Here is a 72,089-nt window from a genome sequence, read left to right on the forward strand (position 1 = left end):
TCGATCGAGTTACACGTGCTAACGGGACCCTGATGCCAGTTGTATTGCCACTCCTTTTGTACGGAATTTTGTCTTTAGCTTTGGAATAGTACTTAAAAAATGGTGTTTCAATCACCTCTACTCTTTTACCTACATTGTAGAAAAAGCAATTTAGTGAATAAGTATTGTCGTTCTTAGATAGGGAATTTGATGCCAACTAAGAACACCCCATTGAGACTAAGAACACCCCATTTGAAGAAGGTGGTGATCAAATGCTACCATCAAGTACATGTGCATTTGATGCCATGCAGGTCAATATAACTTGGAAAAAAAATTGTATTAGGTAGTAGTTAATGTAGTATCGGAGCCCTCTAGGTACAAATATATAGAGAAGGGCATCTTAGTTGGCCCCAAAATTTATGATATTAAGTCGTTGAAATCATCAGAGGGTCAGGACCATCCTATCATAGTTTTAACGTAGATGATGGATGGCCTTTTAGTGTGAGTGGGGGTCCACCAGATCAACAGCTTCAACCATGAAGAAACAGACACCGTATTTTTCTGAAATTGCATATTTGAAGAACAACCAAACTGTCAAAGGAGTTTAGAATACATTTAATTACATTTTGGCAAAGAATCTTTAATTAAAAAAAGTTACTGAAATAACAAGTTTTATAAATGCTCTAACTTTTTGTTTATAATCCTTACTATTCTAAAAGCCTATAGCCATGTATTTTCGTCAACCATCTTTTGCAAAAATTCCTTGCCCCTGCTTTAGAAAATCTCCCCATTGGATCATCCTAACCCTGCCATTTATGGAAAGTAAAAATGGGCAGAAACATGGACACACAGTGTCTGTCCATCCCCCCCCCCCACACACGTTTGATTGGGTTAGGGCGATCCAATGGGGCTGAATTTTGGGCCACACCCTATCCATGGAAGGGCCTTGCAAATGAATGGTTTTGATCCCCCATGGCCCTCCCACCCTGTTTCTGCACTCGTGTGCAGGTAACTTACCTGCTCACTTGTGCAGTAACAGTCTCTCTCTCTCTCTCTCTCTCTCTCTCTCTCTCTCTCTCTCTCTCTCTCTCTCACACACACACACACACACACACACACACACACAGACAGGAAAGTGTTTCTGAGCTCGAGCTCAAAAACTCATGTGGGCCCACATTTTTGGGGTTATCCAAAGCATTCATTTGAAATGCCCTTACATGGTTAGGGTGCCTATAAAAAATCAAGTCCATAGGATCATCCTAACCCTTCCATTTGTGGAGGGAAAAAATGGGCAGATATGTGGAGAAACAGTATCTGTCCATTTACCCCTCCACTTTTGGATAAGCTATCTGAGCTCGGGCTCATAAACACTTTACTCTCTCTCTCTCTCTCTCTCTCACACACACACACACACACACACACACACACACACATATATATATATATATGAGGAAACTGTTGGTGAGCTTAAGCTCACCAAACTTATGGTGAGCTAGCTTGCCCAATCACATGGGTCCCACATTTTGGGGAGTGATCCAAACCATTCATTTGCAAGGCCTTATCATAGATAAGGGGTGTGCCAAAAATCAGCTCCATAGGATCATCCTAACCCCTCCATTTGGGGAGGACAAAAATGGGGCAGATTTATGTCTGTCCATTTTTGTCCTCCACAAATGGAGGGGTTAGGATGATCCTATGGAGCTGATTTTTGGTACACCCCCCATCTATGTAAGGGACTTTCAAATGAATGGTTTGGATCATCCTAACAAAGTGGGCCCCCATGTGATTGGGCAAACTAGCCCACCATAAGTTTGGTGAGCTTAAGCTCACCAACAGTTTCCTCTATATATATATATATATATATATATATACGCCGCCCAAAAACACAGTGGGCCCACATTGTTTGGATGATCCAAAAAAATGGACAGTTTTGTGGAATTTAATACCCGTCCATTTTAACCTCTATAAATTGTAGGGTTGGGATGATCCTATGGAGCTAATTTTTTGGGCGCACCCTATCCATGTCAGGGCCTATCAAATGACTTCTTAGGATCACCCAAACAATGTGGGCCCCCACTGTTTTTATGGCCGACGGACTAGATAACTTTTCTAGTCCGTTCGCCAAAAAATCAGTGCGAGCCCACAGTTTTTGTGTGATCCGAAGCATTCATTTAATAGGCCCTGACATGGATAGGGTGTGCCCAAAAAATCAGCTCCATAGGATCATCCCAACCCTACGATTTGTGGAGGTTAAAATGGATGGGTATAAAACTTCACTAATTTGTCCATTTTTTATCTCCACAAATCGAAGGGTTAAGATGATCCTATGGAACTGATTTTTTGGGCACACCCTATCTATGTGAGGGCCTATCAAATGAATGCTTTGGATCATCCAAACATTGTGGGCCCACTGTGTTTTGGGTCGGCGGACTAGAGAAGGTTCTCTAGTCGGCCGAGTAGAGAAACTTTTCTCATATATATATATATATATAGAGGAAACTGTTGGTGAGCTTAAGCTCACCAAACTTATGGTGAGCTAGCTTGCCCAATCACATGGGTCCCACATTTTGGGGAGTGATCCAAACCATTCATTTGCAAGGCCTTATCATAGATAGGGTGTGTACCAAAAATTAGCTCCATAGGATCATCCTAACCCCTCCATTTGTGGAGGACAAAAATGGACAGACGAGCTGATTTTTGGTACACCCCCCACCTATGTAAGGGACTTTCAAATGAATGGTTTGGATCATCCTAACAAAGTGGGCCCCCATGTGATTGGGCAAGCTAGCTCACCATAAGTTTGGTGAGCTTAAGTTTCCTCATATATATATATATATATATGAGAAAAATGATCATACGCTCAACCGTTTGAAATGAGGGTACGCTTGAGTAGTTATAAGCGTTTCTATTGGTTGGTTTGAACGGGTCCCACATATATCTGTCGAGGGAAAAAAACCCAAATACGAAGCTTCTCTTGTAAAGAGGAGAAAACGAAGCTTTCTCTCTCTCCGACTCTACCCTCTCTCTCTCCGACGCGTCTCGTCCTTCTCCGGCGGGCGCCACCAGCTTCAACTCACCGGCTTCAACTCACAGGTATACTGTGCGTTCCTCTCTTCTCTCGTCTCCGAAAACCCCAACAGCAAACGAAGCTCTCCCTCTCTCCGACTCTGCTCTCTCCCTCCGGCTAGGGCCCCCGTCGCCGACGTCGCTCCGCCACTCCCTCTTCCGACGGGCCCCACCTTCTTCTCCACAGGTATGTGATTTGCTTCTTTTTGTTTTGAAAAAAACATATCTAGGGTTTGTGTTTCTCTTGGATTCTTATTTTAGGATCTTTTTCTTTTCTTTTTTGTTCTGCTGCAGAGATATGAGGGAATATCTTTTTTTGATTTCTGGTTTTTTCATGTATCTAGGGTTTTTGTTTTCTTTTGGATTCTTATTTTAGGTTTTTTTTTCTTTCTTGATCTGTAGAGTGTAGATATTAAAATATGAGCCATCTTTCTTTATCTAGTAATGCCTTAGGTCCTACTTCTGTCCAATGTCCATTGCTCATTCTCTGGGCTGAAAATAATTCCTTCCATGGTTGTGTCCTGTTAGTGGTGGTGCAATTTGGGTCGGGGTCAATCCGAACCCAAGGATGCTTGTGGCATTTGTTGGAGTTCTTAGGTGAGAGCATCATTTTTTCCAACGCCACCATTAAAAAAAATCATTTTCTCCTGGTGATGATATTTCTGTCTTTTTTCATCCTTGCAGGCATTTTTGGGTGGAGAAGTTTTTGAAGACTTAAAACATGCTTAAAATCTGCTTCGATTTTTTATCTGTTATAAACCTTTGTACCCTGAATGGAGACTTGTAAATTTTGAGGAATCTAATGGAGGAAGGTCATTACTTTTTTTTGGCTACTGCTGCATTTACACTTATCAGAACGTGTTGCTGCTGCATTTTTGTTTTGGTGCTGATGGCTGCTTCTGCATTAGTAATGAAGAGAAAGCTGCTGCTGCTATTGCTTTTGTTTTGTTGGGACACTTTTGTTCGTTGGCATTGTGTGAATAAAATGACCTTTTGGGTCAGACTTGCCTTGTACCCTTCTCCATGTTAGTGAAATATCTTGGATAATTCATTTATATTGTATAATCCCTCTCATGTCTTGTCTCATGTCTTGTGTTATATACATTTGTATAACTCATACTCCTTTCAAAATGCCAACATATGTTATGAGAAAAAGAAAGGCTTTCTATTTTCAAAACTAAAGGGAGCATGTATCTATAAAACGAGAAGATTCCATAAATGATTTTTGGAAAATCAGTTCCATAGGATGATCCTAACCCTCTGATCTATAGAAGATTCCATAAATGATTTTTGGAAATCTCCATATTCAGATCAGTTCAGATCAGAGGGTTAGGATCAACCTATGGAACTGATTTTTGGGGCACAGCCTATTTAAATTGTGCCCAAACAGATAAACGGTTTGGATCATAAAAAAAAGTGGGCCGTGCCTACTTTTTTAGACTTCACGTGTTTTCATGGCCACCTATCATATAAATTCTCTACTTTTTTAGACTTCACGTGTTTTCACGGCCACCCATCATATAAATCCTCTTATAAAACAGTCTGTATCTTTACTTGTTTGTCAAACATAGATAGCTTTAACTTTCTTCAAAGCACTCCAATTTCTGAAAAAATTGACTCAAAACACTAACTTTGTTTTCATCGGAATATGCTTTGTATGGGCAATTAACTGAGAAGAGTGACGTTTACAGCTTTGGGGTTGTGCTTCTCGGGCTTTTAAGTGGGAGGAAGGTTTCGAGTACCGATGGTCAATCGTGGCTAGTGACGGATTGGGCTTGGTCGCTAGTGAAGAACGATAACCGAAGCTCTTATTATAAGGAAGCAGAGTAATCCTCACCACATGTGAAAGTAACTGAGCAGAACTATATGTTCTGATTGAAGGGATCATCTAAGATTCTAAGTCACAAAGTGCAGTGTTCCCCTCTGGTATGAACCTGTTGTTGGATCCATATTTCCCACTTCCAGAATTTGAATTGTGACCATCTTTGTAAATAATAGATTCCGTTCATTCTGTTAGCCCACGTTTGGATACCCATAGGATTTATATTTGGATTCTCACATTTGCAGTTGAGATTTGGAACTGGATCATCCTTAGATGTAACTAAGCAGATACAACAGTGGGAAAAAGCTATTTCCATCTTAAATAATACTTACTCTACCAGCTTAAGCTTAAGCTTTAGAGTAATTGGTTGTTTCACATGGTACCAAAGCTATTTCCTCATGGCAGATCGTGTGTTCTAAACACAACAACTCCTTCATATTAAAAATCTACTCGTACGGCCAACCCAAAAGAGACGTCACCTGTGCCATATGTAAGGCCAACCAAAGAGAAAAAAGGGAGCCAACACGTGAGAGGGAGTTTTTAAGTATAAATGATTAAATAGCACCGACTCTAACAACTTGAGCTTTAGGGTTTGTATTTCTGACCCTAGATTTTAAGAGAGATACAAACCCTAACTGATTGTTTAGGGATTCGTTTTGCTTAAAATCTAGGGTTTCCTTGAATCTAAACCCCTTTAATCCATAAAAAACAAAAATAGAAACCCTATAATATGATTATACCCAAAAAAATGGAAAACAACATACCTGTGAGTTGAAGCCGGTGGCGCCCGTCGGAGAAGGAGGTGGCACCCGCCGGAGAAGGACGAGACGCGTCGGAGAGAGAGAGAGAGTAGAGTCGGGGAGAGAGAAAGCTTCGTTTTCTCCTCTTTACAAGAGAAGCTTCTTATTTGGGTTTTTTTCCCTCGACAGATATATGTGGGACCCGTTCAAACCAACCAATAGAAACGCTTATAACTACTCAAGCGTACCCTCATTTCAAACGGTTGAGCGTATGATCATTTCTCTCTCTCTCTCTCTCTCTCTCTCTATATATATATATATATATATATATATATATATATATATATATATATATATATATATATAGAACATTTCCTACACACTAGTGTAGGTAAGTTACCTACACACTACCTTAAAACACAATGGGGGCCCACATTGTTTGGGTGATCCAAACAATTCATTTGAATGGTCCTCACATAGATAGGGTGTCCACAAAAAATCAGATCCATAGGATCATCCTAACCCTACGATTTGTGGAGGTAAAATGGACGTGTATAAACCTTCACAAATTAGTCCATTTTTTGCCTCCATAGTTTGAATGGTTAGGATGATCCTATGGATCTGATTTTTTGTGGACACCCTATCTATGTGAGGACCATTCAAATGAATGGTTTGGATCACCTAAACAATGTGGGCCCTCACTGTATTTTAAGGTAGTGTGTAGGTAACTTACCTACACAAGTGTGTAGGAAATGTTCTCTCTCTCTCTCTCTATATATATATATTTGAGGAAAAAGATTATGCCCTTGTGCGCACCTAAGTTATATGCGCTCGAGTGGAGAAACAACTTCCTATTCGCTGATATATGTGGGCCCGAGCGTAGCTCTCATAAAAGTTATTGATGTTGCGTCTTTCTTCAAACCTTATCGAGAAACCCTAACACACCAACGACCTCGACTTTGACTTCTCCTCTTCGACAGAGGCGCACGGCAATCCAACGATCCACTGCTTGTTTTCTTTAACACACCAACGACCTCGATTTCGTTCGTTCTTTAACTCTCTTTTTTTTCTTCGTTGTCAAATAGGGTTTCATCTGCTTGTTTTCTTGTGGAAAAGGGTTTGAAATTTTTGATTTTCTCTGTGAAATCAACTCATGAATCGATTTTCCATTCTTTGTTTTTTTTTTAATTGTTCGTCAAATAGAGGAGGGAAATCGAGGACCGTGAGTTGGAATGGAAAAAACTGGTGGAGAAATATCATATTGGTGAAACCGAATGGCTAGCAAAGATGTGGGACTACCGAAAGCATTGGGTGCCAGCCTATTGGAGAAACAAATTCACTGCAGGCATGACGTCTAGTCAGCGCAGTGAAAGCATTAATTCCTTCTTCGATGGTTATGTTAACTAGAACACCACCTTACTTGAATTCTTGGATCAATACGATAAGGCACTGGTTGAGCGTCATAAATCAGAAAGCAAAAGAGGATTTTAAATCCAAAAATACGATTGTGAAAATGAAGACAACTAGCCCATTGGAAGAGGATGCTGAGAAGTTGATTTCACAGAGAAAATCGAAAATTTCAAGCCCTTTTTCCTCAAGAAAACAAGCAGATGAAACCCTATTTGACAAAAAAGAAAAAGAGAGAGTTAAAGAACGAACGAACCTGGTTGGAGTGAATCGTCGGATTGCCGTGCGCATGGGTAGAGTGGATCGTCGGATTGCCTTGCCCCTCTGTCGGAGAGGAGAAGTCGAAGTCGAGGTCGTTGGTCTGTTAGGGTTTCTCGATATGGTTTGAAGAAAGTCGCAACATCGATAACTTGTTTGAGAGCTGCGCTTGGGCCCACATATATCAGGAATAGGAAGCCTTTTCTCCACTCGAGTGCATATAACTTAGGTACGCTCGAGTGCATAATCTTTTTCCTATACACACACACAAACACTATTTTCACAAATGCGGAAGAAATGGTTGAGCATATCTTCATTCAGTGTTCATTGGATAGAAGGGTTTGGACTGCCCTCCTCAAGTGGTTTGGTGTTCTTTGTGCCTTTCTGTTGTCCCTATGGGATCTTTGTGATGGCTGGAATTGTTGTCATCATGGGGACAAGAGTGATGCTTTTGGCAGATGGCTTGCCTTCGCTGTCAATTGGTCTGTATGACAGAAACCAATGGGGTTTTTATGACACGAGGAATTTTTCATAAGCTCATTCTCATGTTCAAGATTCTCTTGGAGGATTGGGCTCTCTCTAGAGATGAGAGACACAAGTACCCAAGACTTTAGTTGATGTTGGATGGCAATCATCGAACCTAGGCATTTGAAATGATGGCACCCCCTAATGATAGGCTCAATACGGGTATTGGTGGCATCTTTAGGGACGACCATGCTAAGGAACTGCTAGCTTATTCATGGTCAAGGTGCTTCTTATGGGACTTCGTTTGTTCAAGGAGGAGCTTAGGGGGATCTTTGGGTGGAATGGGGCTCTAAGAATGTGTTGAGCTGAAGGGGCAATATTCTTTGGCGGTTTAGATATTAGATCATGGAGATTACCGAGTGTTAGAGGGCTAGGTGTTTCCTTCACGCCCTTCACCCATGTCTCTAGAGTGGCTAATGACCAAGGTTTTAAATTTTGGTTTCGATTGCCAGCGAAACATAAACATTTCGGTTTCAGTACGGAATTTCGGCTGAAATATTGTAACATCATGGAAATTTTTCGGTGCGCCAAAATCTATGTAAGATTCTTTAATAGTTGTTTTTCTTTTTTCTTTCCTTTTTTGTCATTTTTTTAGAAATATCTTAAGAGAATCTCGTTGTTCTTCTCTTGTCTGCTAGTGGAGTTCACTTTTGTTAGGGTTTCTGTCAAAGTGTTGACATTTCGACATAAACTTTGTTTTTTTTATCCGAAAAGTTGCATGTTTCGCATATTTCAATGAAAACATTAATGAAATTTCGCAATTGTGGGGGATATCTGGTAATTTTTTGAATCCAAGTGGATTTCGTTTTGGCAGCAGCTGAAATCGAAATATTTCGGCCGAAATTTAAAACCATGCTAATGACTTATGATTAACTGGCAAACAGAGGGGCCGGTTCTGATGTACTATATATAGGCCAAGCTCTCGCTCTGACTTCTTTTCATCATTTAATGTTTATAAATTTTTTTCCTGCTCGGAAAAAGTAATCCGATGGCTAGACTGATGGGTCTGGACTGCTCTTTGGCTGAACCCGAGTTTTTGGTTTATCATTTGGGTTGGATAAATGTGGTTCCTTATTATCTCTGCCCTGATTATCTGCCCAATCACTTCTAATTCTATTTTTTCGAAAACTAGTAAGGTTTGAATAGAAATGGTAATTACGGGTATTGATGCTTTGTTTTTTTCTCATTCTTATTAATTATTGTCTCAATTGATGATTTTTAGCTTTTCATTTTCTGGAGGAGAATGTTAAATTGAATATGTGTTGCCGTTTCAGTTACCCTAATTGTGTTCCTTTCATGTTGTAGCCTAGCCCGAATTCCGAAGATCAGAAGCAAATGATAATGCAAGAGCTTCCGCAGCATCTTACACGAGGGAATGGCCATGGTACGCCCCCTTTCAGTGGTCCGAGTACAGCATTTGTTTCTCCACTAGTTCAAACATTTCCAATCCAACACCAAAATCAGCATCAAATGCCACCACACTCGCATGTCCTCAACAACCATCATTACCGTCATCTCCAAGGCACTACCCATAACCCACAGACACAAGCCCATGTGCTTCATCTGGCTAAAGGGAGGCATCAGAACCAACAATGGCTCTTTCATCAGCATCAACAACAATTTGCCAACTCCAATGCTCCGATGCCCCATACCCATTCACCAGCACAACAGGCTATACTACCTCTACAAAATGGTTCCCAGATTCAACATCAGATGTCTACTCAGCCAGCATTTTTTCCCACTCCAAATTTGCAATATCCCTTACCACCACCTTCCTCTCCAATGAGTCACAAACCTTCACAATCGCAACAAAAACAGCAGCATGGGCCCAAGGTACTCATTCGAAATCCTCAAGCTGGAAGTGGCCTGCCAAATCAGATGCTAAAGCAACAACAGCGGCATCAGCTTCAGCAACAGCGACAACAATCAGAGTCTCAACAGGCTAATTTTACGGAAGGAATAGGCAGGGAGAACATGTTGATGCACCAAAATCCAGTTCCACTAGGGAAACAGTTGGTGCCTCAAACCTCAAGCCAGTGTCAACAACAACAAAAATTATTTTCTTGCCCACCGCATCCCTTACCAAATCAGCCCCCGCAAATGCCCTCGAATGTAGATAGCAACTACCAAGGTCAGGTCCAGGTCTGTCCTAATCACACCTTATTGGCATCCCAACAAGCTGTTCCTTCTTCTCCATTGGCTATGGCATCTCAGAAACCGCAAAGGCAAACAAATCGGTCGCAACAAACTGTTGAGAGAATGCTTCATCAGAATCATCAAAGGAGCTCTAATTCTCCTGTGGAATCATCGAGTGACCAAATTCAAGATAATCCACACTCGATAAGTGACACAAGTTCAACAGTTCCTCAGTGCACACATCCTTCTCAATGGATAGCAGAGCCATTATATGATACAAGTACTGCAACTCCGGCTGCTCCCTCGGCTTCCATGGGAAACTCTCCTCACTCAAATTTGACTGGAGCTGAACCTATGCCTTTACCCAGCCAAAGCTTAGCAGAGAGGCAGTTCTCAGGGAGTATCCCAATCCATGGACACAATGTTGTTCGACAGTGGCAGCAGTTGCCGCCGTCCCTACAACAGCATTGACAAGCAGGGCAATGCAATCTATATCCCTGGGACTGGGTTGAGAAGGCGCTTCCATTGTGGTGGGTCCAGGCCAAGCTTGTGGTTTGGTATACCCCATCTTCATTACTTCACAGGTAAGCTAGTTTCAGTTATAGTGTACAAATACCTGAATCTCTTTAGAATACAAATACTTGAATCTCTTCTGGAGGTGGAGACGTGAGACTGCGGCGCAAGTTTCTCCTTTCTGGTTGCCAATGTCAACAGAAGGATGACAATAAGAGGCACTGTTTTTTGGGAAGCTATTGTTCTTGCTTGTACATAACTAGGGCTCCAAGGTTAAGGGGGGGAAGCTTCTCTGCTTACAATGTATATATACACATCAATCATGGAGAAATAAAAATCTCTCTTTTGCTCTAAGAATCACTGATCCGATGGCTTGGATCGATTTAGGTATGTTCATTGATTGGTCTGTAAAAATGATCTGCACAATATTTTGCCACAAGTTTTGTTCAGATCATAATTCTTCTTTCGAAAGAGAGAATTATCGGCCTAGGACTTGGTGTTTAGAGTTTGAGCATAATTAACAAATGATTAAAAAAAAATCATCTCTTTTGAGGAAAGAGAGGCGTTTCAGCCATTGGGAATGATTCGGTAAGGGTGTGACTTCATCCGTTCATCATAATACAATAGTAGTGTGAGCACTAAAACAGAGTCGGTTCCACCCTTGATTGATCTGAAACATACATAAGATAGGCCTTGCTTTGGATCTTCATTATGATGGTATTTGACCAATAAAGGGTGCCCTTTGCTCGGAGGAGACTCCAAGAGTGCAGAAAAAAAAACACAAGGAAAAAAAAAGAAGTACCTCAACCCGATCAGGAAGGCCGTCAGGAAGGCCCTCAGGAAGGTATTCTCCAAGATTAGCGGCCTTATATGGAATATCAGGGGGGTTAGAAATAGCCTCACTCGGAGGAGACTGAAAGTGATATCAAAGATGTACAACCTTAGCTATATAGCTTTGATGGAACCATTAGTAAATGATCAGGAAATTCAAAACCTTGCCAAAATTTTGAAATTCGAGCATACTCTGACTAACCTCACTGGTTATTCTAAGATTTGGCTTCTTTGGAACGAATCTCTTAGTATGAGACTAGTATCTACCATGTCTCAAGCCATGTCAGTTGAGCTAACTCACCTCCAATCTGGAAGTGTGGCCTTTCTCTCTCTCGTCTACGCCAGCTGCTCTATGGTAGAGAGGAGAGAGCTCTGGTCCTATCTTAGTGATTGCAGGCAGGTATTTCACTCGGCCTGGTTGGTGGGGGGGGGGGGACTTTAATGCCCTTCTTAATGCTAGAGAAAAATTGGGTGGGAGGCCTCCAAACCCTGTTTCTTGCAGGGAATTTCAAGGAGCCATTGATGGTGCGGGTCTGATTGATGCAGGCTTCACAGGATCGAGATTCACCAGGTGTAACAGTCAAAGAAATGGAAGTTGTGTTTGGACTAGGCTTGACAGAGCGCTCCTCAACTCCCAATGGCTGAATGACTTTCAAGCTACCTCCGTTACCCACTTATCTCGTACATGTTCTGACCATTGTCCTCTCCTAATAAGCATCCATGCTCCATCTTCACCAATCATCAGACCATTTAAATTCCAAGCCATGTGGACTAGGCACCCCCAATTCGAGGCAATTGTAGCCGAGGCTTGGTCTATCCAAGTGGATGGAAACCCACTGGAGGCACTCTCCGTAAAACTGAAAAGTACCAAAAGAGTCCTCAAATCCTGGAACAATGAGATATTTGGCAATGTATTTCAAAACATCAAAAGCCAGGAGGATGAGGTCCTGAAAGCAGAAGTTGCTCACCAAGGCAATCCAAACCAAGAAAATATTGAGGCTCTAAGCAGGGCTAGATCAAACTTGAATGAAGCTATACTCCATGAGGAAATCTTCTTGAGACAAAAATCAAAGGAGAAATGGCTCAAAGAGGGTGACCAAAATACCAAATTTTTTCATGCTTCTATGTAACACCAAAGAAGGGGAGTAGGGATCACCAAAATCAGACACTCGGGAGAATGGGTTACAGACAAAGGCAGAATCAAAGAGCTAGCAAGAAAACACTTTGAAAACGCCCTATCAGAAGAAGGTTCAAGGCAGAATCAAGAGCTGCTTAATCACATCCCCATGTTGGTCTCTACCGAGGACAACCAAATGTTAGTGGCCCCTCCCTCAGAGGAGGAAATCAAAGTCGCCACTTTCAGGATGACTCAGGCTAGCTCTCCAGGACCCGATGGGTTCAGTGGGCTCTTTTATTCCACTTGCTGGGACACTATCAAATCTGATCTAGTGGCTGCTTCCAAAGCTTTCCTGGCGGGAGGTAAATTATCTAAACACTACTCATCTACTTTCATTTCATTGATCCCAAAGTTGGAAAACCCAAAAGATTTTTCAGACTTCAGACCCATCAGCCTTTGTAACTTTTGTTATAAGATTTTCTCCAAAGTTACTGTATCAAGACTTGCAAAAGTATTGCCCAATCTAATCTCCCTAGAACAAGGAGCTTTTGTCAAAGGCACGTTCATTTCCGACAACATCGCAATCGCTCAAGAAATGATGACAGGGTTGAAGAAAAAAGTAAGAGGCAGCAATGTGATGCTAAAAATAGATATGGCCAAAGCATTTGACAGACTCAACTGGAAATTCATGCAAGATGTGTTAAAAAGGTTTGGATTCTCTAACCAATGGAGAAAGCTTATCGAGGAGGCTACCCAAAGTTGCTGGTTCTCAGTCATCCTGAATGGTGAGCCCAATGGATTCTTTAGATCTTCACGAGGATTGAGACAAGGAGACCCCCTGTCGCCCTGCCTATTTATTCTAGCAGAGGAAGTTCTAAGCAGAGGGCTCTCCTCTGTTTTTAGAGAAGGCCGAGCAACATATTTTCAAAGGAGCAGAGGCAGCATCCCGATCACCCACTGCTTGTTTGCGGACGACACCATAATCTTCTCAAATGGGAGTACAAATAGCCTCAAGCAAGTCATGTCCTTCCTCAGTAGATACGAACAAGCATCAGGCCAACTAGTTAACAAATCAAAGAGTTGCTTTACTGTTTCTGAGAAGACCTCTCCATCTAGAAGAAAAATTATCGCAAGCACAATTGGATTCACTAATAAAATTCCACCAATCACTTACTTGGGAGTACCTCTCTATGTAGGGCGTGTGAAATCCAGCTTCTTCGATGATTTAATTCAGAAGATAAGAAGGAAGATAGAGGGCTGGAAAGGTAAACTACTTTCCCAAGCTGGGAGATTAGTTCTCATCAATCATGTCCTGTCCAGCACTCCAATTCACACATTATCAGCAATGTGTCCTCCCAAAGAGGTCCTAAAGAGAATAGAGAACTTGTTGTCAAGTTTTTGGTGGGGCAGCAGTGATCAAGGAGCCAAAATGCACTGGGTATCATGGAGTCGTATATCAAAGCCTAAAGTTGAGGGCGGCCTGGCTACTAAATCTCTTTCGGAACTAAGCTCAGCATTCAGATTAAAGTCTCTTCACCACCTTCACTCTAACAACTCGTTATGGAGCTCCCTTATCAGATCGATATACTGCAGAAAACATCACTTGAATTAATACAACCAACTCGTGGTTGTTCAAAAATGTGGAAAGAAATCTTATCTGTTCGAGCCACTTGGATTCAAAATTCGAGATGGATTGTTGGAAATGGATCCATCTCTTTTTGGGCTGATCTCTGGATGGGTAGCACCCCATTATTCTTCTTGGCTGAAAATAGAGAAGACATAAACATCACTGCTACTATCAAAGACACGCTTCTTCCATCAGGGGGCTGGAACATGGAGATCATTGAACCACACCTCTCGACAGTCTGGATTGAGGTGTTGTTCAACACTAGGCTCCAATTGAATGAATCTCCAGATATTTTGATTTGGTGTCCCACCCCATCAGGCACCTTTAGTACCAATTCAGCTTGGATCGTCAACATGACTAGAAATAGTAATGTGAACTGGGCCGCACCAACCTGGGGATCTATTCCTCCAAAAATCAGTTGTTTCCTCTGGAAAGTTTTCCAGGATGCCATTGCCACAGATGAAAGAATAAAAAGCAAGCACATTCAGGCGCCATCCAAATGTGTTTGTTGCTCGATCCATAAAGAGGAAACCATGAACCACCTATTCATAGAAGGAGAGTTAGCTCAATCTATTTGGTCAGAGTTTGCCAACATTTGGAACTTCAATCTGATCCAATTTCAGTCTATCAAGACTAGAATTCTTAGTTGGTGGAAAGCAGAAACTAAAAGAAAAACTCAAGCAGCCCATCTATTCAGCCTCACAGCGCCCATCATAGCTTGGGAAATTTGGAAAGAGCGGTGTAGCAGACGAATGAAAGGAAAATCTAATTCCACCAATAGAATCCTCAGCACCATTTCAGAGGGTATCAGAAACCTGGATTGTAGCCATTCTCCTCTCAAGGAACCAAACTTGTTAGAGGTTCTTTCTCTGTACCTGCTTGGCATTTCTCCTTGCCGTCCAAGGATTCAAAAGGATTGCTGGATTCTATGGAAGAGACCCCCTAAAGGAACTCTTAAGCTCAACATAGATGGAGCTTCGAAGGGGAACCCTGGAGAAGCAGGTGGAGGAGGAGTTATTCGAAATGAAAAATCAACGGTTATCTTAGCTTTCTCTCTTTACTACGAGAAATGCACTAACATGGTTGCGGAAACTCGTGCGCTCTTGGACGGGCTCCGCTGTTGCAAGGCCTTTAATATGAGCAAGATGATCGTGTAATCAGATAGCAAAGTTCTGATCGATCTCATCGACGGGAAAGGGCAAATCCCTTGGGCAATCCAATATCTCTGGAAGGAGATTCAACTACTTCTTTGCATTTTGTCTCCCACTTGCAATCACCAATTCAGAGAGGGAAACTCAGTTGCAGATGCCCTTGCAAACTTCGGCTGCTCATCAAGATCCAATTTGTTCTATCCCTCCTGGGCCTCCATGCCTCGCCTGGCAAGAGGGGCAGCAAGATGTGATGCACTTGGCCTTCCCAACATCAGAAGCAAGATCAACTAAGGGCACTCTCCCTTATAAGCATTGATTGTTGTCTTTTTCCTATGGCTTTAGCTTGCTATTTTGTCGAGTTAGAGGCTTCCCCTCCTCCTTACTCTCTTTTTAGGGCTTCGGCTTCCTGTATTTATGGCTAGGAGGTTTTCCCTCCTCTTGTATGGTCCCATCTTTTTATATATAAATTTGCCGATCCGCCCCGGGGTCGTTATCTTTCCGGGATAAAAGAAAAGAAAAGAAGGGGTGCCCTTTGCTCCCTTTTCTGCAAGGGCGCCTGTGAATCTAGCATTCCTCCATCTAATAATGTGTGTTGTTTGCATTCAAATAACAAAAACATACACATTATTTGATGTTACGATTGCATGATCTACTAACCTTTTTTTTTTTCGTAGGAGATCCAAAGTGGGGGCCTCTGATGAACTGTTTGGATCAATCAAAGGTGGGACCTATTATCTAAACTTTGTGTTGCCTAAAACCACCCACTTTGTTCCTTCTTTTTCATTTTACTGCAAAATGCTATACTACTCGTTACGCCATTGGCCTTGAAAACAACTTTTCATGTGAAACTTGCCTTTGAGAAATGTGACTAAATTTACAAAAATACCCTTCTTTGGAATCTGTTCCTCCCAATTCTTCCTGTGCCTTTTCTCTCATTATATCGGCATTGAAGAAGAGGGGTTGGAGGGTTTCATTTTAGAGGGGGTTTTGGGGGGATGGAGCTTAATCTCGTGCAAGATTTTGGAGGGTCATGCTGGGGGCTTAATCTTTCAGTTCCCACACAAGTGCCGGTTCAATCCCTTTCTGGGTAATCATTTTTTCTTGATTAATTCAGACTGAATCTAATTTGTGTTATTTGATATGGGGGGTCTCTTTACCTTTGACAACCAGAAATTACATTGACTTGTGTGTTATTTTGAAGCTTCAACTTACTCTGTTTATGCATATCCTTCAAAATAAGTGTGTTCATGTTACTATTATATTTTATATGAATTTGGGCATGGTCCCTCAGATTATTAATCTTTTTTCCAATTTTATATGCATTGTTGGCCTTTACTTGTTTATTAGAGGGTTAGGATTGTTCATTCAGACCTACACGTGGTAGAGACACGTACCCAAATCATCCTAATGTAGGCTCATTATCAATGAAGTCATTTATTTCTTCTTATTTTCTTTGATTTTTTTTTCCTTGTGAATTGACAGAATCATGCCTAACATCAAGGGTCGCACGCAATACCATTTTTTGGGAAAATGCCATTCTATTTTTCAGAATTTCAGTTTGACAAGCTACGAGTCTCCAACATGGAAAATGTTTTCCTCGTTCTGTAAGGAGGTGTGGTTTATGAAGAGACACAATTACATTTCTCTTTTGTTTCTCGTACTTTGACTCAGCCTTTTACTTTGATTTCCCTTGGGAATATGGTATAGTATTTCTTGACCCTTAAATTTGTCGATACCACCTGAAGCCATCTCTACCGTACATTTGGCACATTTACTTGATGGTAGCATTTGATCAAGTCTCAATGGGGTGTTCCTTGAAACACTCATTTCATGGTAGCATTTTTCACATTTCCATTAATTAAAATGGATCCTCCATCTCGTGGGCCCTGTAATGGAGTAGGGTCATGCATTAATGAAAGAAAAATGCTATGAAGACATTTGTACATGAGATTACAAATGCACATTAAGGCCATGTTTGGAAGCCATGGAAATTTTTTGTTTTTGTGGGTGAGGAGGAAGGAGGGTGAATATAGAAGGCATGATGAAGAAGAGGGTGAGAAGTGGCATAACAATAAGGAAAAGCAATACTCTAACCAATTGTTAATCTAATATTCCATGAAAAAAAAATCCAAGGTTGCCAAACATGGCCTAAAGAGCAAAAGAAATATTCCTATGGCCGAGCGTATTTCTGTTGGCATCAATATATTTATAGACTAAGGCAACTCGGCAATTGTTTATGACTGTCCCAAAAGCCCACTTTTGCACGAGTTGGGACATTCTGATTTGTTTTTTTTGAAGAGATTTCCGAGGCAACTTCTTCCCAAAATGCCATTTGGGGGCTCACTTTTGCTGGAGAGAATAGCCACCTCAGATGAATTCAATGAGCAGGACCAAATCATCTGCGGGTGGCTGTTCTATTTTGAAAAAGTGAGGTGCCAAATGGCTTTTATTCGAAGCTGTTCTTGTTTAAATACACATGAAAAGGGAAAGGGACATAAACAACTGCGGTTCAAGTTTTATTTAAAGGGAACTTTAATTTGTGGGAATAAAATAAACTTCCTAGGAAATGTTTTGCATACATTGAAAACTGGAAATGATAATCAGAACCATTAATCTGATGGGCCACAACAGCGTGACCAAATGGGTCCTTTTGCCCTTTCAGTCACTCAGAGAAGATTAAAAAAGAAAAGAAAAGAAAAGATGGTGAGATATGAGCCGGGGATCATGAATTTACACATTCTTTGAAGAAAACATCTCAAAACAGGTGTAAAACTATAAAAGTACATGTAAAATCATGTTCCTAATGGTCATTAAATGATGCTTAACTAATGCCCTGTTGGAATTATTAATTCAAACTGTGTAACCTTGTGGGGCCCATCCAAACCTAACCCAAATTAGTCCTTATTTCTTTGGTGTTCTAGAAGTAGGTGGAAGAGTTGAATTCTTTTGGCGGTAGAAGTCTTTTGAAATTAGATCTTATCTTTAAGCCATTTTATAGGAAATCTGAGTTTGTTCTTTTTGGCGGTCAAGTAGAGTTGGGATGTTATAAGGATGGTTGAAAAACGTGATATAGTGTTGCACGTATACAATGCAATTTTTCTATTTAAAGGGGCTGATGATGTAATCTAATTGGTGAATAAAAAAAAATCTATGAAACAGTAGCAGAAAGAAACAGTAGCTCTTCTATTCTATCTTCTTCTTCTTCATTATTTTTCAATCTTATATTCTACATGACCTTAGGGCACTCAACTAGCAAGACAAAATTAAAAATGACCACGATCCAATGCACTCATGTGTGCTTCATAATCAGAACTATTAATCTGAAATGGGTCCTTTTGCCATTTCAGTCACCCAGAGAAGATTAAAAGAAAATAGATGGTGAGACAAGATTTATTAAGTAGGGATTAGGCAGACCAGACAAGATTTATAAATGATAAAATCTAACATGCAGTGGAAATCCATTGAGATAAGTAAATGAATACAATGGCACAAAACAAAGGGTTAGCTCCATTTGCCCTTTCAGTCACTCGGAGAAGATTAAAAAAATAGATGGTGAGATAGATTAATGTAGTAAAACCTGTCTAAGTTAATACCCTGTGTATGAATCAGCAACTGTATTAATATAGGCACCTTATTAACTTATCTGAGGAACCATATTAACTACCAATGGTGAAGGGCTTCATTGAAAGCACCATAGATGTCTTCTTTAACTTGTAATTCTCCTTTATGTTCCGAGTATTTATTAATTAAAAAAAACTGCCGCGAAAAGGTTTAGAAAGTATTATTAAATAATAAATTATAAAAGTTACTTATGCTCAAGTCAAGGTTGGGACTTGGGAGTAAGGGTGTCAATTTTGGCTCCACCTATGTAGGGGTGTAAATGAGCCGAGCCGAGCGAGGCTTGGCTCGGTCAGGCTCGGCCAGGCTGGCGAGCGGCTTGCGAGTCTTATCGAGCTCGGATTATATTAAGTTCATACCCCTCATCTTCCCTGGACAGCCCTATCTAGTGTAATTTGACTACTCTTTTTACACTACGGGGGGTGGTCCAAGTAACAAATGGGGGTCCAAAAAAGTAGTGACATATTTTGCCTCCCCCTTTCATTCCCTGGACAACCCTTTTAGTGTATATATATTAAATTCTTAACGGGTCGAGCCGAGCCGAGCTCGGGCTCGAGTTGTTAAGTTTAACAAGCTTGGCCAGCCGGCTCGGCTCGGCTCGGCTCATTAAGGATTCGAGTCGAGCTCGAGCGAGCTTCCGAGCCCGAGCCAAAATTGACACCCTTACACCTATTTCTTGGTCACGATCCGTTTAGATCCCTTATCAGTCAGATCCACTTTCTGAGTACTTTTCGGATCCACTTTTTGAGTCTGGGTCACGATCCTTTTTGCACCCCTATTAAGACAAGTAATTTTCTATGAAGAGGTTATTAGCTTAATCCACACCAACTCCGTTTCTACTCTATAGCGTAAAAGGTAATAGAGAGCATATTGAGGAATGGAAAGCACTATATAGGCTTTACTTGTTTACATCTATTATGGAATGTAAAAAATACCAGTATCATAGAATTTCTCACAACACAACAAAACAAAACACCCCATGGAGGTAGAATTTCTGAAGCACTCTTATCAATAGTGTCATTTGTTTCATCTTATTTTCTCTGATTTTTTTTCTTGCGTGTTGACAAAATCATGCCTAACATTAAGGGTCTCAATACCAATTTGGGAAAATGCCAATGTGTTTTGCAGAATTTCTGTTTGACTAGCTAACATGGAAACGTTTTCCATGTTCTGTAAGGAGGTCTGGTTTATGACGAGGCACAATTATATTTCTCTTTGATCTCTCACTCTGACTTAGCATTTTCATTTGATTTCCCCCTTGGGAGTATGGTATAGTATTTCTTGACCTGCAATTTGTCGATACCTCTACCGTACATTTGGCACATTTACATGATGATTGATTTGGTACGCAAATTGCGCAAAGGATTTGCTTTTCTTTGACAATGTGAAACAAATTAGGCTGGAAATAGGGGTGGAATTATCAATTCCACTCTAGAAAATAGAATTTCCTAGCTTTAAAGCTGGCAAGGTAGAATAAGTTCATTTCTTTGACTCGTTATACATGCTCCTACCTTACAACTTCTCTACTGGAATCCTCTTCTTCTTTTAGTACGGAGACTTACCTACTTGCATTTCATGCCCAACCACAACACCAGTAAAGTCATGTTTGTTGAATTTTGAAATACTTCTCACAAGGCATTGAATTTCAAATGCTTAGTGGCTGCTACCTTTGCTTCCTAATTTTGCTTAGCCGTTTTTAAACACATGAAATCTGTGTCTTATGTTAATAGGGTTAGCCCATACACCCGACTTTCCATGTGCACAGGGGCGGAGCCAGATATTTACACCTGGGGCGGGGGGACTAATTTACACTTGCGAACCATTGGTCATTGGGGGGGCCATGCCCACTAAACTAGCCAATCATGCATGTACAGCCATGCAAATAAAAGGGACTTTGCTAGTCATTGGGGGGACCATGGCCCCCCTCATGCTATATCTGCCTCCGCCCCTGCATGTGCATGCGCTACTCACAGTTGTGATCACGACAACCTGATGGTGATTAGTGGATACACCAAACTTTGGTTGTATGTAATCAATCACTCCACTTAAGAAATTCCCAACTCACTTTTCTTCCATCCAATTAATGATTGTCATGTAATTACAGCACTTCAGTTAGAACAGATACACCAAATTCTCACTGTATGTACTGGACGTGGGCCTACGACACAGAATGTGTCGTTGAATTACTTGCCGAAACTTTGAGAAGGGAATTGCTAGCGTGGCTGGTCTGAATTGCAACAGACCAGCCGCGAAAAGCCTTTTGCGGTGGAGCTTAGCAAATCCCCTTTGAAAAAGCTTTTCTTTTGATTTCTTTTTTTTTTATAGTGTCACCAACCTTTTTTTGAAGATCCAAACCGTTCATTAGTTGGGCCCTAGTGAAAATAGGGTCTGATTTTAGATCAAGGAAAAATCATTGTAAGTTATCAAATGTATGATCAAATAACACATGATATCAATATAAATATTCCTTTTGATTGAATAGAACATGAATTTTGTTTCAAATATAATGAAATCATTCCACAAATAGCTCAGGATAATTTCATGTGCATCTTGTGATGCATTTAGATGTTACAAATAATAATATAGTATGTATCACAAATCCTTCGCAACTCTTCTTCCCAAGTGATTCCTCTCTTCCACCCCACTTCTCTTTTTTGTTCACTATGGCCCAAAACAATAGCTCATCCAACACTCCCATTATTCTGATCCACAGACACATAAACAGTGGCAGGGACGGCCACATCCGACTCAATCACAACACGGTTCGCCGTCGTGTTCCTCAGGGCATGATTAGGGAACAAAGCGCTCGCTTGAAATGTGTATTGCACATGCCTAATTAGGTTAGGAAATAAAAGAGTCTGTGAGAAATCAACGGTCCATATGCTCCCATTACCCTTTACTGATCCCCTGGCAGCCGTCGCTTTGACTGTCATCCCCAGTACATTGTTCCGATCAATGATGACTTGATCAACGGTCGTGAACGGCCCACTTGATTGATCCAATTGGACAATGTCGGTCCCACCAGAACCCGAAAACATGTTATCCACAATGTTGACCCCACGCATCACGCCATTCACAGACTTAAGCTTAACATAGGCATTGCCAAGGAAAAATGAGCTAGAGATCTCGAGTTGCACTGGGTCCTCCGCGACTATACCGGTAAAATCCATGTAACAATTCACGATCCGGGTTTGGGTCAGACCGGGTAATCGGAGATAAATTCCGGTCCCACCCCAACCGGTGGCCTTGTTATAGCAATGGACCCCGTTAAGAATGTTTGCTTGGCCAGAGACTAGGATTCCGATCGCGGCGGAAAAGATGACGACGTCGGTAACGGCATTATCATTGCCCATGAGATTTATGGCGATGCCGGAAAAATTCCGCTCGCCTGGGTCGCCCCCGTCGGTGATATGTTGGCCTAGGAAGGAGTTTCTAATGTAGGTTTCATGACCACCTTGGACTAGGATTCCATCCGTAGAGAAATGGGTTATGTAGCAATTATCAATGGTGGTTCTGAGGGAGCTGATAACTGAGATTGCCCCACCATTGAAGTTGGAGTCTAACATGAGGTCTTTTAGTGTTATGTCTTCATAGGAAGAGGAAGAAGAAGAATCAAGGATTTCTCCTTGTTGGGACATAGAGTCTAATTTAGGAACCGAAGATGGCCACAACTCTATTAGATGTCTGTCATTTGGAAAATCATCAGATGCACGTAAAGATCCCCCATGAATCTGCTTCAACAAAACAAAATCAAATTAATGGTTATAATAGGTCAAACATAGTATTCAGTTGGGTTCGGGTTAACCTAGGGCAAAAATAGAGAAGGTGGGGAAAAAACATAACCCTAAGATTTTGAAAATCAATATTAAAGCCAGACCCGAGTTGCACTTGCATCCCTACCCACTTTTGTTTGTCTTCTCAGGAGTGAAATGATGTAACCACCCCTACCCAATTTTCTAATTAGCTTTTAAAATGTTGTGCAATTAATCTAAAAAATAAATTTAAGATTGGGATTTGCTAGGGACCATCGCAGAAGGCTAAGGTTTTGTCTTATTCATTTAATAAATCTGAGGTCGCTGCTCTCACATGGAACAGGCCATCTGCGAAACGCCTTCTCCAATGGTCCCTAGGAAATCCCGAGGAAAAATGCCACTAACAATTGAGTTAGAGGCCCAACCCTCACCAGTCTATAACATATTAACATGTTATTAGTGAAATGTAAAATAGAGGTAGGATTGTCATTATCAAAACAAGGAGTGCATCCAAAAGAGCTCTCATGTATACACTGAGTCAACAAAAGTGCATCCAAAAGAGCTCTCATGTGTCATGTGTTACCTATTGTGTGTGGTCTTCCACGTATCCAATGGAAACAAAATCTTTGAAAATGTAAACATTTTTTTAATCTTTTGTTAAACCCAATAAACTCGGTCATGGTGTGGATGTGGATGTGGACATTTACCCAAAACACTTTTTCTAATTAGTTGTTAAAGGTGGTTACAATTCCAAACAAAACCTCCCAATATGACCCACTAAGAAAATTACTTAATAAAGCGAGGGTGCCTTTATTAAAAAATAAAAAAAGTGCAGATATCATTTATGAGGAGCAAATTTACCATAAGATTTCCTCCTCCGGTAGCCGGCAATCTTAAGGGACGACTAATCTTGTACGTCCCTCCTTCAAGGTGAACCTCTGACCCACCGAGATCGGCGATTCCCGGCATCAAAATCCTGTCGCCGGGAGGCCGGAATGCGTCGGAAATTGCGGCTAGGATCGCATCTGTGCTGTCGTTTGCGCCCGTCGGATCTGCACCGTACGTTGTCACGCGGTGAACACGTGAACTTGGTGGGGCCTACAATCATCATTAATATTAACATTAAGAGGGCAATGATCAGTGAAATTAGCAATAATAGCAGGTTAATATAAGTTCTTAAGCAAAATAGGCCATCCTGAAAATACTGCGAAAAGAAGGGAAGAACACAAAATATGGACTTAATTTCTTAATTACACAACAAAAAGAAAAAGATCCATCATCATAATGATATTCACAGCCCCTTTTGCAGACTCACAAAAGGGAGTGAAAATACTGAGAAATGGGAATGAAATACCATTTCCATTGACAAAGAACAGGGAGATTGAATTAATTTGTTGAACAAAAAAAAGAGGCATAACACATCATCAAAATTCTACAAAAAGTAGCCAAGAATACAAAGTACGGACTCAATTTCTTAATAACAGAACAAAAAGAACAAGACCCATCTTTATAATCACTAAATTAATCATAAATACTACAGAGACTAACAAAAGGGAGATACTATTCCCAGTCCCTTTTTGCGGCATTTCCACCTCTCTTTCTTTGCCCTTTCCTAAAAGCTGCATTTCCTGAAAATAAGTCATTTCAAGAAAGACTCACAAAAGGGAGTGAAAATACTAAAAAGCGGGGTGGGAATAACATTTCTATTGACAAAGAACAGCAAGATTGAACATAACCCATCATCATAATCACCTTCATCATCAATAACAAAACAAAGATTAACAAAACAGATCAACAAAATTCATATTCATTTCTCAATAACACAACAAAAAGAACATAACCCATCGTTAATACCGCAGAGGATTTCAGTTTATTTGCCATCATTACCAAAATTAACAAAGAACAACTAAAAAAGATAGACAAGAACAAGAACAAGAACAAGAACAAGAAAAGTATAATCACCATAGGAGAAAAGCTTGGGGGAGGAGGAATTACACTCTGGATGGGTGGAAAGCTTGAGGAAGGAGACATCTGAGAGCGAAGGAGAGAAGCCTTTATCAACTCCATCCGATAAATTCGATCAAGGGAACTGCCACCAAAATGTCCTCTGGCTTTTGGGTTCTCTTCATAGCCATGAATTATAATTAAACTAGACAATCCCATAAACACAGACAACAACATGACATTTCTCCCCATCGTCCTTCCTTTTGTCTTTCTACCTTCCAAAGAGCACGAGGAGAGAATATATAGAGAGACAAACAAGGCGTAGAAGGAGGACATGAGAAGAGAGGCTAAGTTAGATCTTCCTAAGAAACTGCTGATTTAATTTCCCTTTCAAATTGGGTCATACATATTGCATTCTCTCTTTTTCTCTCTCCTCTTATAGAACTTCAAAGAGACTATAATGGTTTGAAATTGTCTTATGTTTAAAGGACTTAAGATGGTTGGACTAAAAGCATGTTGAAATTATAACCGCAGAGTAGGAAAGAAACAGAGAGTTTGTAACTGCTCCAACCCACCTTGTGATTTTTCTTAAACCATGTCAGAGGGGAAAATCCGCATAAATACCCTCCTCAATGGACAGAATATACAAGGTTCTCTACTCCTTGGTGCCCTAGAAAGAGGAGAAGGGTATTTTGGTAATTTTGTTCACATGGGTCGGTTACAAAAGTTTCACATGAACACTTGTTTTCAAGGCCAATGGAGTAATGAGTACAGCAATTTGGAGATAAAAGAAAAAGAAGGAACAAAGAGGGTGGTTTTGAGCACTTGCTTGTCTAATGATGGAGAGTTTTGCGTGAAGGGAAAAGAAAGGGAGAGAGTAATTGATTAGTTTGGGGAAAGGAATTTATTCTCTGGTTGGGTGCTTTTGGTTTCTTTCAACTGCTCCTCCTCTAAGAAAAAGCAAAGTGGGAAGGGAAGTAAAGAAGCCTTCTTTTTCTTGCCAATGACATCAACTCACCCCTGCATTTGACACACTACTCAAGTTTTGATAATTAATATGGCAGGGTGCAACCTAATGGGACCCACCTTTGATTGATCCAAACCGTTTATCAGAGGCCCCGCTTTGGATATTCCATGACAAAAAAAAAAATTCGCAACATCAAATAAAGTTTATTTTTTGTTACTGAATGTAAACCACGCAATTCTTTACTACTAAAAGGGAAAACCTTCTAAACTCCCTACCCTTCTTCTTATATCTTGCCACAATGTCAAATTTCTCGAGGGCATATTTGCCATTTCGCTTCCTACAGATATCTGCAGAATTCCTGCCACATGTAATCCTCCCTATGCCACGTGTTTTTATTAGCGAAAGGGCAAAAGAGAGGGCCATTTCTTCTTTGGGTCTTTGGTTCAACGTTCTTTCAATGATAATATACGCAGTGATATATTCGCCCCTTGGAAGAAGAATACAGCCCCCTTGTACTTCTTTACCGGGGGTGTATTCTTCTTTCAAATGGGTGAATTTCTTGGTCAGAGATTTAAGTATTATTTTTTCTTGGGATCCAGTATTTTTCAAAAAAGTACAGTGGGGCCAACTTCATAGGATGATCCAAACCGTTCATTTGTTAGGCCACAACGTAAATAGACTCCAGCCCGTAATCATATCCGTAGGAGGATCTTAATCTTCCGATCTATAGATGTTTCTATAATGTGTGGTCTCACTATAGATCGGAGGACTAAGATCATCCTACGGCCATGATTTTTGGGTTACAGGTTACAGCTTATTTACACCGTGGCCCCGACAAATGATTAGCTTGGAGATCATCCTATGAAGTGGGCCCTACTGTACTTTTTTGGAAAATTAATGGACTTAAAGGCTCACAGAATATAAGACGAAGAAATCTGGGTTTTTCTACCTCAACATGAATGATGGTGTTTTATCATAAAATTAGGGGCTAATTTTTATTTGTTATTTTTATGCCCGTGGTGAAACATTTTTTTTTTTTTTCCCGATTGGCCTGCCCGTGGTGAAACTGAGATGTGGATTATCTGATTAGAGTTTGTGTGAAAATTTGGAAAGACAGGGCTACACAAAAGTCACTTTTACGATCAATGGTAAGAAAGCAGTTTTTAGTTCATAAATGACATGTATGTGAAATCAACACCGTCGATCTTGTAGAGCATCCTGAACGGACATCCCATGTGTGAGATAAATGATTACAAAAATCAAACAGTTTAACATTTCTTAGGGGAACCCAAATGAGGCTTGATGGATCAAGGGTTTAATTATGATAATCCAATCAAGGTGTTCTAAACTGCATTTGGTTGGACTTATGATTCCCTTTCGATCAACGGATCTGATTGTGTAAATAATGCAAAAGTGGGGGCCAGTTAATATGGATAAATCAAATTTACTGGATTTTCGTCCTAATAATCCAACAAATCCATTATTGCAATCTAAATCTGTATATCATGAGTTAATTAGAAAATTTTGAATTGTTATCTATGAACCAATCTACCTAAGTGCCCCACCTAAGTACATATTTAAACTGCAAAAAATTGGTTAGAAATATTATTATTTTATTTTTATCACCAATTAGTATTGATAAGTAGAATTTTTAAATGTTGTTTGCGCATGAAGTTCAATATTTTTCAAAAACGTGCAGTGGGGCACATTTCATACGATGATCCAAGCCGTTCGTTTGTTTGGCCACAGCGTAAATAGGCTGCATCCCTAGATAATTTCGATAGGATGATCCTAATCCTCTGGTATGTAGAGGGACTGAAGCCTATAGACCGGCTTGTTAGGATCATCCTATCGAAATTATCTTGTGGTGCTGCCTATTACTTTGTGGCCCAACAAATGAACCGTATAGATCATCCTATGAAGTGGGATCCACTATTTTTTATAAAATACTGGACTTGATGTGATAACCATATCACATTCTTGATCATTTGATTAGCTTGGAAAGTTCTTAGGATACATTAATATCCTTTCCTATGCTCTGGCTCTCCTCCTCCTCGCACATCACTCTATTGTCCTACTCTTTCATGAAAGTTGCTACTTAGGATTTCTTCCCACCTTCTTTTTGTCTTTATTTATTTCATTCACTTCTTCACGTTCTTCTCTTCTTAAGAAGAAATTGAACGAGGACAAAGACAATGGAAGATGTTGGAAAAACTGTGAACAGAAATTGTCTGGCTGAGAAGTCAATAAATGCAAACAGAAATTGTCCACCTGAGAAGAGAAGCAAAAGCTTCTCAAATACGTCAAAAAAACCATGGCTTCGATTTAGTAAAACGGAGGACAACTGTGAACAAAACTTGTATACCCGAGGAGAAAAGAAAAAACCTCAAATGAGTGAAAAAAAAACCATGGCTTTGTTTTGGTAAAGCCCCTTGATAAGCAATTTTCTTTGGTTTTTTTATGTGGGGACTGTTGTTGTTATTCGTTTTTTTTTTTTTGTTCCCGTTCTTGTTGTTATTTAGTTGTTGTTGTTTTACAGGGATAAAGAGTTTATGTAACTTATATAGTTTAATTGTTTTGTTCAATTTCTGCTGATAAAATGAGGGGTACCCACTACAAAGCTGACTGAGCAACTTCCATTTTTCCTTATTTCTAACCTTTTTTCCACTCTTTTGTTTTTTATTTATGAAGGATTGGTTTTGATTGGATTGACCTTCACTTGGAAAAATAGAAAGGGATACATTTTTAGGCCTTGGCAATGGAACCCAAATGGATAACAAGGTGTTACAGACCTTTCAGAAGAGCTTTGTTCAAAGTCCAAAACTTCTTAGATGATCAATGAGATTAACTAGAGCCACAAGTTAAATGTCAAATATCCTAAACAATCTATGCTGAAATGTAAAGCTGCTTAGGGAGCTCAACAACAATATAAGGAGGACCCTAGCTCCTTCACAAAGACGATTTAAGCTAGCTTCGTACGAGGGTTGGTTCCGCCGGGGCATTGAAAACCCCTCTCTTTGCTTTATAGAAAAATAACCAACAGTCGGATATAATAGTAGGATATAATAGCTGACTTCTTCCATTATTATTTCTATGCACAACTTTCTCATTTCATTGAAATGAAGCTTCTTTGTGCGATCTTTCTCTATGATGGTGCTTTAATTAAAGATTAGTTCTACAACTTTTGTTTGTTGTAATTCAGTTCTATTGTTATTTGATGTTGGACATTCTCAGGATTGAGTATTGGGATTTCTTTCTTTCTCCTTCTACAAGTTTTGTTTGCCGCAATTCAGTTCTATTATTATTGGCTGTTGGGCATTGGGATTTCTTTTCTTTCCCCCTAAAACCTAATTTAATTTTTCGATCAATAATAAATTTATGGTGAGATTGGTGGTTTGCGTAAAAACCAAGACTAACCAATTCAGAGTGGTTTTTTTATTGGTAGTTAAGCTGGGATCGAACTTGCGAACTCAAGGTTGAGATAGTGAGCCTCAACCATTGAACTACAGACCCAATCCCTAATTCAGACTGGTTTTGTGTGATTTTAAAAAGCTTCTTTTCATCTGATAATTGAGTTCTCCCCACCTTTTCTTCTGGCAGAAACGGTCGAAATTTGATCCTGGTCTTCACCTTTTTATCAGTCAATAGGTTTCTTTCGTCATCATAACTCTGATTGAATTCACATTTCTCTGCTTTGAAATTCTCCTTATGCTCTCTTTTTTTCGCTTCCTTCTCAGTTGATTCCATTTCAAGAGTGAATACATATAATTCCTCATATACCGTCAATACTTTTTTTGCTTTGAAATTCTCCTTATGCCCTCTTTTTTTCTTTTCCTTCTCAGCTGATTCCATTTCAAGAGTGAATACATATAATTCCTCATATACCTTCAACGTAAATGTAGATATTGAAGTCACATGAATTTCTCATATAATTCCCCTGTGGTTTCAATTTCTGTAAGGTAGACCCCTGAGTTGACGGTTCGTCTACATATTGAAGGGTTGGGATGATCCTATGGAGCAGATTTGTTGGGCACACCCTATCTATGTCAAGACCCATCAAATGAACGTTTTGGATCATCCAAACAATGTGGGCCCACTGTGTTTTTGGTAGTGTTTGGATTATAACTACTATATGTTACATTAGTTTATATAGTAGTTGTCCTTTTAGTTGGTTAATAAAATGATGATTTTCATGGAAAAAAAAGTGTCTTTCGTAGGTATATTAAACCATGTAAAATACCTTAGTCGCACGTGCATTTCTTACTGGTTATTAGAAGTTAGAATTTGGCGATTGGCAAAACTTCTGGGTTTTTAAAAGATCCTAAGCAAGGCCAAACATATGGACTGTTCAGATCAGTCAAGGGTGGGACCCACTATGTCTTAGTGGGTTTTTAAGCATTCAAAATGGCCGATATAACTCTCCTGCTTCAAAAGCGAGATGAGTTTATTATTTAATTATTTATTTGCATAGACCAATCAATGAACATGCCTAAAATTCAAGCCATCTGATCAATGATTCTTAGATTGGGGCACACACACCAATCAAGCAATACTAACTAGGGGTGCAAGTTTGGCCCTGCAAGCCCTGACCTGCCCTGAGTCCGAAGAGGGTCGGGGTTGGATTTTTCAACTCTAAGGGCGGGCTTGGGTTTATTTTTTAGGCCCTGACCCAGGGTTGGGACGGGCTAAGGGTTGATACCTAGGGCCAACCCGACCCGACCCTATTTACACTTTACCCTGACCCGCCCTGACTGACCCAACCCGACCCTGTTTACACTTTACAGTCACAATTGGTCCAACCCGTGGTAATATAATGCAGCACTCCCCCTACTAATTAGTGGGCTTGACTTTGATTGATTTGATAGCCCTTGTCAAGATCTGATCTGTTGATTAATAATGTGGGCCACTTGTGATTATTTTTGCCGGCAAATGAACAATTCAGATCTTGGCAACGTCTAGGCTATCAAATCAACTGATATTAGATATTAATATTTACAAAAGATAAAGCAAATGGGCCCCACATGGTTAATAGACTAAATCAAAAGCTTTGTGAAGCCAGCCTAATTAGACCTGGCAAACGGGTGGGTCGGGTTGGGTCAACCGACTGGTGATACGGGTGCGGGTCACACAGGTCGGGTGAGGAAATGACCCACATTTTTGCGGGTTAGAATTTAGGTGACCCGCACAGCCTGCGGGTGGGCTGGGTCAACCCGCGGGTCACTCGCAAATTCAAACAATTGCTTATTTTGGAAAATGTTATCACTGGATTTTGATGAGGGCGGTATGGCCGGCACCGTGGGATGATCCAAACCGTCCATTAGATGGCCCACAGGCTAAATAGGTGTTGCCCCAAAAATCATTTCAATAAGTTGATCCTAACCGTCCGATCTATAGAGGGTTAGGATCAACTGATCAACTGATCAACCCTAACATTCAAATCGGAGGGTTGGGATCAATCTATGGTGCTAGCCATAACCTATTCAGGCATCAAACACTTAAAAAATAGATTAGCATGACAAAATCACCATCCTTGGCATTAGAAAAAAAAGCCATCTAACTAAATTAGCATAACAAAATCACCACGCTTAAAAAAGCGGGTGCCCGCGGGTTGGGTCACCCGCGGGTTAGTTTTGACGGGTCTCTAAAACTCAGACCCGTGCCCGCAAATTTGCGGGTGGGTCGGGTCGACCGGCGGACACGGGTCGCGTTTGCCGGGTCTAAGCCTAATGAACTAATATTAGATACCACTACCAGGGACATCCACTTTTGTGGGGTCCACTTGTTTATTGATAAAAAACCCGGTACTATTTTTGTGTGCTTTCATTTCTATTGAAATATACGTATGGCCACCATTTTATTTGGTCTGATTTTAGATCAAGGAAAAATCATTGAAAATTATCAATTGTATGATCAAATAACACATGATATCAATATAAATATTCCTTTTGATTGAATATAACATGAATTTTGTTTAAAATATAATGAAATCATTCCACAAAAAGCTAAGGCTAATTTCATGTGCATCTTGTGATGCATTTAGATGTTACAAATAGTAATATAGTATGAATCACAAATCCTTCGCAACTCTTCTTCCCAAGAGATTCCTCTCTTCCACCCCACTTCTCTTTTTTGTTCACTATGGCCCAAAACAATAGCTCATCCAACACTCCCATTATTCTGATCCACAGACACATAAACAGTGGCCGGGACGGCCACATCCGACTCAATCACAACACGGTTCGCCTTCGTGTTCCTCAGGGCATGATTAGGGAACAAAGCGCTCGCTTGAAATGTGTATTGCACATGCCTAATTAGGTTAGGAAATAAAAGAGTCTGCGAGAAATCAACGGTCCATATGCTCCCATTACCCTTTACTGATCCCCTGGCAGCCGTCGCTTTGACTGTCATCCCCAGTACATTGTTCCGATCAATGATGACTTGATCAACGGTCGTGAACGGCCCACTTGATTGATCCAATTGGACAATGTCGGTCCCACCAGCACCCGAAAACATGTTATCCACAATGTTGACCCCACGCATCACGCCATTCACAGACTTAAGCTTAACATAGGCATTGCCAAGGAAAAATGAGCTAGAGATCTCGAGTTGCACTGGGTCCTCCGCGACTATACCGGTAAAATCCATGTAACAATTCACGATCCGGGTTTGGGTCAGACCGGGTAATCGGAGATAAATTCCGGTCCCACCCCAACCGGTGGCCTTGTTATAGCAATGGACCCCGTTAAGAATGTTTGCTTGGCCAGAGACTAGGATTCCGATCGCGGCGGAAAAGATGACGACGTCGGTAACGGCATTATCATTGCCCATGAGATTTATGGCGATACCGGAAAAATTCCGCTCGCCTGGGTCGCCCCCGTCGGTGATATGTTGGCCTAGGAAGGAGTTTCTAATGTAGGTTTCATGACCACCTTGGACTAGGATTCCATATTTAGAGAAATGGGTTATGTAGCAATTATCAATGGTGGTTCTGAGGGAGCTGATAACTGAGATTCCCCCACCATTGAAGTTGGAGTCTAACATGAGGTCTTTTAGTGTTATGTCTTCATAAAAAGAGGAAGAAGAAGAATTAAGGATTTCTGCTTGTTGGGACATATTATCTAATTTAGGAACCGAAGATGGCCACAACTCTATTAGATGTCTGTCATTTGGAAAATCATCAGATGCACGTAAAGATCCCCCATGAATCTGCTTCAACAAAACAAAATCAAATTAATGGTTATAATAGGTCAAACATAGTATTCAGTTGGGTTCGGGTTAAAGTAGAGGACAAGGGTTCGGTTAAGCCAGACCCGAGTTGCACCCCTACCCACTTTTGTTTGTCTTCTCAGGAGTGAAATGATGTACCCACACTCTTGATTCAATAATGGCATCACACTCTTTGTGATTTTCTAATTAGCTTTTAAAATGTTGTGCAATTAATTTAAAAAATAAATTTAAAATTTGGATTTGCTAGGGACCATCGCAGAAGGCTCAGCTTTTGTCTTATTCATTTAATACATCTAAGGTGGCTGCTCTCACATGGAACATGCCATCTGCCAAATGCCTTCTCCAATGGTCCCTAGCAAATCCCAATTTTAAATTAATTGGTTGAGTAAAAATGCCACTAACAATTGAGCTAGAGGCCCAACCCTCACCAGTCTATAACATGTTATCAGTGAAATGTAAAATAGAGGTGGGATTGTCATTATCAAAACCAGGAGTGCCGATATACACCAACACTTTATACACTGAGTCAACAAAAGTGCATCCAAAAGAGCTCTCATGTGTCATGTGTTACCGATTGTGTGGTCTTTCCACGTATCCCATGGAAACAAAATCTTTGAAAATGTAAATATTTTTTTAATCTATACACTCGGTCATGGTGTGGATGTGAACATTTACAATTCCAAACAAAACCTCCCAATATGACCCACTAAGAAAATTACTTAAATAAAGCGAGGGTGCCTTTATTAAAAAATAAAAAAAGTGCAGATATCATTTATGAGAAGAGCAAATTTACCATAAGATTTCCTCCTCCGGTAGCCGGTAATCTTAAGGGACGACTAATCTTGTACGTCCCTCCTTCGAGGTGAACCTCTGATCCACCGAGATCGGCTATTCCCGCCATCAAAATCCGGTCGCCGGAAGGCCGGAATGCGTCGGAAATTGCAGCTAGGATCGCATCTGTGCTGTCGTTTGCGCCCGTCGGATCTGCACCGTACCTTGTCACGTGGTGAACACGTGAGCTTGGTGGGGCCTACAATCAACATTAATGTTAACATTAAGAGGGCAATTATCAGTGAAATTAGCAATAATAGAAGAACACAAAATATGGACTTAATTTCTTAATTACACAACAAAAAGAAAAAGACCCAATCATCATAATGATATTCTCAGCCCCTTTTGCAGCATTTCCACCCCCCTTTCTTGGTCTTTTTCCCAAAAAAAAAACAAAAAGGCTCCATTTCAACCTCCTTTCGGTTGCCTTTTCCTAAAAATATGTCATTTCAAGAAAGACTCGCAAAAGGGAGTGAAAATATTGAGAAATGAGATTGAATTAATTTGTTAAAAGTAGCCAAGAAGAACAAGACCCATCTTTATAATCACTAAAATTAATCATAAATACTACAGAGACTAACAAAAGGGAAATACTATTCCCAGCCCCCTTTTTGCGGCATTTCCGCCCCCTCTTTCTTTGCCCTTTCCTAAAAAAAAGCTGCATTTCAACCTCCTTTGGTTTGTCTTTTCCGGAAAATAAGTCATTTCAAGAAAGACTCACAATAGGGAGTGAAAATACTAAAAAGGGGCGTGGAAATAACATTTCTATTGACAAAGAACAGCAATATTGAACATAACCCATCATCATAATCACCTTCATCATCAATAACAAAACAAAGATTAACAAAACAGATCAACAAAATTCATATTCATTTCTCAAAAACACAACAAAAAGAACATAACCCATCATTAATACCACAGAGGATTTCAGTTTATTTGCCATCATTACCAAAATTAACAAAGAACAACTAAAAAAGATAGACGAGAACAAGAACAAGAAAAATATAATCACCATAGGAGGAAAGCTTGAGGAAGGAGACATCTGAGAGCGAAGGAGAGAAGCTTTTATCAAGTCCATCCGATAAATTCGATCAAGGGAACTGCCATCAAAATGTCCTCTGGCTTTTGGGTACTCTTCATAGCCATGAATTATAATTAAACTAGACAATCCCATAAACACAGACAACAACATGACATTTCTCCCCATCATCCTTCCTTTTGTCTTTCTACCTTCCAAAGAGCACGAGGAGAAAATATATAGAGAGACAGAGAAGGGAGGCTAAGTTAGATCTTCCTAAGAAACTGCCTGATTTTTCATTCAAATTGGGTCATACATATTGCACTCTCTCTTTTTTCTCTCACCTCTTATAGAATAGTGGGAACTTCAAGACTTTAATGGTTTGAAATTGACTCAAGATGGTTGGACTAAAAGCATGTTGAAATTATAACCGTAGAGTCGGAAAGAAACAGAGACTTTAATGGTTTGAAATTGCTCCAACCCACCTTGTGATTTTTCTTAAACCGTGTCAGAGGGGACAATCCGCATAAATACCCTCTTCAATGGACAAAAGATACAAGGTTCTCTACTCCTTGGTGCCCTAGAAAGAGGAGAAGGGTATTTTGGTAATTTTGTTCACATTGGTCGGTTACAAAAGTTCCACATGAACACTTGTTTTGAAGGCCACTGGAGTAATGAGTACAGCTATTTGAAGATAAAAGAAAAAGAAGGAACACAGAGAGTGGTTTTGAGCACTTGGTTGTCTAATGATAGAGAGTTTTGGGTGATGGGAAAAGAAAGGGAGAGAGTAATTGATTAGTTTGGGGAAAGGAATTTATGCTCTGGTTGGGTGTTTTTGGTTTCTTTCAACTGCTCCTCATCCAAGAAAAAGCAAAGTGGGAAGGGAAGTAAAGAAGCCTCCTTTTCTTCTTGCCAATGACATCTACTCACCCTGCATTTGATTTGACACACTACCCAAGTTTTGATAATTAATATGGCAGGGTCCAACCTCATTGGAGTACAATGTGGCGGGCATAAGCTACAGCCTATTGGGACCCACCTTTGATTGATCCAAACCGTTTATCAGAGGCCCCGCTTTGGATATTCCATGACAAAAAAAAAAGCACAACATCAAATAATGTGTACTTTTTGTTATTGAATGTAAACCACACAATTATTGAATGTAAACCACCCGAGCCAACCCTGTTTACACTTTATAGTCACAATTGGTCCAACCTGTGGTAATATAATGCAGCACTCCCCCTACTTTTTTTTTTTTTTGATGGGTAATTTGGGGTTAGGCGGACCCCAACCAGATATATTGATAGAAAAGAGTGATACAATTAAGCTGCAAAATTAATGCCCAAACCCGGGCTAACTAAGAAGAGATAACAAACACACTCACATAAACAACGATCGAGGTCACAGATGGCACAAAAGCATAAGCATCAAACAAAAAGAGGGCGCGGGTCTCTTCTTTTTTTTTTTTTTTTGACTTTTTGCCAAGCTTCACCATCGGGTTCTGAACTATGGTTTCTAGCAGCTCCCAAGGAGGAGGAAGGGAGTTCCTTTGGATCTCCCAAGCCGGGGAGCTCTCCATTGAGAATGTTAAGAGCCTCAAAGCTGTTTCTATGAGAATTAACAATAGGCACCCCTCTAGCAGAGGAATGGGCTTCAGAGTGAAGGGAGGCTACTGGAATTTCAACAAGTTCAGAGTCTATAGAGCTGGGCTTAGAGAGAATGATCTCTTTAGACAAGATAGGAACTATTGATTTTTGAACTGGTCTCCACACATTTCTTGGTTGCTCGGCCGGCTTCTGAGGGAGAGGGGAACAATTCTCAGAGAGGTGGCTGAAATCTGTACAGTGAGTGCAGAATTTTGGTTTCCAATCATATATTATATTCTGCAGAATACTGGCAGAAGAGGTGCGAAGGGTTATAGCTTCGGGAAGAGGATCACCGGCCTTGACTTGGATGCACATTCGGGCATAATTCAAACGGGTTGCTTCAGCAGTATGAGTATCCATATAGAGAGGTTTGCCTATCATGCTCGCAATCCTGCTGAGGCAATGAGAACTCCAGAATTTTAGATGTAATCCAGGAAGGCGGATCCAAATCGGGATTTCTGGAAGGCTTTTCTTCTCCATGGAAGAATCTGGATCCCATCTCTGAAGAAGTAAAGGACGACCACCAAAATTATGAGATGTGTCTTCAAGAACTCTAGTACAATCCTCAGAAGATGAGAATTTGAATAGAAAAAAGCCATTTTCTAAAGTATAGAGCTGAAGGGATCCTTGAAGATGCCACTTGCGGCTGAGAGTTTCTCTAAGAGAGATGAAATATGGTCTCTTTCCAATGAAATAACCCACCAGACAGTTCACCCACTTGTTCTCCGAATCCACTGTTTCTTCATCCTTGAAGAGCAGCTCTAAGCTATCTATCTCTTCAGACTTGGGGGGGATAAGATTAAGCTTGGTGGGTACAGGAGGGGGTTGCTGAAATAGAGATTTCCAAGGGATGGAGGGATTCCCATCTCCTTGCTTATCCTTCAGGGAATTGATGGATCTGATACAAGCTGGCTGAAGGCCCAAGGGAGAGATTTGGTCTCTAAGAGGAGAACTGCTCAAGCTGGCATTGGATACAGGGACATTTGCACATGTATTTTTTAGAGTTGAAGGGCAAGAATGATCTATGGGACATTTGCACTCCCCCTACTTAATAGTGGGTCTGACTTTGATTGATTTGATAGCCCTTGTCTAGATCTGAACTATTGATTAATAGTGGGTTTCCCCTCCTCTTGTATGGTCTCACCTTTTTTATATATAAATTTGCCGATCCACCCGGGGTCGTTATCTTTCCGGGTTAAAAAAAAAAAACATGTGGGCCCACTTGTGTTTATTTTTTTGCTGGCAAATGAACAATTCTGATATTGGCAAGGTCTAGGCTATCAAATCAACTGATATTAGATATTAATATTTACAAAAGATAAAACAAATGGGCCAGTGGACCCCGATCCGAGGATACAGTGAGGGAACGAGTCCCTACATCCTCTGGATCATCCACATGAATAGAAAGCTCTACCAAGGAACTCTCAAAACGGATGCCACCCTCATAGCATAGCACGAGTGGCGATATAAAAAGAAAGAGATATGTCTTGATCCGGAGCCAAGGCTCGAAACCCGGACATACCTAAAATAAACTCAGAGTCGCCATCCATGGATACGCCATGAAACCCCAAAATCAAATCCTCTGTGCAATGGATAACGAGAAATATATATGGGTTCGTGCCTGATTACGAATGGAGAAGGTCTGAAGAGCGACCCCAATTCGTCCGAGTGCAAGCACTTGGTCTCTTATGCCATTTTTATTAACTCCAAAGAAGTTTAGGTAAAAATCATGTGAAATGAGAACAAATATCCCCGAGTGAACGTCTACCTAATCATGCATGACTCGGGGATGAAATAATAAGTATACAGAAAGTGAGATAAAAGATGTGTCACCTAAGCATAGCTAGGTTATGAGTGACATACCTAATGGGTGTCTAAGTTCCGATGTGCAAACACATACATGCTACAGCTAAAGGTATAAGGTCTGCGCATGAAAGTAAGAAGACATAGCAAAACACACAACATAACAACACAACAAATCCTAAGACTCTAATGATTAAGCCCGAGTCATCGGATGGTCTGATGTTCATCCAAAGAAGCCTACGTATCCCCGCCTCCGCAAGAATCAGAGCAACGTAGTTCTTCGCGCCTATTCTAAACTATGATGCCTAAGACACCTAGACCTCTATCCTAGACTCGATCTAAAAGACCGGACTAGTTATTAAAGTTTCTTGTACGATTATTTAAATTCCAGTGAATTGTGGATTTTAGGACACCCTATATGTCATAACTAAATGCAGATTAGCCCTAAGCTAATGCAGGTGGTTCCTACAACCTATGTGTAACTAGGCTGTGTTTCCTAAGGAAAATAAAGGGTGGACTAACGTATCCTACTGTAGTCATCACTCGGCGATGTGGATCGCCGACTGACCGGACGGAGGCGTTCCTATAACTCTAGGACAAACCCCTAACTCTAAAATATACACACAACAAATAAACAATCAAATAACCTATCAAAAGAAACTCCTAACTCTAAAACTCTCTATTTAGGAGAAATTCCTAACTCTAGAGGAAGATATTTTGAAAACAAGGTTTTAAAGGTTGCTTATTCAAAAAGATTTAATATGTTATTTACAAAAGTTGTGATATAAATCCCAAGCTGCACTACGTACCTCGTGGAAGAGGGTCAAGCCAATGTAGTTAAAAAACGAACTCTCCTAATTGGTACTTCTAAAACACTCAACACTTTAGATTCCTTTTCCTTAAGGTTTTCAAATGTTTTTGATATTTTAAATTTCTGATTTTTTGAGTTTTGAATGTTTTAACATGTTTTTGGATTTTTGATTTTTGATTTCACCCTTTTGGTCAAAGACCGGAGGGAACATACAAAGCAAAACCCTAAGGCCAAACCCTAGGGCAAATAGGGGAAACCCCTAAACAAGGTAAACTAATGATCAAGGATAAAGACAACGATCTAAAAATCCCAAAAGGTAAAGCTCTAATGAGACAGTGCTAGCCCCTAACAAATAAGAGTGACGACAATACTACGGAGAAGCTCCTAAAAACAACTAAAGAAAATGGAGAAATGAATCAAAGACTCTCTAATACCGCTATCGAAGGACGAGCGAGTCAAAGACTCTCTAATAAGGACAAATGAGTCAAAGACTCCCTAATAATACCACCTAAAGGAGGAATGAGTCAAGAACTCTCTAATAACACCATAAAAGAGGATAAACGAGTCAAAGACTCTCCATTAACACTATCAAAAGAAAGAAGGGCAAATGAGTCAAAGACTCGCTAGCAGGAGTTGCTCTAACATAAGGCTGGATAAGCCTCCTAAAAGGGAAACCCTCTAAATGAGACAAGGCTGGTCTCCAACTAAGGGCTCTATAAGTGAGGCAAGGTGTGCCTCCTATACACAAAGGGGAAGCAATTACCACTAATGAGATAGTGTATGTTTCCTAAGAAAGGCTTCTAGATAACTCTCTCATTACCCTTACAATGATAAAGGGTTCTAAAATCTAAAGGTATCTAAAGACTAAGAAAGTCTACATAAAGAAAGAGGGGTGCACTATTTGGACTGTGCAAGTCCCCTAATGCTCTGTTTGGTTGCTGGGTTTTTTTTGTTCCCGGGAGTTATGTGGGAGAAAAAAATACCCTGGGAGATAGGTGGGAAAAAAAAAGTCCTGGAAGTATCCTGGTAAAATAAAAATCCCATGTTTGGTTATGTGGGAGAAAAAAATACCCTGGGAGATATGGTGGGAGAAAAAAAAACCTTTGTTTGGTTGCTTGAACTGTTGGGTAGAAAAAAATTCTTCTCAAGCTTATTTTTTGTTCCTGAGTTTATTTTGGTTCCTGGGGTTATCTTGGGATGGGATGAAAAGGCAATCATTACAAAAGTGGGATTAAAAAATTCACCCCACAAGTAATCATTACAAGAGTGGGATTAAAATAAACCTAGTGCTAAAAGGCAACCAAACATGGGATGGGACCAAAATTTAACTTACTCTCCCACAAAACTCCCAGGCACAAAAAAAACCCGGCAACCAAACAGAGCATAAGGATATGCTTGGGTTAGCACCTTCATCGCCTTTGACATGGAAAAGGAGCAGGTAACACATAACCAAACTAGTGACTAAGAAATAATGCTCTATACCCCTATCACATAGACTTATTTTTAAATGATCTAAGGTAAGTCAAGATGAGTCAAAATATTATTCATTATGCCTCAAACAAACATATACTTGTTATGAGAAACCAAATTTCCCTAATACTAATACATAATTTCAATCAATACTACATAAATATCATATCCAATGGAAAACATTCCATTATACTACAAATAGTCTATCAACAATAGAAAATATACTCGACATGGTGCAGGTATCAGATGAAATGTTTCTCTCATTAGCACAATTACTAAGAACCAATCAAAAGCCTAATCATTCATTGACTTGGAGAACATTTTATGTAAGCACCTGTAAAAATACTTCTCAAATGATCATGCGATATCAATTAACCATACAAACCATGACATGAATTATGCACACATGCACATGTATCCATAATAAAGTAAACACTCTTGAATCGGAAATTCCCTTGCAAGCACACAATTGAATAGTACTTATGGATTGAATTATGCAAAACAAGGGATGAACTGGGCGAACACAAAGGCTGATATATGGACTGTATTATTACCAAAACAAAGGTCAAATCATGAACTGCATAGTGCTAAAATCTGTTGGACAGCAGCTATATGTGAAGATAGATAACAGTTATGATACAACCTATAAGAGTAGCAGTTATACAGTGATAGACAGCAAATATATACTCTTTAACTCAACCAAAACCACAATTATAAAGTGCAAAAACTATAGGATAGCAACTAAACAGAGATGGACAGCAGGTACATGCTCTTTAGCCCAATCAAAATCACAATTATAAAGCATATAGACTATAAGGCGGCAGCTATGCAAAGATGGGCAGCATATATGCATTTTTAAATCCAACCAAAATCACACCTACAAAGCCATAACTTGCAGGACAACAATTATGCAATGATGAACAACAATTATGTTATAACTGTGAAGTGAATGAACATATAGAATAGCAATTACGCCACAACTGTGAAGTGAATAATTATATAGGACAGTAGCTCTGTACTCTTAAATCTCTCGTCTCTCTTTCTTTCTTTGATCTTACGAGAATCCACCTTGACTTCTAATAGAAGATTGCAGACACAATCAAGAGAAAGGGAGAATGAAAAAATAGAAATCAAGCAGCAAAATGGAAGGAAATCAGCCAGAGCTTGCTAGAATCCGGCAGAATCAAACGAGAGATATGATCGGAAAAGGAGATCTCGATCGGAAAAGAGGGTTTGGGTTTTGGGGATCTCACTCTCTCTCTCTCTAAGAATTTTCTTAACAAAATGAACAGTTTCTTTTTTTCTTTCTTTTTTTTGTTATTTTTTTTATATCCCCACATGAGATCTGTGGATATCGGCACTCCGCAAATTGATGGACGCGCGGTTTGATAAGGCGCGCTGTAGACACCCCATTTTAACCATACCCTAATCCCCCCTGTTTTCTGCTTGGGACCCCCCTGCCAATATAAAAAAATCAATATACACTTGAGAGGGCTGTCCAGAAAAGAGAGGGGATGTGCCTCATTTTTCTAGAAAAAGGGAGAGATGAATGGCTAGGAGGAGGAGGGAAAAACCCTAGATATAAAACTCCACGGGAGCTCGTGAAGAGGGGAGGATTTTTTCCATTTTTTTCTCTTTGACACAGAGGCAGAGAAGAGAGAAGCTGAGAAAGAAAGGGAGGGAGGTGGAGACCGAACCACCATCTCCCATCATAAACCCGTCTTTTCCCCTCCTTCACCGGCACCACCATCTCCTCCGGCCGCCATCACCCTTACCCCTTTCACCCTTCACAGCCACCTCCACCTCCGGCAAACCCCTTCTCCTCACAGCCACCTTCTCCGGCAAGCCACCCACCGGCCATTGCTGCCTCTTTCACCCACCACAATCTCCCCCATTAAAACCCATCTTCCATTTTCTCCGGTAGCTCCCGCCGGAATCCGGCAAACCCTATTCCATCAAAACCCATCTCCCCAAACCCTATTCCATCAAAACCCATCTCCCCAAACCCATCCACTCCTGCCGGCCAACCTCCATTAAATCCGAAAACCCCCATCCCTCTACCACCACCTGCAACACCCAAACCCAAATCCAGTCATAAACCTCGTTGAATCCGCTCAAACCCCTCGTCTTCTTCAAAACCCCCTTTTTTTCCCTTCGACCACTCTTTCTTCTCCGTCGGTCTCGCCGGAGATCCGACCCTTTACCCCTTTCCTCCATTCTCCGGCTAGTTATCACGTTCAGCTCATTGCTGTGGCCATAAATTGCTTGCAAAAGAGGAGAAGAAGCTAAGAGGATTTTTGAAGAGCCGAACCCTCGATCCGTGCTAGCCATCTTCAATCTTAGGTAATAATCTTCTTGCAATTTCCATCATTTTATTTTCATGGTTTATGAAGTTGGGTGATGTTTTGATCATTGGTAGCCTGTTTGATGGTGGTAGAAAAAATCCACTATTTGGATCTAGCAGAGTAGCACTGTACAAGTGTGGCCCAAAATACAGTAGGGTTTGTATTATTGGAGTGGCCAAGTAATTCATTTGTTGGCCCCTGAATCAAATAGGGTATATTCTGCAAAACCTCTCCACAAAGTTGATTCTGATCCTATGGCTTCTTAGGGTGTAGATCAAAAGGATGCAACTCAGTGTAATACCTTATTTCTTTGGGTCTTTGTTTGTGAACTGGTAAGATTGCATGGTTAAGTCTAGATACTTTAACCCTGTCTTCATTTGGTCCATTAGGGTTCCCATGTCAGGAATTTGGTAGTCATTGTTGTGGTAGGGTTCAGTTGTTTGGCTTGTGAAAATCTTGGGATTGTCATATACTTTGAATAGATATGTTCTTTTACAGTCTTGATTGTTGGGGATTTGGGTTCGAATGCTATACTGTTGCTACCATCATAAGTTCCCATATTCTCTAGTGCTCATATCTAATTGTCCATGGAGCACCTGTTAAAGTTCTCAAAAATCTTATTTGATGTAGACAAGACTTAATTATAGTTGATGCATATAGAGTCCCCATTTTGGAGTTATGTACAATTTGATGCCGTGTGTACTTGCACTACAATTCATCCCTGCAGATATCAGGTGGCTATGCTTCTTGTGCATGCTTGAAATCATATTTGCCCATGATATCTGAGCTGCCGTGTGTTGAAAATTGTGATGCTTCTTCTATGGAAATTTTAGACGCCATTTTTCTTGTCCATTGAAGTGTATTGAGTACTTTCTCTTTCTTCTGTTCCATGAGCAACTACATTTTTGTTTTTAGTACAGTGGCTTGGTAATTTCTAATTTGTTTGTTCTTGAGAATACAAAGTCCCATGTAAGCCTTGGATTTGGAGCCTTCTTGATTAATCCCTGCCTGTTCGGACTGTTTGGGCGATGAAGGCGATAGCCCAAGCCCATCTTTAGAGGACTCTCTCAATCCAAGTAGCGCTCCCCTCTTTTGTTTAGCAGGCCTACCCAACCTTTTGGATTTCTTTTAACCATTTTTTTTTAAAAAGAACCCTTCTCTGGGCAATGATAAGGTTACTTGGAGCCCGTCTTTATGTTTTGTGGCTCACCGCTTCGCACTTGGATCTGCACAAGTTGATGTCCCCTGTATGCACTGAAATTTTTACTAATTGGAATTATCATAATCTTTTGATATTTCTAATACTCTTCTTATCTTAAGCATTGAGTTAGGTTCTGAAGACAATAATGAATGGACTGTTCAGGTGAGATTATCTTGAAGCTTATCATATTTGTTTAATTTTATTTAAATAAATTGTTTTAGGAAAGAAGGAGATCAGATGACTACTCTATTCGATATTATCGACATGAGTACTGTCTGATTTCAAGGCGGGATTAGAAATATTAGCATGTGTATTATGATATCAGATGATTACTTTAGCATCATCTGATTTCATCCCCATATTGGGGTGGTGTTCGTGGTTGGACATAGAAGTGTTTGATATTATTTTTTTTTTGCTTTATTAGGCTATCCAGCGGCTGGTCTGGACTAATTAATGTTGTTTATCATTTTATGATTGCTACAGGTTGTGCACTCTTTAGTTGTAGATCATATTTTGCTGATATTTGATTTGTTTTTATAATAATTGATTGAAAATTTGAGATTATCTGGTATCCTTTTTCCTCTCTCTTTGGATAGACTAGCACAGTCTTTTAGATTTATGATTAGATTTCTTTAGACACTATAACCTGTACTAGGAGACATACTCTGTCTCGTTAGGCAATCCTCATTTGGAGGCAAGCCTCTTTTTTTAGTTTAACCTCAGGGAGGTTGCTTTGATTTTGATAAATGGTGTACCTATAGGAGGCATGCCTTGCCTCATTTAGAGAGCCTTTGAATCATTCGTTTGTGTGGTGATATTATCGGGGGAGTCTTTGACTCATTTGATCTTTATTGACGTTATTAGGGAGTCATCTGTCTTGGCTTTGTAAGTAATTAGCCTTTAGAAGGCCTGCTTGGCCTCATTTGTAGAATCCTCTCAATTAGTTGTCTTAGCCTTGCTTACTCCTTGCAAGGGCAATGATAAGGTTACTTGGAGCCCATCTTTGTGTGTGTCTGGGAGACCCGCTCGGTCTCATTCTCTCGTTAGTCCTCCTCTCTGTGCGTCGTTTGGTTTTGGGAGAACACCCTACTCGGCTTGGCAGCATACCCCTATCCTTATGGGTATTGGGTTGCACATTTGTTGCACCCTAGGGCTAGGTAGCTGTCCGGCCCGGCTGGGTGTTTTACCTCTGCCAAATGTGCAAATTCGTGTTTCCTTTTCTTTTAGAGAGTCTTTGACTCATCTATTCTTTAGTTGGTGTTAGTGGAGTCTTTGACTCATGTTTCTTTCTCTTTTAGAGAGTCTTTGACTCGTCTATTCTTTAGTTGGTATTAGTGGAGTCTTTGACTCGTGTTCCTTTTCTTTTAGGGAGTCTTTGACTCATCTATTCTTTAGTTGGTGTTAGTGGAGTCTTTGACTCGTGTTTCATTCTCTTTTAGAGAGTCTTTGACTCGTCTGTTCTTTAGTTGGTGTTATTGGAGTCTTTGACTCATGTTTCCTTTTCTTTTAGAGAGTCTTTGACTCATTCGTCCTTTGGATGATTTTGCTGGAGAGTCCTTGACTCGCTCGTCCTTTAGATAGTGTTATTAGAGAGTCTTTGACTCATTTGTCCTTTTAGGAGTGTTATTAGAGAATCTTTGATTCGTTTACCTTTGCTTTTGATAGTGTTATTTGTTTAGGGGTTTCCCCTATTTGCCCTAGGGTTTAGCCCTAGGGTTTTGCTTTGTATATTCCCTTAGGTCTTTGACCAAAAGGGTGAAAACTCTTTAAAAACTTCAAGAACATTGGAAAAAGTTTAAAATCCAAAAAACATTAAATATTTTAAAACTCAAAAACATTAGAAATTAAATCAAAAACATTTGAAAAACCTTAAAAAGCCTAAAGTGTTGAGTGTTTTAAAAATAGTCATTAGGAGAGTTCGTTTCGAACTACGTTGGCTTGATCCTCTTCCACGAGGTACGTAGTGCAGCTTGAGATTCTTATCTCAGGTCCAGCCAAACTTTGTAAATAAATGCTTTAACCTTTTTTCTTCAAAACCTTGTTTTCAACAAGATCTTCCTCTAGAGTTAGAAGTTTGTCCTAGATAGAGAGTTTTAGAGTTAGGAGTTTGTCTTGGATTTGTTGTGTGCTTGTTTGTGTTTGTTTTAGAGTTAGGGGTTTGTCCTAGAGTTATAGGAGCGCCTCCGTCTGGTCAGTTGGCGATTCACATCGCCGACTGATGACTAGGTCTAGGATGCGTTAGTGATCCCATTGTTTTTCTTAGGACACACAGCCTAGTTACACATAGGTTGTAGGAACCACCCGCATTAGCTTAGGGTTAACCTGCATTTAGTTAGGGCATATAGGGTGTCCTAAAATCTACAATTCACTGGAATTTAAATAATCGTTCAAAAAGCTTTAATAACTAGTCCGGTCTTTTAGATCGAGTCTAATATAGAGGTCTAGGTGTCTTAGGCATCCTAGCTTAGAATAGGCGCGAAGAACTACGTTGCCTTGATTCTCGTGGAGGCGGGGATACGTAGGCTTCTTTGGATGAATATCAGACCATCCGAGGACTCGGGCTAAATCGTTTTAAAGTCTTAGGATTTGTGGTGTTGTTATATTGTATATTTTGTTGTATTTTCTTACTTTCTTGTACTGATCTTATACCTTTAGTTATAGCTTGCATGTGTTTGTCCACCAGAACTTAGACCCCTGTTAGGCATGTCACTCATAACCTAGTTGTCATTAGGTGACACATCTTTTATCTTACTTTATGTGTGTTTATTATTTCATCCCCAAGTCACGCATGATTAGGTAGACGTTCACTCGGGGATATTTGTTCCCATTTCACATGATTTTTACCCAAACTTCTTCGAAGTTAATGAAAAATGGCATAAGAGACCAAGTGTTCGCACTCGGGCGAATTGGGGGCGCTCTTCAGACCTTCTCCATTCGTCATCAGGCACGGACCTTTTGTATCTCTGGTTATCCATTGCAAACAGAGCATTTGTTTTGGTTCCATGGCGCATCCATGGATGGCGACTCTGAGTTATTTCTAGATATATCTTGGTTTCGAGCCCTGGCTCCGGATCAGGATGTATCTCTTTCTTTTTTTATATCGCCACTCATGCTATGCTGTGAGGGTGGCAACAGTTTCGAGAGTTCCTTGGCAGAGCTCTCATTCACTTTGTGGAGATCTTAGAGGATTGCTGTGGGGATCTCGCGTCCCTCGGCACCGTCCTCGGATCGGGGTCCACACGCGCCCGTGAATTTGTCCTATTATTACTTGGGTTGGCCCACTGCAGGATAAATCACCCCCCTTTGGGAGCATATTACACTCATTGCCTAGGTTCGTTCACCGGGCAAATTGGCTCCGATTTTGATGAAATTGGTGGGGGCCTTGGTGAGACCCTAACCTAACTTGCGATGCAATTTGGGATCCTAGCTTGATGATTGGATGGGGTTTCGTACAAACACAGCGAACCTGGGTCCGGTCAAAATGGGGTGTCTACAGGGCCCCACATGGTTAATAAACTAAATCAAAAGCTTTGTGAAGCCAGCCTAATGAACTAATATTAGATACTACTACTAGGGACATCCACTTTTGTGGGGTCCACTTGTTCAATGATCAAAAATCTGATCTCATTCAATAATTCTAAGTCTCTAATTTGTAGAGCCTTTCCTGATAAATCTGAACCGTTGATTTCAAATATATTTATCCCCCACTTAACGGCCAAAACACTGAACTGGTATAATCATCCAATGAAGATGAGTCTGGGTACATGGCCTGACCCAATCCGGGCCGGCCCGACCCAATCAGGGCGGGCAAGGGCCGGGCCAAACCCTGCAGGGCAGCCATTGGGTAGAGGGTTTTTTGCCCTGACTCAAGGTCAGGGCGGGTCAGGGCCAAGATAATGGGATCCAGGGTTGGGCTAGGGTTTTGAAAAACCCGACCCTGTTACCGCCCTAATACTAACAATCTGACGGATATCATTTTTTTTTAGATCATTGCACATAAATTTGAGAAAGCAGGTTGTGATTGCAGTTTTTTGCTATGACCCATCTAAAATGGCTCATCAGATGTAGGGATCGGATAGTTGGGTGAGCTGAGTTTATACACGGATTAATACACAAATCATTCCTCCGAAGGACAACTGAGGTGTGAATTGGTGATACAAAATCACCGTTGAAGACGGTGTTCTTCACCTTTTACGCACGCTTCCGCCTACGTTAGTTGGTATCAGAGCGAGGTTTTTCCTCAGGTCAAAGCTGCTTGTTTCAACCATCCATCTTCCTGCTAGAAGTTCAGTTTCTCTGAATTTTACTCAGGTTCTGTTTTTTCCACTACCCTTCATATTTATCTCAGCCAATTAGCACATTTTTCCCATAATCAGCCCAATAATTCCTAATAAATAGCTGCATAGAAGTTTTTTTTTTGTGGATTCCAAGAAGAAAAAAAAAGAAAAAGAAAACTCACAAAACGCATATTATTTAGGTGCATCCATTCCCTTTTCTTTGGCCACAATCTTTGAAGGTCCCCATTTTTTTCACATGCCAAATATTGATACTGATAATCATTGCTCTTCACTCCCTTATTTTTAGCCAATCTCCACATCTTTTCTCCTAATTTTGGCAGTTTCAAAAGGCCTACAAATCAGCCTCTTTCCCTATCTTTAGCCACTCCCATTCATTCCTTAATTGTCCAAAATCTTATTTATTTTGTTTCCAAGAAATCACTCCTTTCCTACCTTTTAGTAACTCAAAACACTTTCCTAAAATACAGGCTCTACATTCCTCCCACCTAATTAAATCAAGATCCCCATCTTTCATAATTTTCTCCTACATAACAGCAACATCACCTCACGATTGTGTTTCCTTGAAACCCTTCTCTTTGGTCAGCTAATTAAAGATCCCAACTCCTACACAATTTTAGCCCATTTGCAGCCCTTCTTTTCCTCACTCTTTAACCGAGTTGTCACCTAAGCCCTAAACTGATTACACCCTTAAATTCCATCCATTAACCACCCTCCATTCTTCAATTCTTGACCTATCTCCTAACCGACCATTCTTATTGTTTTGTTACCCCGCGCTCATCCATCTAGGCCCTTTGATGCTAGCCTTTAATCAGCATCCTAGATCATACCATGCACATTATATGATATCAATTCATCTCCTTTATATTCGTGGGTCAAGCCAATTAGTCAAATATAAGCATATTTCAACACATTGACCTATCATTTATTCCACCCTTGTTTGGGTATGGAGATTGCGAGACAGCGTGTTTAACATGGATTGACGCAATTGAGGATGGTATAGATAAATACGGTTGGAGCCATGAAGGGACAATTAAGTGTGCCAGAGCAACAATATGTCTTCGTGCCAAATCATTCTTGAGAAATATGGAATGTGAACGGTACAGATCGGGACAATCACCCTTCAGTTGTTGGTATGAAGTGCGTGATTTGTTTATCAGAGAATTCGCTCCGGTTATGTATCAAGAGTCTTTGAAAATTCAAGCTAAGTTGAGACACGAGAAAGCCCAAAAAGATAAAAATCGTACAAGGAGAAAAGTCGCGTGTCTTTTAATCCAAAAGACACGGTGCATGTACCAGGCTAAGAGCGAATTTAAGGGGTATGTCAGTTCTGCAATCAAAATTCAGAGTTGGTGGCGACAAACGATCGCTCGAGTTGATTACTTGTGTACAAGATATGCCGCCAACGTCATTCAGAAAGTTTGAAGAGTTCAGATCACTCGACGGAGAATGATGAAATTCTTAGCTGCAGTGCACGGGTTAGAAATTACAGACAGGAATTCACTCCCTCTCTATGAGGACAGCGACGTTCATACCAAGTATAGTGAAGGATACTTTCTGCCTCAAGTTGAAGATTTTATCAAAGGCCTGATCTCTAATCGAATCAAGTACTACCGCCGACCGACACTCGTCAAATCAAATTACTAGGCCGATGGAAATACTTGATCAAATGGAAAGGAATGCAATTCGAAGTTGAAGCGAGCTACTCGTCATCAGAGATCTAATTTCACAACTAGCCTAAGTTTATGTCTGTTATTTTCATTTTTATCTAAACTCGAGGACGAGTTTCTTTAAGTGGGAGAGATCTGATGTAGGACGATCTCTGTAGATTTGTTTTTCAGTTAGAACTTCTAATTAAAGATAAGTTAGAATCCTTATTGGATTAGGATTAGTCAGCAATATTTTAGTATTTTGGTTGAGAGAAATGAGGAAACATGAGAAATCTATAAATATAGTCGTGTGATGTATGTTGAGGGATCTTTTTCAATGGAATAAACTTGTTTAAGTTTTTCTCTTCCTTGTGGATTCAAGGTTTTATCTTATTTCCTTGTGGATTCAAGGATATTTTATGAAAGAAGACAGTGTTCTTCTTCTATCAGGTTGAAGACGGTGTTCTTCGCCTTTTACGCAAGCTTCCGCCTACGTTCCTTTTACGCACGCTTCCGCCTACGTTATTCTGATGAAGCATTCTCTCAACAGTTTGTTGCGACTGACTTGTTTACCTTTGCGGTTTCTGAGACGCCATAGACAATGGAGAATGAGCAGGTTGTTGGGATGCCAATAAGATGTGATTAGGGCAAACCAGGACCTGACCTTGGGGGCTCTTCTCTAGATTTGAGGGCATTTATGGGGGCTAATTAGGTAGGCATAAAATTTTATGTAGTTGTTGACACTAGCTTGGGTAGCGATGGTTGTTGAGGACATGCAAGTAGGGTGGCGTTTGATGCTGCTGTTGGTGTTAGACTGAAAATGTTTGAACTGATTAGGAAATGCCATCCATTTTCATTCAAAAAAAAAAAAAAAAACATTCCAAGCACTAGATTCTCACACTGACTGTGAGGCAAAATGCAATGTAGAAAAGATAATTTATATCTGACACTTAATAGTTTAACGCATTTAGGCAAATGGAGTAATACAGTGCAAATATTCATTTGAATTTTTAACTCCAAATGAAATTGGAACCACGTGAGTAGTATTTGGCACGCACAGATATAGGACAAACATTGCAATACGGGAAAAACTGAACCAACTCTAGCCTACAAAGAGTAACATGATGCTGGTATTACTTACCATACTTAATTTGGAAAGTGCAATACTTTCTATGCAATCAAAAGATGCCAGTCAATTTGTAATTAGATATCACGCTTTGTTTTAAGATTAAATGCACAGAAGACAATGTTTTCAATCTCACCCTTGGGATAACAGACCTGGCCCCAATTGTTTGCAATCTGAAACCCGCTTGTAACCATCACAATTCTTCATGGTAAATGAAATGAGAATACCAATCTCTGTTGAAATTTCCTAAGATATCACTATTATATGCTCCCAAGAGGTCAAATTAGAGATGGTTTCTACACTCTACACAAGAAAAGACAAAGAAAAGAAAATAGATGCAATAATCCTAGAAAATAGATGAAGGAAGAGGTTTTACAAATAATTTCAGATCAAACCATCAACTAACTATGGACGTTCAAAGTTAGACCTCTGATCCAATAATCTTGCAAACTAGCCTCACAGATTCTCATGAAAATAGTAATGAAGATTTCAATTCTGCTGGAATTATCCAATGCACAGAAAATTACCTCACATCTGGATGGAAACAACTACTCCATTACATATCAGAAGGTGATAACTAATATGCAAGTATCTTTGAAGACAACTCACAAACAGAAAAAAACAAATCTGTACCTGCGGAGATAGGATTATTTGGAAGCACTGGCTGTTTGTGCTTATCCCACTCTCAGTAGGGTCAATTAAGGAGGCAACCAGAGAGAGAGAACCACACTATAGGCGCGTCTAGATTTAACCAAACCATTCCTACATATGAAATCATGATCAGATCTAACCAAACCGCACATAGACCTGAAATCAGGACCAGATCTAAACAAACCACACCCAGATCTGAGGTTTGTAGCAGCTACGGCAAGAAAAAAATATTTAACCACTCTGAAGTTTGATCAATCGTGACACCATAAAAACTAGTCATGTTCGTCTTGAAACCACAATTCTCTATGTTTGATGAAGTAAAGAGGACTCAGATCATGCTAGAAACACGGCAGAGTGTATTTGATGGTTCAGATCTTGCTTGAAACACGACGGCACACACCTTCTGGTCCACATTTGTTAAAGTGTAATAGATTAAATGACAGTCTCCAACAACTTAAGCTTTGGAGTAATTGGTCGTTTCACATGGTATCAAATCAATTGCCTTGGGTTCAAACTCCTTGATATTAAAATCCACACGTAATGGCCAACCCAAAAGAGGAGCCACATGTGCCATGTGTAGGCCAACCCAGAAAAAAGAGGGGCCACATGTGAGGGGGAGTGTTAAAGTATAAAAGATTAAATAACATCAGTAACTTTTTCTCCTCAATTCTTTTTCTCCTAATTTTATAAAAAATTATTTAATTGAGATTTTTTCTTTTGTTTTGGATTAAAATAAAATAAACAACAAATATACAAAAGCCATATTTTTTTATTTTAATTGATTTTTTACTTGGTTTAATCTGTAATGTAAGTAAAAACTTTGGCTTCTCATTTTCCTTTTTTCACTTGGGACAGCTCCCTCTAGTGTAAAAGATAAGTCATAATTCATAAATACACTAGAAGGGGCTCTCCGAAGTTTTTAAAAAAAAAAAAAAGAGAGGGAGGGGGCATATATCACATCCCTTTTACTATTGTACACAGGGGAATGATATATTGGTCCCCTTTTTTCCCTGGGCACCCCCTCTAGTGTATTTATGACCACTTCCCTTTTACATATAGGACAAACTGACATGGGTGTCATGCCTAATATTAGGTGTGTCTATATATCAGCCCATTTTTAAATAAAAACAGAAGAAAAACAAGTAACCTAAGTCCTAGTAAATAGATTTTTTTCAACCTCAGTCATAAACAATAGGCCTACTTTTAATGTAGTTAGCACTTAGCAGTCACTACTCACTAGTGAGACAATCACAGGATGATAGCTACTTTAGATCTCAGAGAAACAACAAGAAATTAAAGGTTAATTTTTTCTTGAGGAATGATAGATGCAAGGGCCCTCTTTATGCAAGGGCCGGAGAAGGGCCCTTGAATAGATCCACCAGTTTCTCAACCGACTTTCAAAATGGCGTAGATCTATTCAAGGGCCCTTCTCCTGCCCTAAAGAGGGCCCTTGCTTCTATCATTTCCATTTTCCTCATATGCAAAGTGAATGCCTATAGGATTCATTTCATAGAATCCTATAGGCCAGCCATGTTGTACGGCTCATAATGTTGGGCCACCAAGAAGCAGCATGTGCATAAGATGAGTGTAGCAGAGGTGCGAATGCTTAGATGGATGTGCGGCCACACAAGGTTAGATAGAATTAAAAATGAAGATATTCGTAGAAAGGTGGTTTAGACAAAAGGATGAGAACAAGCTTAAATTTAGACCCTTAGTGGAATATATCTTTACGGATGAACTGTTTACTTAGACTTGGAATTGAAATTCTTTCCGTCAAACTAGGTACTTCCATCTGCCACGTAGAAGGTTGGACTTGATTCGACTGCAAATCAAGGGCTCGATAAACTCTTTGATCCTGGGTAATTGTGGTAGAACTGTAAGCCCAAGGGTTCCCATGGGTTCAATCATTCACCTTTTCCTTCTTGTTTTGATGCTAGCAAACTCAAATTGATTAGCATTTATAGACTAATGTGTTGCTTTGAGATGTTGTGCTCTATACAGGAATTTGATGTCATATCGCCATTACACAACTCATCTCAACACATGGCTTGTGGATCCGCACACATAATGATCAAGAGCTTGCACTCACAATGAAGACCTCACCACTTGGAGGATATTCAAAGTCAAGAAGCTCAAGTTCAAGATCCCACAAGTTGCGTAGCAAGTGTCAAGAAGAAGCTTGGAGATGAACTAGCCATTGGTGACACCTCATGTACCTTTCAACATGCATTGAGGATTGGAGGAAGACACAAGAGCCAAACAAGGTCAAGAAGTTCACTCACAAGCTGAAGAAGTCCAAGGAAGTGCAAATGAGCAAAGACATTCCAAGAAGGCTCGATGGTATACACGTTTAGAATGTATTTTGGAGTCCTCTTGATTTTATGTTTAAATGCACTTTTAAAAGGTTTTCAAATGATTTTCATACTTAAACTTTTTACATCTTTGGAAACCATTAATACATCTGAAAATGTATTTGAAAACCTAGGACGTACCATGGCTCAAAATCCCTGAATTTTAATGTTAAAATGGATTTTCAAACAGGGCCAGTCAACAGGGGCTATCCCGGGCGACAGTGGCAAGGTCATTGGAAATCCAGCACTTGCGGAAATTTAGCAGGCCAGTCGACTGTGGTAAGCCGGCCGACCGCGGAATGGGTTCTTTTGGAACATAACCATTCCAGCATGGTTTGGACGGGCGACCACAAAAGTTCGGTCGACCTCGGATAGGTTTATGAGTCAAAATTTTAATCAAACAGGTAGCCCTCTCCGGACGACCGCCATGGGGCTGGTCGACCGCAACGATGAGAAATTTGAAATAAAAAAGTGTGCCCGATAGGGGCCGGCGACCGTTGTGGCTCGGTCGACCACGCTGGTCTGGCAAACTAGCTGTTGAGGCTTACGCAGGTTGACATTTTCAACCCAGTTTATTACAGTTTTACCCCCAAATGGTCATATTTTCAAATGGGCTAATTATATACACTATCTAAACCTATCTAAACAAGCTTTTGAACATTTTTGAAAGATCAAATCCCATATTTTTGAGCTTTAACTTTTCAAATCAAAAGCAAAACCTCTTTGAGCTTGTATTTTCACATTTTATCAAGAGGTACTCCATAGGCTTTACCTTTGTATCTTTCTTTGGAGTGATTGTGAGCTTACAAAGTTGTAATCCGCCTATTAAGAGACATTGAGAGTTTTTTATTTTTGTTCTTCATTGTTGAGGGTCTACTCTTAGGCCCGTTAAGAAATGTGAAGATGTTGTGAGGGTCTTTTCTTTGGCCCGTTAAGAAATGTGAAGACTTTGTGAGGGTCTCCGATTCGGTCCGTTAGGAAAGGTAAATCATGTAAGAGGGTGTATCCCCTCGTCAAGGCTTCGTGCAGAAAGAGTTTGTCCCCTTTGGAGTTGGAGAAGGTGGTTCTAAAGCTTAGAGATTAGGCTTGAAATCTCACGATTAGTGGAGTACCCAAGGAGCTAAACTTGGAAGAGTAGAGTAGGTCTTGTTGATAGACCGAACCACTATAAAAATTTCATGTGCCTTGTGGATGACTCTTCTTCTCCTTCTTCTCTTGCACTTGTGGTGATTGGTAAACTCTAATCCTAACTTGTTATTATGTTTTAAATTGAACAAGAATTAGTAAATGTGGCTGATTGAAATGTCTAAACCTTAATTGTATTATAATGTCTACTTGAATAAGGGTTAGACTAATTAATGCTTAATTAGTGGATTAACTTTTAATCTTCCACCTAATTAAGCCTAAAATTTTTAATTGACAAATTCACCCCCATTTCCCTCTTGGGTTATCACACTTGCATTTCAAGAACATATCCTTCACTTTGCTCGGTAGGATCGACATTGTCATAGAAAGAGAGTTTGTCTACCAATTCTGACTCGCGCGCTACAACTAAGGATTTGATCACGATTCTCCGTCGATTGATCTTAGCTCTCCAGGCTTTCTGAATGATTTTGGCGGCATATTTTGTGCACGAGAAATCAACTATGGCGATCTTTTGACGCCATCAGCTTTGAATCTTGATTGCAGAATTGATGTACCTCTTATATTCTCGTCTGGCTTGGTACATACACCAAGTCCTTTGGATTAGAAGACAAGCAACTTTCTTCTTCTTACGGTCTGTAGCCCTTTGGGCCTTCTCTCGCCTGATTTTAGCTTGGATCATCAAGTATTCTTGATAAGTAATTGGTGCAAATTCTCTGATAAAAGGATCACGAATTTCATGCCAATACTTGAAGGGTGGTTTTCCCAGTCTATAGCGCTCACGTTCCATCCTTTTCAATAGCAATTTGGCATGGAGGCCAATGGTCTCCTTTGCACATTTAATTGTCTCGGCATGGCTTTGGAGGAGTTTGCCTCGATCTGGATTTTGATGAGGATGACTTACTTGATGAGTGAATCCTTATAGAGCAGTGGGAACTATTATATTCTTTTTAGTTGAATAAATAGTTCACTTACATGTGAAACCTCTTTGTTTGAGTTTAGATTATTTCTAAAACTCTTGGTTATTCTTAGAAGTATTTGTGTTTTCAGTTGGATTACAGATTTTCTTTGATATGGTGATATGGATGATTTAATATTTTGTTTGGACATCACATTATCTATCTATTGGATTGTGCTATATGTAGAACATAGGAGAAGATTGTTGGGTATATAATATAACCCATGTATATTCTAATATAAGCTCAATAAGATAATGAGCCGGTGTAGTGGGCCTACATGGGCTAGAGTCCATTAACCAGTCATTAACCCTAGTGTATATCTATATATAGGGTCTGGAGGCAACAAACTTGATATTCCAAATTAAATACCTTGGGTGTATTGCTTCAAGCAACCTCTTGCTTGACCTAATTACTCTAACATTTCTTTCATTCAATTAATGATTGTCATGTAATTACAACACTTCAGTTAGAACAGATACACCAAATTCTCACTGTGTGTATTGGACGTGGGCCTACCACACATAATGTATAGTTGAATTACTTGCTGAAACTTTGAAAAGGGAATTGCTAGCATCCACCGCAAAAGGCTTTTTACTGCTGGTCATTGGCAATTCAGACCAGCCACCTCGTGAATGGAGACTCCATTCACGAGGTGGCTGGTTTGAATTGCGACAGACCAGCCGCGAAAAGCCTTTTGCGATGGAGCTTAGCAAATCCCCTTTGAAAAAGCTTTTCTTTTGATTTCGGAAAGGAAAATGATATATTTGCGAGTCGCCCCTCTTTTTAACTTGGTACAGCCCCCTCTAGTGTAAAAGAGTAGTCATAAATACACTAAAGGGGTCTGTTTTAAGTAAAAAACAAAGGGGCGAATATACCACTTCTCCAAATATATCATTTCCCTCTGTAAACTGAAAAAGTTTCCTCTATAATAGGTGGTATATTTGCATGTCACCATTACCCATTGTACATGCTAATTTGAGTATTTGACTATGTAAAAACAGTCTATATCATCACTCCACCGACAAAATCAACTCCCTATATTATTTTAGGGTCCTTACATGATGTATTTGCAATGAAAATTAAGTTTTTACGTGTGGCAAGCAGGTGTACGATTTTTATTTTTTTTAGTGTGACCAACCTTGCTTGAAGAACCAAACCGTTCATTAGTTGGGCCCTAGTGTAAATAGGTCATGCCCAGAATATCATCTCCATAGGATGATCCTAACCATCTGATCTGCATATATCTCCATAGGATGATCCTAACCATCTGATCTGTATATATATATACAACGAACGGTACCTATGCAGATTGGAGGGTTATGATCATCCTATGGAGATGAAATTCCGGACACAACCTATTTACACTGGGGCTCATGAAATGAATGGTTTTCATCTTTGAAATATACGTGCACGTATGCCGTATAAATACTCAGGAAAAATGAGTGTGTAGAACTAGAACTAGAAGCGGGACCGACTTGTTCAACAATCCAAACAATTTATCTGTCAGGATCATTAGATGGAATGAGGTAGGCTCCACTGTACTATTTTTGTGTGCTTGCATTTCTATTGAAATATACGTATGGCCACCATTGTATTTGGTCTGATTTTAGATCAAGGAAAAATCATTGTAAATTATCAAATGTATGATCAAATAACACATGATATCAATATAAATATTCCTTTTGAATGAATATAACATGAATTTTGTTTCAAATATAATGAAATCATTCCACCAAAAGCTAAGGATAATTTCATGTGCATCTTGTGGTGCATTTGTTGGGGATAATCTGTATCTGTTGGAGAAGAAAGAATAGAAACGGATTTGCTTCAAGGCCAACAGTCACTCCAGGATTGATCTAGGTCATTAAATCGCGTATGGGCGCGATCTAACGGCCAGAATTCAAACCGAACTGGAAAGACACTATTCAGGGGTGCTTTTCACACTGAAAAGTCACCAAATGCTCAATAAAAAGTTCTGAATCCAGCCATTTCAAGATAGAAACGAATTTACTTATTTCTGGTGCAATTCTCAAGACTTCCAGTGCAATTATACTCTCTTTTTCTTAATCCCACCAGAGTTATTTTCTATTGTTTCATTCTTGTTTGTCTAATTACTGTTATGCTGCAGAAATAGTAATTAGATTGATTCTCCAAGGCTTGTTATTCTCTAAAAGGCATTTCGGATTTGACTCCGCTTGTGCATAGCGTCGTCAAATATAGTAGGATATTCCTACTGGCTTCATTGTATCTTGGAGGCAGTTCGCGGATCCCCTTTGCACACTTCTAATGGGGCGAAATATGTCTTAAGGAAAGCGATTTCGCGCCTTGAAGTAAACTGGTTTCTTTTCTTTCTTCTCCAACAGATACAGATTATCGCCAACAATCTTAAGACAGATTTTTTCTTGCTTCAGTGGCGTTATTTTCAATCCGTCAAATGTCCCAAGACTTTGTCAAACTTGAGAGGTTTGACAAAGGGAATTTCAAGCGATGGCAGAAGAAGGTGCACTTCATCCTTACGTCGCTCAAAGTTGTTCGAGTTCTCACATCCCCAAGGCTGGCAGCAGTTGAAAATGAGACATTAGCGCAGGCTCATGCAAGAATGAAATGGGAGCAAGATGATTACATCTGCAAACGGCATATCCTCAACGCTATGTCGGATACTCTATTCGACATATATCAGGGAATGGGATAAGCAAGCGAGATTTGAAATGCACTCAAAGCAAAATACATGGCATAGGATGAAAGCAGCAAAAAGTTCTCTGTGAGTCGTTTCCTGAATTTTTGCATGGTAGATGATAGACCTGTTATTGATCAACTGCATGAAATTCAACACATGGTGAGTCAAATTCATTTGCAAGGCATTTTACATGATGATTCCTTCATAATTCCGTCGATTATTGATAAACTTCCACCAAGTTGGAAAGACTTTAGAAAAAGTCTTAAACACAAGAAAGAGGAGATTTCTCTTGATGACTTGGCTCAATGCCTCAGGATTGAAGAAGAGTCAAGAATTAGAGATCATAAAGAAGATCATGAGAATTCTTCCTCTAAGATACACTTGGTGGAAAATGTCAATAAACCGAACCAACAAGAAAAAGGCAATCGGAAGAGAAACAAACACCCTGAAAAGAAGAATAATAAGAATAAGAAAAAGAAGGGTGCTTGTTTCAATTGTGGCAAACCAGGCCACTACAAGAGTGAATGTCGACTTCTTAAAAATAAGAAGTCAGGAACACCAACAGACAACAACAAGTTTGTGGCCATGATTTTAGAGGTGAATATCCTTGATGTTGGCAATGATTGGTGGATTGACTCAGGTGCGACGAGGCATGTCTGCAAAGACAGGAATCTGTTTTTGACCTATGAAACGGTTGAAGATGGAAGTGTCCTTTACATGGGCAATTCGTCGACGGCAGAAGTCAAAGGAAGAGGCAAAGTAGAACTGGAATTTACTTCCGGCAAGCACCTCGCTCTTACCGATGTCTTTCATGTACCTGAAGTAAGAAAGAATCTAGTTTCTGGAAGCATTCTTAACAAGAATGGTTTCAAGCTTGTATTTGAATTTGACAAATTCATTCTTTCTAAGGAATATATGTATGAAGGGATGTTTAAACTCAATATTAATTAAGTGAATGTCTTTGCTTATGTTGTTGACTCTTTATCTTTATGTCATAATCGTTTATGACATGTTAATATTGGAAAAATGAATGATATGGTTAAGTTAGATTTAATTCCAAAATGTGAAATTGATTTAGTAGATAAATGCAAAATATGTATGCAAACTAAATTAATCACTAAACCATTTCCTATAGTAGATAGAACTTCTAATCTATTAGACCTAGTACATAGCGATGTATGGGATATACATGGTGTACCTACTAAGGGAGGTAAAAAGTATTTTGTTACTTTTATAGATGATTATTCTAAGTTTTGCTATGTATATTTGCTTAGTCATAAAGATGAAGTGTTGGAAAAGTTTAAGGTTTATAAAAGAGAAGTAGAAAACCAATGTGAAACAACAATTAAATGCCTTAGATCAGATAGGGGTGGTGAATACTATTTTCCTCTTTTCTGTGAATCAGTGGGGCATAGTTTATGAAACTTCTGCCCCTTATACACCACAACAAAATGGTGTAGCAGAAAGAAAAAAATAGAACTTTAACTGAAATGGTTAATGCTATGTTTGTAAATTCTGGTTTGAATAAAAGTTTTTTGGGTGAAGCATTACTTACTGCTTGTTACATATTGAATAGAGTACCAAGTAAAAAGTCTAAGGTAACCCCTTATGAGTTATGGAAGAAAAGAAAACCAAACTTGAATTATCTTAAAGTTTGGGGTTGTAGGGCCATAGTTAAAGTTCCTAAGCCTAAATTAAGAAAATTATGTGAGAAAGGTATAGAGTATATCTTCTTAGGATATGCTAACCATAGTAAGGCCTATAGGTTTCTAGTTATAGAACCTAATGATTTTCTAGAAATTAATATAATAATTGAATCTAGAAATGCCTTTTTCTATGAGAATAGGTTCACTTCAATTCCAAAAGAAGTTCAACCTAGTACTTCTGTATAACCTTCTGTAGAACCACAAACAGAAGTTGGTGAACCTAGTGAAATTAGAAGAAGTAAAAGAGATAGAAAAGAAGAGAGTTTTGGTCCTGACTTTGTTACATACCTAGTAGAAGGGACAAGAGAAAAACTCAAATCTTCTATAATGTTAGATTTAAATGTAGAAAGTGACCATCAAACCTATGAAGAGCCATAAAGTCACAGGATGCCACTTTTTGGAAAAAAAAATCATTAATGACGAAATGGATTCTATCATGGGTAATAAGACTTGGTATTTGGTTGATCTACCACCTGGATCTAAATCTATAGGGTGTAAGTGGATCTTCAAGAAGAAGATCAAAGTAGATGGAACCATAGAGAAATTTAAAGCTAGGTTAGTTGCCAAAGGGTTTACTCAAAAATCCGGAATTGATTATTTTGACACATTTGCACCAGTCGCTAGGATTTCTACCATTAGAGTCTTGATTGCTCTTGCTTCCATATACAAACTTCACATTCACCAAATGGATGTTAAAACAGCGTTCTTAAATGGTGAACTTGATGAAGAAGTGTACATGGAATAACCTGAAGGTTTTATCTTACCTGGTCAAGAGCATAAAGTTTGTAAATTAGTCAAATCTTTATATGGCCTAAAGCAAGCTCCTAAGCAATGGCATGAAAGATTTGATAAGGTATTAGTCTCTAATGGTTATAGAATTCATGAGTCAGATAAATGTGTATATAGTAACTTTAAAGGTGGCAAAGGTGTCATTATATGTTTATATGTTGATGTTATGTTAATATTTAGTACAGATATTGAATGTATTCGAAGTACTAAATTATTTTTATCTCAAAACTTTGATATGAAAGATATGGGTGAAGCAGATGTGATCTTGGATATAAGAATCATAAGACATAACAGTAGTTTGATTCTGACCCAGTCACATTATATTGGAAAAACTTCTTAAAAAGTTTAATCATTTTGATTGTTCACCCGCTTCAACTCATTTTGATCCTAGTGGGAGGTTATATCTTAATTCTGGAAGGACTATTTCTCAACTAGTGTATGCTAGTGTGATTGGTACTAGGCCAGACAAAGCATTTGCTGTGGGTAATCTTAGTAGGTTTACTACTAGTCCAAATCTCTCTCATTAGAATGCAGTCTATAGAGTATTAAAATATTTAAAGAAAACTATAGACTATGGTTTATGTCATTGTGGGTATCCAACTGTAATAGAAGGATACAATGACGTTAGTTGGATAACTGAGCGTATAGATCATACATCAACCAGTGGGTGGATTTTCACCCTTGGTGGGGGAGCAATCTCCTGGGCCTCTAAGAAACAGACATGCATAATAACTTCAACTATGGAAGCAGAGTTTATAGCTCTGGCAGCATGTTGTAAAGAGGCGGAATGGCTTCGGAATTTGTTACTGAAAATTTCGTTATGGTCTAAACCTATGCCATCGATTTATGTCCACTGTGATAGTCAGGCCACACTATCTAGGGCATATAATCATGTTTATAATGATAAGTCCAGACATATAGGACTTAGGCATAGTACTGTGAGAGAGTTACTTACTAATGGAGTAGTAACTATTGATTATGTGAGATCAAGCCAAAATTTGGCTGATCCATTCACTAAAGCTCTTGCGAGAGATCTGGTGTGTAAAACATCATTATGAATGGGGTTAAAGCCATTACCAGCTAGTCACCAATGATGGAACCTCGACTCAACACTTGAATAAATATCAAGTCTTGAGTTCAATGAGTCAAAGTACATCATATGGAGTGATTGCAAGCACTATAAAATATATTATATTTTCATCCCAAGATAAAGTGCTTGGTAACCTGTAATGTATAAAAGGGAAAGGCTGAGCATTTGAGCTCTTAATAGACTTATAACAAAATGTTGGAGTGTTATAGTTACAGGGGCACTCTTGATAAGTCTACCTATGTGAGTGTGGGAGTGGTGCCACTTCCTATGAGACCTGACTAGTCTCTAGAGCGCTCATGAAGCCAAGATATAAACACAAGGCTAATACAAGTGTCGGTTTTTTAGAAATTGCCTAAAAAGATGAATTCTTATGTGTGAAACGTGTCTGGTTACCAAATAGAATCACTAGTTCAAAGACATGTCTACTATGCAATTCTGGTTAACTTTGATGTGTTTTCACTAAGTAAAGGTTCAAATTGAGAGATACCTTTATTTCTGCATAAAAATTCCAAGCCTGATGAGAAAACTTTCTTTGATTTTGAAAATGGTGGGGGATTGTTAAAGATTTTTCAAAATCAAGTGTTTTATGGTCAAAACAAATTTTGAAAAATATTTTCTTTTAGTTGTTTTGGGAAAAGAAAAACTATTCTTTGAAAAAGTTATTTTTTGCTTTCGCTTTTGGAAAGAGTGTAGAAGTGCATTGAAAAGATAGTTCCACATTGCTCCGAAGAAAAGTTGAAGATGGACATATATTAGTTCACTCATTCCTTTAAAATCTTTAACAGCATTTAGAGGTTGCAAATAGTATGTATCATAAATCCTTCGCAACTCTTCTTCACAAGAGATTCCTCTCTTCAACCCCACATCTCTCTTTCGTTCACTGTGGCCCAAAACAATAGGTCATCCATCACTTCCATTGCTCTGATCCACAGACACATAAACAGTGGCTGGGACGGCCACGTCCGACTCAATCACAACACGGTTCGCCGTCGTGTTCCTCAGGGCATGATTATGGAACAAAGCGCTCGCTTGAAAAGTGTATTGCACATGCCTAATTAGGTTAGGAAATAAAAGAGTCTGTGAGAAATCAATGGTCCATATGCTCCCATTACCCTTTACTGATCCCCTGGCAGCCGTCGCTTTGACTGTCATCCCCCGTACATTGTTCCGATCAATGATGACTTGATCAACGGTTGTGAACGGCCCACTTGATTGATCCAATTGGACAATGTCTGTCCCACCAGCACCCGAAAACATGTTATCCACAATGTTGACCCCACGCATCACGCCATTCACAGACTTAAGCTTAACATAGGCATTGCCAAGGAAAAACGAGCTAGAGATCTCGAGTTGCACTGGGTCCTCGGCGACTATACTGGTAAAATCCATGTAACAATTCACGATCCGGGTTTGGGTCAGACCGGGTAATCGGAGATAAATTCCGGTCCCACCCAAACTGGTGGCCTTGTTATAGCAATGGACCCCGTTAAGAATGTTTGCTTGGCCTAAGACTTGGATTCCGATCTCGGCGGAAAAGATGACGACATTAGTAACGGCATTGTTGTTGCCCATGAGATTTATGGCGATGCCGGAAAAATTCCGCTCGCCTGGGTCGCCCCCGGCGGTGATGTGTTGGCCTAGGAAGGAGTTTCTAATGTAGGTTTCATGACCACCTTGAACTAGGATTCCATCTGAAGAGAAATGGGTTATGTAGCAATTATCAATGGTGGTTCTGAGGGAGCTGATAACTGAGATTGCCCCACCATTGAAGTTGGAGTCTAACATGAGGTCTTTTAGTGTTATGTCTTCATAGGAAGATGAAGAAGAAGAATCAAGGATTTCTGCTTGTTGGGACATATTATCTAATTTAGGAACCGAAGATGGCCACAACTCTATTAGATGTCTGTCATTTGGAAAATCATCAGACGCACGTAAAGATCCCCCTGAATCTGCTTCAACAAAACAAAATCAAATTAATGGTTATAATAGGTCAAACATAGTATTCAGTTGGGTTCGGGTTAACCTAGGGCAAAAATAGAGAAGGTGGGGAAAAAACATAACCCTAAGATTTTGAAAATCAATATTAAAGCCAGACCCGAGTTGCACTTGCATCCATACCCACTTTTGTTTGTCTTCTCAGGAGTGAAATGATGTAACCACACCCTTGATTCAATAATGGCATCACACTCTTTGTGATTTTCTAATTAGCTTTTAAAATGTTGTGCAATTAATCTAAAAAATAATTTTAAAATTGGGATTTGCTAGGGACCATCGCAGAAGGCTCAGGTTTTGTCTTATTCATTCAATAAATCTGAGGTGGCTGCTCTCACATGGAACAGGCCATCTGCGAAATGCCTTCTCCAATGGTCCCAAGCAAATCCCAATTTAAAATTTAAAATTTAAAATTTAATTGGTTGAGGAAAAATGCCATTAACAATTGAGCTAGAGGCCCAACCCTCACCAATATAACCCACTTAGAAAATTACTTAAATAAAGTGAGGGTGCCTTTATTAAAAAATAAAAAAAGTGCAGATATCATTTATGAGAAGAGCAAATTTACCATAAGATTTCCTCCTCCGGTAGCCGGTAATCTTAAGGGACGACTAATCTTGTACGCCCCTCCTTCAAGGTGAACGTCTGACCCACCAAGATCCGCGATTCCCGCCATCAAAATCCGGTTGCCGGAAGGCCGGAATGCGTCGGAAATTGCGGCTAGGATCGCATCTGTGCTGTCGTTTGCGCCCGTCGGATCTGCACCGTACGTTGTCACTCGGTGAACACGTGAACTTGGTGGGGCCTACAATCATCATTAATATTAACATTAAGAGCACAATTTTCAGTGAAATTAGCAATAATAGCAGGTTAATATAAGTAAAAGAAAAACTTTTCTTTGGAAATAGTTGCTTTTTGCAAGAGAAAGAGAATAGTGTAATGTAGTTGAAAAGATAGTCCCAAATCGGATGAGAGAAAAGAAAGAGAAGGGCTTATAAAGCACTACACTTTCCTATTACTTGTTTGATTGCACATTGGGTTGAACCCATGGTTGGACCCGCGGGACGGTGCAACGCACCGTTCGCGCACGCGCGGCGTGGGCAATGGGCTATAAGGCGCATAGTAGCGCTTTATTGGCGCTTTTTTAGGCGCACTTTGCACTTCGCACGCCGCAGCGGGCCCAGTGCTCCAACGGTCAGTGGGTGCGATCCATTGGGTTGTGTCCCTTCCCAATGGTCAAGGATCTAAGGGGTGCGATCTGTACCATAGATAGATCATCTAACGGTTAGATGGGAGGACGGGAATTTAAATATCCCAACAGACTCTCTAGGATTGATCTGGTTCGTTGAATCGCGTATGGGCGCGATCTAACGGCCAGAATTCAAACCGATCTGGAAAGACTCTATACAGGGGTGCTTTTCACACTGAAAAGACACCAGAGGCTCTATAAAAGTTGCAGAACCCAACCATTTCAAAGTACAATCGAATTTACCCATTTCTGGATAAATTCTTAAGACTTCTAGTGCATTATACTCTCTTTCTTGCTCCCACCAAAATTCGTTTTACTAAACTATTTTCTTATTGTTTATCTAATTACTGTTATACTGCAGTAACAGAAATTAGACTGATTCTCTCAGGCTTGTAAGATTCTAAGGGCATTTCGGATTTGACTCCGCTTGTGCATAGCGTCGTCAAATTAGTAGGGCATTCCTACTGGCTTCATTGTATCTTGGAGGCAGTTCGCGGATCCCCTTTGCACACTTCTAGTGGGGGCGAAATCTGTCTTAAGGAAAGCAATTTCGCGCCTTGAAGCAAACTGGTTACTGCTTTTTCTTTCCAATAGATACAGAATTATTTCTCTAACAATTTCTTGGTCTTTTTCCTAAAAAAAACAATGCTCCATTTCAACCTCCTTTCGGTTGCCTTTTCCTAAAAATAAGTCATTTCAAGAAAGACTCACAAAATGGAGTGAAAATACTAAACAGGGGGGTGGAAAGAACATTTCTATTGACAAAGAACAGCAAGATTGAACATAACCCATCATCATAATCACCTTCATGATCAATAACAAAACAAAGGTTAATAAAACAGATCAACAAAATTCATATTCATTTCTCAATAACACAACAAAAAGAGCATAACCCATCATTAATACCACAGAGGATTTCAGTTTTTTTGCCATCATTACCAAAATTAACAAAGAACAACTAAAAAAGATAGACAAGAACAAGAACAAGAAAAATATAATCACCATAGGAGGAAAGCTTGAGGAAGGAGACATCTGAGAGCGAAGGAGAGAAGCTTTTATCAAGTCCATCCGATAAATTCGATCAAGGGAACTGCCACCAAAATGTCCTCTGGCTTTTGTGTTCTCTTCATAGCCATGAATTATAATTAAACTAGACAATCCCATAAACACAGACAACAACATGACATTTCTCCCCATCATCCTTCCTTTTGTCTTTCTACCTTCCAAAGAGCACGAGGAGAAAATATAGAGAGAGACAGAGAAGGGAGGCTAAGTTAGATCTTCCTAAAAAACTGCCTGATCTTTCATTCAAATTGGGTCATACATATTGCACTCTCTCTTTTTTCTCTCACCTCCTATAGAAAAGTGGGAACTTCAAGAGACTTTAATGGTTTGAAATTGACTTAAGATGGTTGGACTAAAAGCATGTTGAAATTATAACCGTAGAGTCGGAAAGAAACAGAGACTCTAATGGTTTGAAATTGCTCCAACCCACCTTGTGATTTTTCTTAAACCATGTCAGAGGGAAAAATCCGCATAAATACCCTCTTCAATGGACAAAAGATACAAGGTTCTCTACTCCTTGGTGCCCTAGAAAGAGGAGAAGGGTATTTTGGTAATTTTGTTCACATTGGTCGGTTACAAAAGTTCCACATGAACACTTGTTTTGAAGACCAGTGGAGTAATGAGTACAGCTATTTGAAGAGAAAAGAAAAAGAAGGAACACAGAGAGTGGTTTTGAGCACTTGCTTGTCTAATGATGGAGAGTTTTGGGTGATGGGAAAAGAAAGGGAGAGAGTAATTGATTAGTTTGGGGAAAGGAATTTATGGTCTGTGGAATTTTCGTTGTAATTCCACATCCAAGAGAAAGCAAAGTGGGAAGCGAAGTAAAGAAGCCTCCTTTTCTTGCCAATGACATCAACTCACCCTGCATTTGATTTGAGACACTACCCAAGGTCCAACCTCATTGGAGTACAGCCTTTTGATATTCCATGACAAAAAAAAAAAAGCTCAACATCAAATAATGTGTGTTTTCTGTTATTGAATATTTGAATGTAATCCACACAACATCATATGGACTGTTATTGAATGTAAACCACTCTTTTATCTGGGTTTTTAAAAAGATCCAAAGCAAGGCCTATCATATCGACTGTTCAGATCAGTCATGGGTGGGACCCACTCTGTCTTAGTGGGTTTTTAAGAATTCAAAATGGCCGATATAACTCTCTGCTTCAAAAGGGAGATGAGTTTATTATTTAATTATTTGCTTATTTATTTGCATAGACCAATCAATGAACATGCCTCAAAGTCAAGCCATCAGATCAATGATTCTTAGATGGGGGCACACACCAATCAAGCAATACTAACTAGGGGTGCAAGTTTGGCCCTGTGAGCTCAGATCCGCCCCGACCTGCCCTGAGCCCGAATGGGGTTGGGGCTGGATTTTCCAACCCTAAAGGCGGGCTTGGGTTCATTTTCTAGGCCCTAACTCAGGGTCCGGTCTCGCTAAGGGTAGATACCTCAGGCCAACCCCGATCCAACCCTGTTTACACTTTACGCTGACCCGCCCTGACCGACCCAAGCCAACCCTGTTTGCACTTTATAGTCACAATTGGTCCAACCCGTGGTGATATAATGCAGCACTCCCCCTACTTAATAGTGGGTCTGACTTTGATTGATTTGATAGCCCTTGTCAAGATCTGAACTATTGATTAATAGTGGGTTTTTCTCTCCTCATGTATGGTCCCAACTTTTTTATATATAAATTTGCCGATCCGACTGGGTCGTTATCTATCCGGGTTAAAAATAAATAAATGTGGGGCCACTTGTGTTTTTTTTTCTGGCAAATGAACAATTCAGATATTGGAAAGGTCTAGGCTTCTGATATTAGATATTAATATTTACAAAAGATAAAACAAATGGGCCCCACATGGTTAGTAAACTAAATCAAAACCTTTGTGAAGCCAGCCTAATGAACTAATATTAGATACTACTACTAGGGACATACACTTTTGTGGGGTCCACTTGTTCAATGATCAAAAATCTGATCCCATTCAATAATTCCAAGTCTCTAATTTGTAGAGTCTTTCCTGATAAATCTGAATCTGAACCGTTGATTTCAAATATATTAATCCCCCACTTAACAGCCAAAACACTGAACTGGTATAATCATCCAATGAAGATGAATCTGGGTACATGGCCTGACCCAATCCGGGACGGCCCAACCCAATCAGGGGCAATCAGGGCGGGCAAGGGCTGGGTCAAACCCTGCACGGCGGGCATTGGGTTGAGGTTTTTCAGCCCTTACTCAGGGTCAGGGCGGGTCAGGGCCAAGATAATGGGATCCAGGGTTGGGCTAGGGTTTTGAAAAACCCGGCCCAACCCGACCCTGTTGCAGCCCTAAGCAGCCCTAATACTAACAATCTGATTAACAATTTGACGGATATCATTTTTTTTTTAGATCATTGCACATAAATTTGAGAAAGCAGGTTTTGATTGCAGTTTTTTGCTATGACCCATCTAAAATGGCTCATCACCGGTTCTATTAGTCCGTGTATAAACTCAAAAAACTGAGGTGTGAGTTGGTGATACAAAATCACCGGTTCTATTTCATCTTGGAGTGGGTCCACTTGGCCCTTTTAAGTGGGATATGCTTTCTCTCTATATATGTGGTTTTTGCATGAAAGAAAATGTTTGAAGAAGGGAACATGTAGAGGAGAGGAGAAAAGGCTAGGGCAAGGCAAGATTTGTAAGGAATTTAACCAAGTAGAACTCACACCAAAAAGCTAGCCATGAGAGGGAGAGTGCCCATTCCCTTATAACCCATCACCATCCACTTCACTGATCCGAAGTGGGACTATCTACTTTTGAGTGGAATCCCAATATGAAGGCACAACTTCTTGGAAGGAAAACTAACAGCTACATTAGAGCCTTGTGCATAACTCCAACCATGAGAAAATCAGAGCAAAAGAAAGACTTTAATTTCCCCTTGACTCGTGTATAAATTGAAAGCAGATAAGACCCACCCCACCCCCGGTAACCTTGGAGCCCTAGTTATGTACAAGCAAGAACAATAGATTCCCTAAAAACAGTGCCCCCTGATTGCCTTATGTTGACATTGGCAACCAGCAAGTAGCGACTTGTGTTTTTCATGTCTCCACCTACAGAAGAGCTTTAGGTATTTGTATTATAGAAGAGATTCAGGTACTTGTATCTGGAAGAATACAATCCTATCTAGAGAAGAAATTTAGGTATTTGTATCATAGAACTGCAACAAACTTACGTGTAAACTAATAATACACGCGAGAAAGCCCAAAAAGATAAAGATCGTGCAAGGAGAAAAGCCGCGTGTCTTTTAATCCAAAAGACCTGGCGCATGTACTAGGCTAAAAGCGAATTTAAGAGGTATGCCAGTTCTGCAATCAAAATTCAGAGTTCGTGACGACAAACGATCGCTTGAGTTGATTACTTGTGCACAAAATATGTCGCCAACGTCATTCATAAAGTTTGGAGAGTTCAGATCACTCGACGGAGAATGATGAAATTCTTAGCTGCAGTGCACGGGTCAGAAATTACAGACAGGAATTCACTCCCTCTCTATGATGACAACGGCGTTCATACCGAGTATAGTGAAGGATACTTTCTGCCTCAAGTTGAAGATTTTATCGAAGGCCTGATTTCTAATCGAATCAAGTGCTACCGCCGACCCACACTCGTCAAATTACTAGGTCGATGGAAATACTTGATCAAATGGAAAGGAATGCAATTCGAAGTTGAAGCGAGCTACTCGTCATCAGAGATCTAATTTCACAACTAGCCTAAGTTTATGTCCGTTATTTTCATTTTTATCTAAATTCGAGGACGAGTTTCTTTAAGTGGGGGAGATCTGATGTAGGACGATCTCTGTAGATTTGTTTTTCAATTAGAATTTCTAATTAAAGATAAGTTAAAATCCTTATTGGATTAGGATTAGTTAGCAATATTTTAGTATTTTGGTTGAGAGAAATGTGGAAACATGAGAAATCTATAAATATAGTCGTGTGATGTATGTTGAGGGATCTTTTTCAATGGAATAAACTTGTTTAAGTTTTTCTCTTCCTTGTGGATTCAAGGTTTTATCTTATTTCCTTGTGGATTCAAGGATATTTTATGAAAGAAGACGGTGTTCTTCTTCTATATGGTTGAAGACGGCGTTCTTCGCCTTTTACGCACGCTTCCACCTACGTTATTCTTATGAAGCATTCTCTCAACAGTTTGTTGCGACCGACTTGTTTGCCTTTGCGGTTTCTGAGACGCCATAGACAATGGAGAATGAACAGATTGTTGGGATGCCAATAAGATGTGATTAGGGCAGACCAAAACCTGACCTTGGGTGCTCTTCTCTAGATTTGAGGGTATTTACGGGGGCTAATTAGGTAGGCATAAAAAAATTTGTAGTTGTTGACACTAGCTTGGGTAGCGATGGTTGTTGAGGACATGCAAGTAGGGTGGCGTTTGATGCTGCTGTTGGTGTTAGTGTTGGACTGGAAATGTTTGAACTGATTAGGAAATGCCATCCATTTTCATTCCAAAAAAAAAAAAAAAACATTACAAGCACTAAATTTTCACACTGACTGCGAGGCAAAATGCAATGCAGAAAAGATAATTTATATCTGACACTTAATAGTTTAACAAATTTAGGCAAATGGAGTAATACAGTGCAGATATTCATTTGAATTTTTAACCGCAAATGAAATTGGAACCACGTCAGTAGTATTTGGCACGCACAGATATAGGACAAACATTGCAATACGGGAAAAACTGAACCAACTCTAGCCTACAAAGAGTAACATGATGCTGGTATTACTTACCATACTTAATTTGGAAAGTGCAGTTTCTATGCAATTAAAAGATGCCCGTAACAAGTTATGATGCCGGTCAATTTGTAATTAAATATCACGCTTTGTTTTAAGATTAAATGCACAGAAGACAATGTTTTCAATCTCACCCTTGGGCTAACAGACCTGGCCCCAAAAAGTTGGGGAGAATGTTTAAATCCGCCCCTAAATCAGATATATATTCAAGACAAAGATCTCAATTGCGACATCTGTTTCTCTCATAATATATGACCTCAAAATGAAAACACTATAATGAATGTCAATTTGGCATTGAAACTTGAGAAATGATTTGAAGAGGAGCCTCCTTTCACTTTTCAAGGAAGAGTAATTGAATGAATGCTACACTGTAGAAAACTAGCCTCAATTGTTTGCAATCTGAAACCCGCTTGTAACCATCACAATTCTTCATGGTAAATGCAATGAGAATACCAGTCCCTGTTGAAATTTCCTAAGATATCACTATTATATGCTTCCAAGAGGTTAAATTAGAGATGGTTTCTACACTCTACACAAGAAAAGACAAAGAAAAGAAAATAGATGCAATAATCCCATGGGATGTGTACTATGTGCTCAAGTGGCTTTCTCAAATTTCCTCTTTCCACTCGTGTTCATGTTAGCAACAGCTCTAACCACAAAACCCTTACATCTATCTCTACATGGACACAATGAAAGCGTGGAAGTATCAGAACACGAATTCTCAGCTGTAAAATTGTGATCCCTTTTGGATCTGG

At 39.8% G+C, this 72,089-nt stretch overlaps 1 protein-coding gene and 1 pseudogene across 5 annotated transcripts; both read right to left on the bottom strand.

Annotated features, from left to right (window-relative positions):
- Nucleotides 1-21,242: 21,242 nt before the first annotated feature.
- On the bottom strand, nt 21,243-35,473 carry LOC143884643 (polygalacturonase QRT3-like). 4 transcript variants are annotated; one of them, XM_077388320.1, is made up of 3 exons: nt 34,524-35,401; nt 23,404-23,640; nt 21,243-22,521 (listed from the first exon to the last, which is right to left on the bottom strand). In XM_077388320.1, the coding sequence occupies exons 1-3, from the start codon at nt 34,719-34,721 to the stop codon at nt 21,472-21,474; spliced, it is 1,485 nt and encodes a 494-aa protein (XP_077244435.1). In that variant the 5' UTR covers nt 34,722-35,401; the 3' UTR covers nt 21,243-21,471. The 4 variants fall into 4 exon arrangements, with proteins under 4 accessions (XP_077244435.1, XP_077244433.1, XP_077244432.1 ...); XM_077388318.1 differs by lacking the exon at nt 34,524-35,401 and adding an exon at nt 24,538-25,482; XM_077388317.1 differs by lacking the exon at nt 34,524-35,401 and adding an exon at nt 24,505-25,482.
- Nucleotides 35,474-62,974: 27,501 nt separating this feature from the next.
- On the bottom strand, nt 62,975-67,344 carry LOC143882775 (polygalacturonase QRT3 pseudogene; annotated as a pseudogene). Its single transcript, XR_013252311.1, has 3 exons — nt 66,485-67,344; nt 64,784-65,038; nt 62,975-64,203 (listed from the first exon to the last, which is right to left on the bottom strand). The product of XR_013252311.1 is annotated as a polygalacturonase QRT3 pseudogene (transcript).
- Nucleotides 67,345-72,089: the final 4,745 nt, after the last annotated feature.

Source organism: Tasmannia lanceolata, unplaced genomic scaffold, assembly GCF_043159265.1.
Source record: "Tasmannia lanceolata isolate RefF3 unplaced genomic scaffold, GAP_Taslan_0.1 ptg000008l, whole genome shotgun sequence".
In the NCBI taxonomy this organism is placed as follows: Eukaryota; Viridiplantae; Streptophyta; class Magnoliopsida; order Canellales; family Winteraceae; genus Tasmannia; species Tasmannia lanceolata.

What these genes read in the sequence shown, in the direction of transcription:
- LOC143884643 (XM_077388317.1), bottom strand. Translation starts at nt 24,822, where the DNA reads ATGTCCTCCTTCTACGCCTTGTTTGTCTCTCTATATATTCTCTCCTCG. An exon ending in CCCCAAGCTTTTCTCCTATG is followed by an intron (nt 23,641 to 24,504) that starts GTGATTATACTT and finishes TGATGATTGTAG; the next exon opens with GCCCCACCAAGTTCACGTGT. An exon ending in CCGGAGGAGGAAATCTTATG is followed by an intron (nt 22,522 to 23,403) that starts GTAAATTTGCTC and finishes TTGTTGAAGCAG; the next exon opens with ATTCATGGGGGATCTTTACG.